This window comes from Suncus etruscus, chromosome X (genome assembly GCF_024139225.1).
Source record: "Suncus etruscus isolate mSunEtr1 chromosome X, mSunEtr1.pri.cur, whole genome shotgun sequence".
Taxonomy (NCBI): domain Eukaryota; kingdom Metazoa; phylum Chordata; class Mammalia; order Eulipotyphla; family Soricidae; genus Suncus; species Suncus etruscus.
In genome coordinates this window covers 83,224,312-83,296,400 of record NC_064868.1, presented here as the reverse complement: position 1 = coordinate 83,296,400, position 72,089 = coordinate 83,224,312, and positions in this window count along the sequence as shown.

Sequence of the window (72,089 nt, the reverse complement as noted above, 5' to 3'; positions counted from 1 at the left end):
TAAGTAATATTTCAAAGCATTTTTTGGCCAGACTTGGTGACTCTCAGGGGTTACTCCTGACTATGTGCTCAGAAATTGTTCCTGGCTTGGAGGACCATATGGGACTTTGGGGATCAAACCAAGGTCAGTCCTGGATTGGCAGTGTGCAAGGCAAACGTCCTATCTTTGTGCTATCACTCTGGCCCCATATTACTTAATCATTGAATCAACTCCTATTTCTGGTGGGGGCCATATCTTGCTGTGCTCAGGGATTACTGCTGTCTCTGTGCTTACGGATCACTGCTAATGGGGAATCAGGAAGCCATATAGGGTGTCAAGGACCAAATTCTAGACAGCATTTTGCAAAGCAAGCACCCTAGCTGGTGTCCTATATGTCCTGTCCCAGAATCTATTCCTTACCCTCAAAATAGAATGATGTTTCTGAATTGAAACTCTGAACCTTCTGTATCAACTACAGTCCAGCACATAGGGTTCAAGCACAATGTAACAACAAGCTATCTCATGAATTCCCCCTTTCCTCTCTTTGATTTCCAGTGGTGTCCCTATGCCCGATCTCATACTTTATAGTCCTTTCATATGATATGATTATAAGTTCCTTGGTAGTAACATGCTTTGGTATCAAAATGATTGAAATTCTACTCCAACTGACCTCAATGCGGAAATAAATTTGCCATTATCTATTCCTTTACTCTGTTTCTTTATACTCCAAACTAGAGTAAAATCATCTCATGCAGCATCACTTCCTTAGCATCAATTCCTTCTAGTTCTATGTAATTTGCAGCAAATGTGTCACATTTTTTGCCCTTTCTTCCAGCTCATACGTAATCAATATTGTATATATGCCACTTCTTTTATATCTACTCTTCTGTCCTTTGACACTTGGGCTGCTGACAGATCTCATCTATTGTAATACCACTGCAATGAACATAAGGGAACATATAAGTTTTTGAATTAATATATTTATGTTTTTTGGTTATATGTGAATGATTAAAATTTATGGGCCATCTGTAGGCATCATTTAAATTATTTTGAGTGGTCTTCATATTGCTTTTCCTAGAGGCTGAATAACCCCACTAAATGAACTTCCTTCTTACACTTTTGACAAAATCTCCACCAGCACTGATTCTTTCTAGACTTTTGAAGTAGGTCACTCTTATTGATGAGAGGTGATCTCTACTTTTCACTTTGATGAATAATTCCTTAATATTCAGTGATGATGAATATTTCATCATATGCCAGTTGGGGAAATGCCTATTTATTCTCTTTCCCCGTTTCATGCCTCTTGTTTTTCCCTTTCCATTTTTATGTTTCTGATGATTTTTGAGCTATCTATACTTTCTTAATGTTAACTCTTTTTCACATGTGATGTACACCTATCACAACACCTCCCATTCCAAAAATGTTGCAGTAAAGGGCAAATTTTCATTTTTCTAAAAAATTTTAGACTGGTATTCTATAATATACATATGCAACCATATCTCTCTATCCTCATTTATGATTGGGTACTTGGGTTGTTTATAGCTGTTGGCTAATTATTGTCAGTATATCTCAGTAACATTATATGCTGTTGTGCATATATCATATTCTTTTTTCTTTGATTATAGTTGTGATAATTTATTTATTGGATCCATTTTCTCTGAATTCCAGCATATTGTAGTGAATTAAATGGTGACTTTTACACAAACCAAAAACCATATTTTCTTTTATAACCTTTGAAAGTGACCTTGATTAGAGTAATTGTTTAGATATCATCATGGATGAGTGTAGTACCAAATGTAATTCCAACTACTCTTTGTGGTGTGGGTAGTTCATAAGCAGTTCACAGGGGTCATTATAGGTAAAATTTGGCCAACTGAGTCATATATTTGAAGGCTTTGTGATATTACCTGGGATCAGTAATGGAAGAGGACTTCCAGAGTACTTCCTGTGTAAAAAGGTCATCCATGACTATGGTGCCACTGATTAAACTTGGCAGTGATGTGGTACCAGGTATTAAACTTGGGACCTTACATATGCAAGGCATGGACCCCAGCTCAATGAGTTATCTCCTTAGCACTCAGTCACTGGAGTTTTTATAAGTGCGAAAGCACAAAGATATAGACATCAATTATCCTTTGTAGATGATGGAAGAGATTAGAGTATTTTTTCACACAATTAAGGACAATAAAGTTGACTAGAGATCACTACAGACTGGCAAGAGAAAAAGAAGGAAGACTTATTCTGGAACTTTCTAAAAGAAGGTATTATGTTGAAACTTTCCATTTGGATTTAAATTCCCCAGAACTATTCTAAAATGCATATATATTATTTTTCTTTAATTTTTTCTTTATTTTAACATCTTGATCACAAATATTATTGGGACTAGGTTTCAGTCATGTAAAGAACACTCCCTTCACCAGGGCAACATTCCCACCACCAATGTCCCAAATCTCCCTCTAACCCACACCACCAACACCTGTACTCTAGACAGGCTTTCCCGTTCCTTCATTCATTCACATGCTTATGGTATTTCTCTGTGTAGTTATTTCTATAACTGCAATCACCACTTTTTGTGGTGAGCTTTATGAAGTGAGCTGGAAGTTCCAGCACTCCTCTCATTGTCTCTGAGGATTGTTGCAAAAAATGACTTTTATTTTTTTTAAATCCATAGATGAGTGAGATTATTCTGCATCTCTCTCTTACCCTCTGACTTATTTCACTCAGCATGATAGATTCCATGTACACCCATGTGTAGGAAAATTTCATGACGTCATCTCTCCTGACAGCTGCATAATATTCCATTGTGTATATGTACCACCGTTTCTATAGCCATTCGTCTGTTGAAGGGCATCTTGGTTGTTTCCAGAGCCTGGATATTGTGAATAGTGCTGCAATAAATATAGGTGTGAGGAAGGGTTTTTAGTATTGTATTCTTGTGTTCCTAGGGTATAGCCCTAGGTCTGGAATAGCTGGGTCGAATGGGAGCTCAATTTCCAGTTTTTGGAGGAATCTTCATATCGCTTTTCATAGAGGTTGGACTAGATGGCATTCCTACCAGCAGTGGATAAGAGTTCCTTTCTCTCCACATCCCCACCAGCACTGATCGTTCTCATTCTTTCTGATGTGTGCCAATCTCTGTGGTGTGAGATGGTATTTCATAGTTGTTTTGATTTGCATCTCCCTGACGATTAGTGATGAGGAGCATTTTTTCATGTGCCTTTTGGCCATTTTTATTTCTTTTTTATCAAAGTGTCTGTCCATATCTTCTCCCCATTTTTTGATGGGATTAGATGGTTTTTCCTTATAAAGTTCTGTCAGTGCCCTGTATATTTTGAATATTAGCCCCTTATCTGATGGGTTTTGGGTGAATAGTTTTTCCCACTCTTGTATCCTGGGCACTATTTCTTTTTTTATGGCACTATTTCTTTTGAGGTGCAGAAGCTTCTCAGCTTAATGCATTCCCATCTGTTGATCTCTGCTTCCACTTGTTTTGAAAGTGCAGTTTCCTCCTTGAAGATGCCTTTAGTCTCAATATCATGGAGTGTCTTACCGAAGTGTTGTTCTATGTACCTTATGGTATCAGGTCTGATATCAAGGTCTTTAATCCATTTGGATTTTACCTTCATACATGTTGTTAACTGGGGGGGGTCTATGTTCACTTTTTGCAAGTGGCTAACCGGTTCTGCCAGCACCACTTGTTGAAGAGGTTTTCCCTGCTCCACTTAGGATTTCTTGCTCCTTTGTCAAAAATTAGGTGATTTTATGTTTGGGGAACATTGTCTGAGAACTCAAGCATATTCCACTGATCTGAGGGTCTGTCTTTATTCCAATACCATGCTGTTTTGATAACTATTGCTTTGTAGTACAGTTTAAAGTTGGGGAAAGTAATGTCTCCCATTTTCCTTTTCCCTAGGAGTGCTTGTGACATGTCTGCTGTAAGTCTTAGGTATGCTCCTTTGAATGTAATTTCCCTTTTTGATCTTGCTGCTTTCAGTATTCTATCTCTGTCTGTGGGATTTGTCATTGTAACGAGGATGTGTCTTGGGGTGTTTTTCTTTGGGTCTCTTTTAGCTGGTACTCTTCGGGCATGTAGGATTTGATTGCATGTAGTCTTTACCTCTGGGAGTATCTCTTTGATGATGTCTTTGACAGTTGATTCTTCCTGGAGATCTCCTACCTAGATCACTGGGCGGAGCCAGCCAAGAACTCTCTGTAGTGTGCAGGGTCGCCTGCAGAATTGCCCACAGGAATGCTGATGAAATCCAGTGTCAGGCAGCTGGAAGCACTATGGCCCAAGATGGCTTCCGCACCCTTCTGACTCAGGGCAGAAACCAGCAGGAATCAGTGTGTGTACCTCCCGACCCACCTCTGAAGCAGGCAGGATCACCGGCAGGAACGCTGATAAAATCTAGTCTCAGGCAGCTGGAAACAGCATTGCATATATATTATTTTCAATGCATATATACTGTTTTTTTGTGATAGTTATGTTGTTCTTTTCCAACAACAGTGTGTGTGTGTGTGTGTGTGTGTGTGTGGTAGAGTAGGATTTCAAAGTACTGCTTCTCCATACCTCCATATATACTCCATATCACTTCAATTACTCTAAATACCACAAATAAGTAATATCATCCTGTGCATATTTTCTTCTACATCTGGCTTTCTTCATTTAATATGATATCTTTCATTTCCATTCACATTACAGCAAATTGCATAATTTCATAATTCCTTATATCTGTGTAATATTCCATTGTATATGTACCACCTCTTCATGACCTGTCACTGAATATTTGGGTTTATTCCAAATCTTAGATGCTGTATCAAGTGCTGCAATGAATAATGGTATGAGTGTATGCATACATCATTTCAAATAAATGCTTTTTATCATTGGGGTAATTATGCTAGAGTGGAATTACTGGATAATTGCTGGTTTATATGGCAGCTCAATTATGAGTTTACTGAGAACCCTCCATACTGTTTGTCATAGGGATTGTTCCATAAAACATTCTCACCAGCAGTGGATGAGAGGATGAGAGTTATTATTTTCATCAAAACCCTGCCTACATACATTTTACTTGGTATTTTTGATGTATTACGTTATCACTGGTGTGAGATTATAATTAATAGACAACCTGATTCAGATTTCCCTAATAATTACTGATGATGAGCATTTTTCATTTGTCTGTTGGCCATCCTTTGGTCCTCCTCAGAGAAGTGTTTGTTCATTTCTTTTTCCCATTTTTTAAAAAATAATTTTTATTGAGACCAATGTGAATTACAAATCTTTCAAAGTTGTATTTAAGGTATATTATGACAGTGAATTAGTGCCATTCCCACCACTAGTTTTTTTTGGGGGGGCCACACCCATATGATGCTCAGGGCTTAGTCCTGGCTAAGCGCTCAGAAATTGCCCCTTGCTTGGGGGACCATATGGGATGCCGGGGGATGGAACCGCAGTCCTTCCTTGGCTAGCGCTTGCAAGGCAGACACCTTACCTCTAGCTCCACCTCACAGGCACCCCGCCACTAGTTTTGACCTCCCTCTGCTATAGCTACCAGCATGCACCCCATACCTCCACTCTTAACCACTTGATGGCTAGTGTAACAGTTCCCTTTTGTGAATAAATTGTGTAGTTTGGGTCTCTTGATTCTATTGTAATTGACTTTGGTTTGGGTATGTATTTATTTCCAATCAATGCTCTTGATACTGCTTGTCCCCTGGGTTCCATCACTTTTTTTCTCTCAGTTTGTAGGAAGACATAGAAATATGAGCCAGAAAAAACTGATTCATTCTACTGTTAAAAATATAAGTGGCCTGGAGCCCCTGTAATGAAGTTATAAATAAAATTAAAATAAGGAGTAAAATAGAAAAATAAGAAAATTTAAAAACTTAAAAACGTTTAAAAAATGGAGGCAGATGTGGCAAGTTTTTGTTTGTTTTACATAGGTGCAGTAAATATTGGTGGAAAGTAGAAAGGAAATTTCCTTGGCCTAAGAGATATAGGCCAAGGTTACTGTCATGAGACCCACAGGCTCCTGACATTTTAGTTGTCGAACCCCAAGGTATTTTTTATGGTGCCAGGGGATGTTCTGCTCAGTCATGGTTGCCAAAGTCAGTCTTCTATAATTAATGATCTTTGTTCTTGCACAGATCAAAGGATAGAATGTCTTCTGATTTCATCTTACCATTAGGTGATGAGGTAGTGCAACCTGCCCTTAGATCAAGATTGTTGCTGTTTCCTGGTCAACAGGTTGTCAGGGTGGTCTTAAGCCCTCGGTGTGGGGGTTGATTTCTGGTGCTGGTGTAGTGACCTATGGAGTTCTAAGTTTGTGATTCAGGGTTCAGGGCTGGACAGTTATTGTCTGATCACTTGAGTTCTAACTCGAGTTCTCATGACAAATGTTCAGGGTGGGAAGCACACTTGTATTATAAAATTTATGGGTTTTTATCTCTATGAGATAAGAACTTGTTTCTATGCATAAGATTTCCCTATTTTAGTGTGCCTAAGAAAAAAGAACTATGACTTATTATATTATTGGTGCATTTGGGGGTAAAAATAACAAGCTGTACAATCTCTGAGCCTTGGTTTTGACTTAAGTTCTTATTCCAAGCAAGACAGTTTATAAATTTTTTATTTTTAATTATAAGAACAAAGATGCAAAGAAAGAGAACAAGGTAAAGTTACAGTGGAAGGACAATCACACATAAACAGAATTCTAGAAGTCCCCTTGCTGATATCTTAACTTTGAACTTTCAGCCAAAGAACATTAAGATAAATAAAACAGAACCCATGTACAATTACTTTGTCCCTCAAGTCCCCAGATTGTAACACATTATAATATTTCTTAGCAGCACACAAAGCAATCTAAAGCCATAAAACTTATGTAATTCCTTAAACAGTAAAGGCATAGTATTTTTTTACATTTCCATGGACATGCATGTTAGTTTAAGTTAACCTTAAAAGTTTAAGTGGGTTTTTTTAAGGATTAGAGTCAAAGGAGCATAGTAAAAACGGTGTTAGAGTGGCAATTATTGTTTGCATAGGCTCACCAAAATATGAGGGACATGGAAAGGAAAACCTTGGCCTAGATATAAGGAGACCCTACCCCTGAAGTTTCCTGGCATAAGACCAACTCTAGGCTTCAGGCAAGCTAGTTTGTCCAATTCAAGACATTGTCTGTAGTGCCAACGCACTTTTATTTTTCACACAGTCTCTGTTGTTGGTATCATGTTTCTGTAATAAAGGTCCTGTAATCTGCATATCCTACATTGAATTCAGGATGTGGAGCGTCCTCTAGTTTCACCTCACAATTAAAGGGCAATGCAGAGAGCCCTGTCCTGTAAGCAGGTCGTTGTTGTTGTTAAGTCTTCTCAGTGTTAAGGGAAGTCTCTTTTGAGCAGGTCGATGTCTGAGCAGTGGTAGGTTCTTCCCAGGTAGAGATTGCTTCCAGGTGATGTTATAGACAAACTTGGATGTTTTGTGGATGGCTTCCCTGGTTCAGGGGTGAGTGGAGAATGCCCATTCTTCTGAGGCCTATGGCAGGTAATTATGTCAATGTTCAGGGTGTAAGGTCTCGTTGCACTACAAGATTTGTGTGTTCCAATCTCTATTAGATAAGATCTTATTTGTATGTATAGTATTTTCCCATTTTAATGTGCCTATGCAAACAAGGAACAATGCCACATGGCGTTATCAGCGCATATTTTTATACTATAATTTCTTACTAAGCAGAAGCAAACAAGCCAAGAAAAGGGGACAAAGGGAATGGAGAAGGCAACCTCTACATTTAGAAATAAACACACTAAGATTTATAACTCTTAAGAAAATAAACATACAAAGAAAATATCACTTATCCCCATTAAGACTTTTGAGGTAGTATGAGGGGGGATAAAATCCCGGGCACATTTTCGTCTAGCATCATGGTCTTAAGGAGTCTTAGAAATGATTTGCAGCAGCAAAGGATCAAGTAGTGCTTAGAGCTGGAGATCCTTCTGGAGCTGAATCCGGTAGCAAGCAATAGTCCATATTGAGGGGAGATGGAATAAAAAGAGCCACGTTGAATGAGTCAGCAGTAGTGTTGCATCTTCTTGCTATGTTGACAGATGGGAGGCTGAGAGAGTGTCCTTTCTCTTTGGGAGTCTGGTGGCAGCTTACTGGGGCAGGGGGGACAGTCTCAGTGCCTGAAGACTTAAGAACTGAGGATAAAGAGGGTAAAATAGGGAGAGATAATGGACCAGGATTGAGGGGATGAGAAGGATAGAGTTTTGTAAGGAGGTAAACGGCTTGTGGGGTGGCAGGAGGGATAATATATAAGAGGAGTTAGATACAATGTAGGCATTGATTAATTTACAATACAGATTAGCAAACATAGGAGATTCCATTGCATATACACTCACATCTACTTATAGACAGACATTAGAGATCTATTCATACATTGTAATTGGAGGTCTGACCCTTAAAAATAAATTAAATAAATTTAAAAATAAATGAGGGGAAAGGTTTTCCAATTTCTAGATACTTCATCAATGGAAAGGGTGAACTTGGCTAAATGAATCTTTCAGGATTAGATTGTGCCTTGGGCATTTTTGGATAACCATAACTTTTACTTCAAGATTACTATGAAGGGGCCAGAGCCGTGGTGCAGCAGTAGGGTATTTGCCTTGCAAGCGGCTGACCTACCCCCCCAAAAAAAGAGTATTACATAATATGGTAGTGACCACTATAAGAGGAATCTACCCTATGCAGTATCATCCACAGTGTCTTGTGCATAGAGATTCTTTTCCTGAAATATGACAGATTGGGCATTATGATATAATAGTAACTTAGCTTGAATTGAAAAAGAAGGAAAAAGAAAAAAGATAATAATAAGTTACAAAAACCGACTCAATGAGCAGGGCCTGTAACCAAAGTCTATGGTGTGCTGTTGCCTATTTCAGTGTTCTCTTAGGTCAGAAACTTTAGATCATAGTAGCAGAAATAAGAAACATTGGAGTATTTTACAATGACACTGTCATAATGTGCAGTCTATTTGAAGTCTAATGTAATAGAACACTGAATTGTGAAATAGGGTATCCAAACTATATCTCCAAGAACCTCTATGAATAAAGTAGCTTGAAGAGTTATTTTATGCATAGCAAAATTAAGGCACTGAAACATACTGATAGTGAGCACTGCAGTGGGAATCTCTGGCTTCTAATCATATTCTGCACCTGCTTCTGTGGATAAAAATATTATAATATTATTATAGGCCTTTGGAGCGAGAGGGTGATTGAACACCTATTTATCCTAAACAGCTGTTTCCGGTGTTGCAGGTTTCTTTGTAGTATAAAAGACAGTAAAGCCTTTGTGTTTCTACTCTTCCACTTCATTTGTTCCCTCTTCCTTGCTGTACCCTGGCAATACGGTTTTCAGAATATCTACCATTAGACCATAGTGTGTCTTTGTGGAGTTATTCTAAATATAACATATAAGTCATATTATTCTGTATTTATTCTTCTTCTTGCTTACTTCATTTAACATAATTATTTTCTAGTTCCATCGATGTTGCTGCAAATTGTGTGATTGTATCATGTCTTACTGTTATGTTGTATTCCCTTGTGTACATGTACCATATCTTCATGATCCATTTATCTGTTGTTGGACACCTAGGTTGATTCATAGTCTTGGCGATTATACTGAGTACTGCAGTAAATAATGGTATGCATACATAATTTTGGATGAATGTCTTTATATTCTGGGATAGATACTTAAGAGAGGGATTGCTGGGTCATATAACAGCTCAATTTTGAGCTTACTGAGAACTCACCATACTGTTTTTCATAGGGGTTTGACCAGGCAACATTCCCAACAGCAGTGGATGAGAGTTCCTTTATTATAAAAACCCTGACAATAGAGATTGTTCCCATTGTTTGATATGTTCCATCCTCACTGGTGTAAGATGATACCTCATTGTTGTCTTGATTTTGATTTCCCTAATGATAAGTGATAATGAACATATTTTTATGTATCTGTTGTCCATATCTTGATCTTCCTCAGAAAAGTGTCTGTTCATTTCTTCTCCCCATTTTTTAAAAGTTTTTTAGGTTTTGTGGAGCTAACCTTTTTGATTAATTTGTATGTTCTAGATATTAGACCTTTATCTGATGTGTAGAGTGCAAATTTTTTCCCATTCCCTAGAAGACTTCTAGTTTTAGCCCATGTTTATTTTGCCATAAAGAAACATTTTAATTTGATGTAGACGCATTTATTTAGGTTTGTTGCAATAGCTCTAGCCCTTGGCATCCTACCATGAAAGACTTTTGAGGTATAAGCCTTGACGTGTTCTTCCTATGCTTTTCTCAATGAACTTTACAGATTCAGTTCTTATTTCAAGGTCTTTAATACATATTAATTTCACTTTAGTGTAAAGTGTGAGGTATGGATCAATCTTTATTTCTTTTTTTTCTTTTTTTAATATATTTTATTTAAACACCTTGATTACATACATGATTGTGTTTGGGTTTCAGTCATGTAAAGAACACCACCAATCACCAGTGCAACATTCCCATCACCAGTGTCGCAAAATTCCTCCTCCACCCAACCCCCGCCTGTACTCTAGACAGGCTTTCTATTTCCCTCATGCATTCTCATTATTAGGATAGTTCAAAATGTAGTTATTTCTCTAACTAAACTCATCCCTGTTTGTGGTGAGCTTCCTGAAGTGAGCTGTAACTTCCAGCCCTTTTCTCGTTTGTATCTGAAAGTTATTATTGCAAGACTGTCTTTCATTTTTCTTAAAACCCATAGATGAGTGAGAGCATTTCTTCTTTGTCAAAGTGTCTGTCCATTTCTTCTCCCCATGTTTTGATGGGATTAGATGGTTTATTCTTGTAAAGTTCTGTCAGTGCCTTGTATATTTTGGAAATTAGCTGCTTATCTGATGGGTATTGGGTAAATAGTTTCTCCCACTCAGTGGGTGGCTCTTGTATCCTGGGTGCTATTTCCTTTGAGATGCAGAACTTCTCAGCTTAATATATTTCTATCTGTTAATCTTTGCTTTCACTAGCTTGGAGAGTGCAGTTTTTCCTCCTTGAATATGCCTGCAGTGTCAATGTCCTGGAGTGTTTTGCCTATGTGATGTTCTATATGTCTTATGGTTTCGGGTCTGCTATCAAGGTCTTTCATCAATTTGGATTTTACCTTTGTACATGATGTTAGCTGGGGATCTAAGCTCAATTTTTTTTTGCAAGTAGCTAGCCAGTTGTGCCAACACAACTCGTTGAAGAGGCTTTCTTTGCTCCATTTAGTATCTCTTGCTCCTTTATCAAAACTTAGGTGATTGTATGTCAGGGGAACATCCTCTAAGTATTTAAGCCTATTCCACTGATCTGAGGGTCTGTCTTTATGCCAATACCATGCTGTTTTGATAACTATTGCTTTGTAGTAAAGTTTAAAGTTGGGGAAAGTAATTCCTCCCATAATCTTTTTCCCAATGATTGCTTTAGCTATTCTAGGATGTTTATTGTTCCACATGAGTTTCAAAAGTGCCTGATCCAATTCTTTGAAGAATGTCACGCATATATTTAGTGGGATTGCATTAAATCTGTACAATGCTTTGGAAAGTATTGCCATTTTGATGATGTTAATCCTGCCGATCAATGAGCAGAGAGTATGTGTTTCCATTTCCGCCTGTCCTCTCTTATTTATTGGAGCAAAGTTTTATAGTTTTCTTTGTATAGGTCTTCACATTTTTAGTCAAGTTGATTCCAAGATATTTGAGTTTGTGCAGCAATATTGTGAATGGGGTTGTTTTCTTAATGTTCATTTCTTCCTTGTTAGTATTGTTGTATAGAAAGGCCATAGATTTCTGTGTGATAATTTTGTAGCCTGACACTTTGCTATATGAGTCTATTTTTTCTAGAAGCTTTTTGGTAGAGACTTTAGGGTTTTCTTTTTTTTTTAATTTTTTATTTAAAAATTTAATTCATACATGATTATGTTTGGGTTTTAGTCATGTAAAGAACACCACCCATCATCAGTGCAACATTCCCATCACCAATATCCCAAATCTCCCTCATCCCCACCCAACCCCCGCATGTACTCTAGACAAGATTTCTATTTCCTTGTATATTCTCATTATTAGGATAGTTTGAAACTTAGTTATCTCTCTAACTAAACTCATCCCTGTTTGTGGTGAGCTTCATGAGGTGAGCTGTAACTTCCAGACTTTTCTCTTTTGTGTCTGTAAGTTATTATTGCAAGAATGTCTTTCATTTTTCTTAAAACACATAGATGAGTGAGACCATTGTGCATCTTTCTCTGTCTCTCTCTCTCTCTGACTTATTTCACTCAGCATAATAGATTCCATGTACTTCCATGTATAGGAAAATTTCATGACTTCATCTCTCCTGACAGCTGCATAATATTCCATTGTGTATATGTACCATAGTTTCTTTAGCCATTTATCTGTTGAAGGGTATCTTGGCTGTTTCCAGAGTCTTGCTATGGTAAATAGTGCTGCAATGAATATAGGTTTAAGGAACGGATTTTTGTATTGTATTTTTGTGTTCCTAGGGTATATTCCTAGGAGTGGTATAGCTGGGTCGTATGGGAGCTCAATTTCCAGTTTTTGGAGGAATCTCCATATTGCTTTCCATAAAGGTTGAACTAGGTGGCATTTCCACCAGCAGTAGATAAGAGTTCCTTTCTCTCCACATTCCCGCCAACACAGCTTGTTCACATTATTTGTGATGTGTGCCAATCTCTCTGGGGTGAGGTGGTACCTCATAGTTGTTTTGATTTGCCTGTTCCTAATGATTAGTGATGTGGAACATTTTTTCATGTGCCTTTTGGCCATTTGTATTTCTTCTTTGCCAAATGTCTGTCCATTTATTCTCCCCATTTTTTGATGGGATTAGATGTTTTTTTCTTGTAAAGTTCTGTCAGTGCCTTGTATATTTTGGAGATTAGCCCCTTGTCTGATGGGTATTGGGTGAATAGTTTCTCCCACTCAGTGGGGGGGGGTTCTTGTATCCTGGGCGCTATTTTTTTTGAGATGCAGAAGCTTCTCAGTTTAATATATTCCCATCTGTTAATCTCTGCTTTCACTTGCTTGGAGAGTGCAGTTTCCTCTTTGAAGTTGCCTTTAGTCTCAATGTCCTGGAGTGTTTTTACCTACATGTTGTTCTATATCTCTTATTGTTTTGGGTCTGATATCGAGGTCTTTCATCCATTTGGATTTAACTTTCGTACATGATGTTAGCTGGGGATCTAAGTTCAATTTTTTGCAAGTGGCTAGCCAGTTGTGCCAACACCACTTGTTGAAGAGGCTTTCTTTGCTCCACTGAGGACTTGTTGATCCATTATCAAAAACTAGATGATTATATGTCTAGGAACATTCTCTGAGTATTCAAGCCTATTCCACTGATCTGAGGGTCTGTCTTTATTCCAATACATTGCTATTTTGATAACTATTGCTTTGTAGTACAGTTTAAAGTTGGGGTAAGTAATTCCTCCCATATTTTTCCTAATGATTGCTTTAGCTATCCTAGGGTGTTTATTGTTCCAAATGAATTTCAAAAGTGCCTGATCCACTTCTTTGAAGAATGTCATAGTTATCTTTAGAGGGATCACATTAAATCTGTACAATGCTTTGGTGGAATATTGCCATTTTAATGATGTTAATCCTGCCAATCCATGAGCAGGGTATGTGCTTCCATTTCCTCTTGTCCTCTCTTATTTCTTACAGCAGAGTTTTATAATTTTCTTTGTATAGGTCCTTCACATTTTTAGTCAAGTTGATTCCAAGATATTTGAGTTTCTGTGGCACTGTTGTGAATGGGGTTATTTTCTTAAGGTCTATTTCTTCCTCATTACTATTGGTGCATAAAAAGGCCATTGATTTTTGTGTGTTAATTTTGTAGCCTGCCACCTTGCTATATGAGTCTATTTTTCTAGAAACTTTTTCGTATAGAATTTAGGGTTTTCTAGGTAGAGTATCATGTCATCTGCAGAAAGCGAGAGCTTGACTTCTTCCTTTCCTATTTGGATTCTCTTGATATCGTTTTCTTGCCAAATCGCTATATCCAGTACTTTCATTGCTATGTTAAATAGGGGTGGGGAGAGGACAGCCTTGTATTGTGCCAGAATTTAGATGGAAGGCTTTTAGTTTTTCTCCATGGAGGATAATATTTGCCACTGGCTTGTGGTAGATAGCCTTAACTATATTGAGAAAGTTTTCTTTCATTCCCATCTTGCTGAGAGTTTTGATCAAGAATAGGGGTTGTAATTTAACACATGCTTTCTCTGTGTCTATTTATATGATCATGTGATTTTTATTTTTCTTGCTGTTGATGTTGTGTATTATGTTAATAGATTTATGGATTTTAAACCATCCTTGCATTCCTGCGATGAAACCTACTTGATCATAGTGGATGATCTTAATGAAGCATTGAATCGTATTTGCCAGGACTTTGTTGAGGATCTTTGCATCCGCTTTCATTAGTGATGTTGGTTTGTAATTTTCTTTTTTCATAGAATCTCTGTCTGGTTCAGATATCAAGGTGATGGTGGCTTCATAAAAGCTATTTGAAAGTGTTCCCGTATTTTCGATTTCATGGAAGAGTCTTGCCAGGATTGGTAGTTTTTCCTCTTGGAAAATTTGAAAGGATTCATTAGTGAATCCGTCTAGGCCAGGGCAGATATTTGATTACCATTTTAATTTTATCAATAGTGATGGGGGTGTTTAGATATGCTACATCCTCTTCATTCAACCATGGAAGACTATAAGAGTCCAATAATTTATCCATTTCTTCCAGGTTCTAATTTTTAGTGGCATAGTTTCTCAAAGTAGTTTTTGATTACCCCTTGAATCTCTGCAATATCAGTAGTGATCTCTCCTTTTTCGTTCCTGTTATGAGTTTTCAAGTTTCTCTTTCTCTCTTTCTTTGTTAGTTTTGCTAATGGTCCATCAATCTTGTTTATTTTTTCGAAGCACCAACTTCAGCTTTTGTTGATCTTTCAGGTTGTTTTTTGAGTTTCCACTTCGTTGATTTCTGCTCTCAGCTTTGTTATTTCCTTCTGTCTCCCTATTTTTGGGTCCTTTTATTGAGCACTTTCTAGTTCTATTAGCTGTGTCATTAAGCTACTCAGGTAAGCTCCTTCTTCCTTCCTAATGTGTGCTTGCAAAGCTATAAATTTTCCTCTCAGTACTGCTTTTGCTGTGTTCCATAAGTTCTGATAGTTTGTGTCTTTATTATCATTTGTTTTCAGGAAAGTTTTGATTTCCTCTTTGATATCATCTCTGACCCACTGGTTATTCACTATAAGGCTGTTTAACTTCCAGGTATTAAAGTTTTTCTTCTGTGTCCCTTTGTAATTCACATATAATTTCAGAGCCTTGTGGTCAGCGATGGTAGCCTGCAAAATTTCTATCCTCTTGATATTATGGAGGTATGTTTTATGTGCCAGCATGTAGTCTATCCTGGAGAATGTCCCATGTACATTGGAGAAAATTGTGTATCCAGGTTTCTGGGGATGGAGTGTCCTATATATATACTAGGCCTCTCTCTTCCATTTCTCTTTTCAGGTCTAGTATATTCTTGTTGGGTTTCAGTCTGGTTGACCTATTCAGTGTTGACAAAGCTGTGTTGAGGTCCCCCACAATGATTTTTTCCCTATTGATAATTTTTTTCAGCTTTGTCAACAATTTTATTAAATATTTTGCTGGCCCATCATTCAGTGCATATATGTTTAGGAGAGTGATTTCTTCCTGCTCTACATACCCCTTGATTAATATAAAATATCCATTTTTGTTCCTTACAACTTTCCTGAGTATAAAGTTTTCATCAACTAATATTAGTATGGCCATTCTAGCTTTTTTTTTTTTTTTTTTTTTTTTGGTTTTTGGGCCACACCCGGTAACGCTCAGGGGTTACTCCTGGCTATGCGCTCAGAAGTCGCTCCTGGCTTGGGGGACCATATGGGATGCCGGGGGATCGAACCGCGGTCCGTCCTAGGCTAGCGCAGGTAAGGCAGGCACCTTACCTTTAGCGCCACCGCCCGGCCCCTCTAGCTTTTTTATTGGTGTTGTTTTCTTGGATAATTTTCCTCCAGCGTTTTATATTGAGTCTATGTTTGTTCTGACTATTCAGGTGCGTTTCTTGTAGGCAGCAGAATGTTGGATTGAGTTTTTTGATCAATTTAGCTACTCTTTGTCTCTTAACTGGTGCATTTAGTCCATTGACATTGAGAGAAAGAATTGTCCTGGGATTTAATGCCACCTTTGTATAGAAATTTGTTGTGTCTTTTGGTCAGTCTTGTCTTAAATTAGGTCTTTCTGTTTTTCTCTTAAGACTGGTTTGAGTCTGTAAAGTTTTGAGCTTTTTTTTTTCTGTGAAACCATGTATTCTTCCGTCAAACATGAAAGTGAATTTTGCTGGATACAGTATTCTAGGCAAAGCATTTATTTCATTGAGTTTTGTCACTATGTTCTACCACTCCTTTCTGGCCTTGAGTGTTTCTGGTGACAGGGCTGCTGTAAATCTCAAGGATGCTCCCTTTAATGTAATTTTCCTTTTTGAACTTGCTGCTTTCAGAATTCTGTCTTTATCTGTGGTATTCATCATTGTGATTAGGATGTGTCTTGGGGTATTTTTTCTGGGGACTCTTTTAGTTGGTACTCTTCGGGCATGCAGGATTCGATCGCATATATTCTTTAGCTCTGGAAGTTTCTCTTTAATGATGTTCTTTACCCTTGATTCTTTTGGAAATTTTTCTTCCTGGGTCTCTGGGACTCCAATGATTCTTAAGTTGTTTCTGTTGAGCTTATCATACACTTCTATTTTCATCTCTTCACATTCTTTGACTTATTTTTCCATTGTCTGTTCATTTGCTCTAAGGTTTTTTTCCAATCCATCCCACTGTATGGAGTTGTTATTTATCTCATCTTCTACAGCACCAATTCTATTCTCAACTTCTGTTACCCTGTTGGAGAGCATATCTATTTTGTCACTCAATTTGTTTACTGAGCTTTTCAGGCCTGTTTTTTGACCTGTTATTTCAGTTTGGAGTTTTGTGATTTCTGTGTTAATAGTTTCTTGATTCTTATTAGTGTTCTGTTCAACTCGATCCGTGATTTCTTTGAGTTCTTTGAGCATCTTCCATATTTCTTGTCTAAACTCCTTATCTGAGAGATTGATTAGTTGGTTGGCTTTTTTCTGGTCATCAGAATTTTCATCTTTATTCTCTATGTCTGAAGCTGGCCTGTGTTGTTTCCCCATTGTCACACTTGTATTCTGGTTTTTTTCTACTTGTTGTGGTGGTATTCATTGGCTAAATGATGTATGTGTCCATGCTCCTTTGGCTTTGTCCTTTCTGCGTTGGTCAACTTGCCTCCATGGAAGGGGAGTCCTCCATGGATGAAGCCTCAGACAGGATCAAATCTTAGGCCCAAGTAAACAGTAGAGAAGACAGTCTGGTGAGAAATGCTGGGCTTCAGTGGTCCAGCACAGTTCTTAGTGTGATTTTTTTTCTTCTTGTTGCAGTGGCGTTTTTTCCTTCAAAAGAGTGCATGGCTGCATAGTGCTCTTCTGGAGTCTCTGGGAGAGTGAATTTTCTGGGCCCTTTTCGGCCCACTCCCAAGAAGTTCAGGAGACAGGACAGGAGACAAACACACATAGGCAGCACTCACATTTTCTCACATCCAGGCCCCATTGGGAATGCGTAAATTCATAGATTTTTACCAGCCTGACATCATAAACAGGGGACCTGCCTTCTGCAAAGTACTGCTTATAGCCGTTTTTCACATTTGGAAGCTGTTCTCTGGCGTTCCAGTCCTTTAATGAACCTCTGGCAATGTGAATTTTCTGGACCTTTTTCGGTCCACTCCCAAGAGGTTGAGGAGAGAGGACAGGAGACAAACACACAGGCAACAGTCACAGTTTTTCACAGTCGGGCCCCACTGGGAAGGCTTAGATTCATAGATTTTCCTGGATCAAGCTTTAATTTCTTACAGGTATTTATCCACTTGTCACAACAGCATTTGTTTAAGAGACCGTCTTTCTTCCAATTAAGCTCTTGGCTCCTTTGTCAAATATTAGTTGAGCATATATTTGTGTATATATCATTGAATATTCTATTATGACCATTGGTCTGAGACTGTCTTTTTTCCCTAGTACCACGCTGTTTAGATCACTATGGCTTTGTAGTAAAGCTTCAAGTTAGGTAAAGTGATGCCACCCAGTTTCTTGTTTTTGAATATGGATTTGGCTAACTTAAGAATTTTGTGATTCCACATGAACTTTATAGTTGATTATTGTAAGTTCTTAACATATGATATCTGAATTTGGATAGGAATTGCACTGGATCTATATAGTATTTTAGGTAAGATAGTCATTTTGATGATGTTGATTCTTCCTACGCATGAGCATGTGATGTTCTTCCAATTCTTTAGGTTTTCTTCAATGTATTTCTGAAGAGCTTTGAAGTTTTCATTGTATAGGTCTTTTATCTCTCTAGTTAGGTTGATTACTATGTACTTGATATTTTTAGATACATTTTTGTTTTTTGGGGGTGGGCACAGCCAGCTATGCTCAGGGATTTTCCTAGCTCTACACTCAGAAATTGCTCCTGACTCTGGGGATTATATGGGATGCCAGAGATCAAACCAATGTCCGTCATGGTTGAGTCACGTGCAAAGCAAATGCCCTACGACTTTGCTACTACTCTGGCCCCAGATACTATTTTAAATGAGATAGAAGTAATAAAAATAAGAAAAACATAAAGCAGAAATAATAAAATGAAATTGGATTAAAATTACTATCATATTCTAAAATATTCTAATCACAACAATTCAGAATACTTGAGTAAAATTTTGGGGAGCCCTGTAGAAAAGCATTAAAGTGATTAAAAAAATGCCCCAGAACTTAATCACCAAAAGATTTGGATTTGGCCCTATCATATTGAATTGTTTCTATATCTTCATGGTTTCGTTCCTACACATATTATGCCTACAATGATATATATCTCATCATATGGATGATTCATTCTAATATTTTATGTTTAGGATAAAGAATAAATGTTGAATTCTCATAAAAGCCCATATCAAACCCTGCTATTTAGATGACCTATTATTCTCTATTCTTAGTACCTGCTTACTTCCCTCTAATATTTATAAAATTGTCAGCATTTTACTTTGCTTGTTTATTTTTATATCTCTCACACTAGACTATGTATGCAGTTCTTTTTTTTTTTTTTTGGTTTTTGGGCCACACCCGGCGGTGCTCAGGGGTTACTCCTGGCTGTCTGCTCAGAAATAGCTCCTGGCAGGCACGGGGGACCATATGGGACACCGGGATTTGAACCAACCACCTTTAGTCCTGGATCGGCTGCTTGCGGGGCAAACACCGCTGTGCTCTCTCCGGGCCCATGTATGCAGTTCTTAAGACAGGGAGTAAAGATTAAAAACCTAGCAGGAGAGAAGTAGAATGCTTATTGTGAATACAGGCAGAGATGGGGGTGGAGGGGTACATCGATGGTGGGAATGTTGCACTGGTGATGCGGTGTTCTGAACCCCAACAACAAACACGTTTGTAATCATGGTGCTTAAATAAAGATTTATTTTTAAAAAAGAAAGAAAAATTGTGTTAATTTTTGATTTACAATAATGTAATTAATACTTTTTTAAAATAAAAACCTAGCAGGATTTCTAGTTAAATCCTCAAGCACTCTATGGACTTGAGGAGTAGATGACAAAAGAAATACCAACTAGATTTCTAGACTGGATTTTGGCTTTCTAGAAAGCTGAATTTCACTGCAACACTGTATCTTATTCATTCGATATTCAGTGATTTCTATATACCTATATACTGAGTACAATGCTTGGTATAGTTAGTAATAGAGCTGATGTTGTTTTGTTCTTTGCAACTTAACTCATCTATGTGGTTGAGCCTTAGTGATATCTACTCTGAACATAGTGCTCATTTGCTTGCTTAGGGGAGCAGCCTTAAACTTTCTATAGTTTTAAAGATTTTTCCATTTGTTCTATTATCTTTTCAACTTACATGATAGCAGCCTAGATGAAAGCATTTAAAAAACACTTTCTTCTTTTGGTACTAGTGGAGTGTTTCACCTTCTTTTTCTCCATCTCCCAAATTGATGATGAGAGCCTTTAGAAGGACTCCGCCCATTTTCGGGGTATTAGACTCTTACCCCAGTTTATTACTTTTCTCTCCTTCAAACAAAACCACGCAACTTGAACTAGCTAGTCCTGACTCCAGTTAGAGGGGGAAATAAGGGAGGCATCAAGACCAAACAGGTGCAAGACTACTAAGTAGTGGGTTAGATACAGAGGGGACCACATATTCTAGCCGCCCTGGGGTGAGGGAAAAGGAACAGGGAGGTAGGACAGAAACGGAGGTGTAGGGAGGACAATTTGGCGATGGGAATCCCCCCTGATTTTATGTAAATATGTACCTAAAATATTATTGTCAACAATTTGTAAGCCACTATGATCAAAATAAAAATTTATATTAAAAAAAAACACTTTCTTTGAATCTATCCTCCAAAGAATAAAATGATGATTACACAGAAGCTGTGCTAACAGAACATGCTTACTTCTTGTCATGGGCCTGAGACCATTTAGAAATAAGATCACATCCACCCTGTGCATTTCTGCACAATTCCCAAGTTAATCACTTTCAGTCATTCACCACACCAACATGCTGAAGTAAAAAGATCAAGGAGACCACCCAAAGGGATGAAATGCATGCTTTGCATGTGGTGAGCCTGGGTTTGTTGCATCTGACAAGAACTATTTAAGAATGACCCCAAAACATTAATTCAAGAGCCACTCCCAAGCACCACAAAATATAAAGTCCTGCCTCCCTACCCCAAATAAGACTATCCAAAGCATTTATATGTTTACATTCTTTAATTTTTACTGTTTATTTAGTCGCCCTAAGATGCAAAATTAATGATTTGTTGCTGATGGTTGAATTGTAGTCATAAAATGTCCTGAAACCAGTGTTTAACTCTCAACACAAATCCCCCAGTTTTCCTTTCATTGTCCCTTGCCAACTACCTCTATGACTTATAAGCCCCCTCACTCATTCACTATCTTCCCTCCTTTTTTCCTCTCAAGCACCGTAGTTTGCAATACTATTACTGAAAAGTTATCTATCACTTTACTTCCTTCCAGCACCTTGTACTTATCCAGAGTTATTATTCCCAACTCTCATTGTAATAGTAGTCCCTTCTCTGCCCTAACTGCACTCTGCCCTCTTCCTCCTCTTATCTTTGTGCCAGATCCCTATCATGGACCATTTCTCTTGGTCTTCATGCCTATTGTCTGTCTATAACACTCACACTATGTTTCTTATTTAATAAGGCATTGATTCTGAACTGCTTGTGATTTTAATCTGGGTGTTTTTTCTTTTGACCATATGATATTTTCCTCCTAGTCACACTCTTCTGGTCCCCTGTGATGATCAGTTATCTAAATAAGTGGTATCCACCACTATTCCTTTGCTCATAATTTTCTATGGCTTTCGTGAACTTTGTTTTCTCTGGAAAACATCAGACCTGATCTCTGCTTTACTGCCCAAGTAAAGCACCTAACATTAATCGACTTTTCCCCAATCATCCGAGTAGAACCAGAGTGAAAAATTTAGAGAATACTGGAAATCACTGAAATACTATAAAATCTCACAGAGCTGTGAATAAGGAAAGTAGGTAAGAAGGGCCATTCAGCAAACACTTTTCTGGACTCAGCCTCCACGTGGCATCTTCTAATGTGTGAAACTTGGTCTGACCTGCTGGCCCAGTGGAAATAGGCCCCTGGTGGAAAATTGAGATATCATCTTTCACTGCCTTCAAATGGGGCTTTGTTTTTCATTTTCACTTCCAAATACTCAAGCAGCGGGCTTTGACAGGTCAAAATGTTGGACATATACGTTTCTTTTCCATCCCTTGAGTTCTGCTTTTCTTTCAGTCAGTGAAAGTGCTCATAAAATAGGCCAACCCCCCATTTTCACGGTGCATCAAGTTACTCAGCTCTCTTCAGCTTGTCACTCTTGAGCCTGTAAGTATTGAACCTTGTGAGTCATCCTGGGCCTTTTTTCTCAATTTTCTTCTTCCCACACTACATTAATCACCTGCTCTTGTCAGTTCTCTCTAGTCTGTGTCTTGGAACATGAGCTGCCCTGTCTGATGCGCTGCGGTTTCTCCAGCTATCTCATGTTGCTTCATGGCTCTGAATAGAGGACTCTGCATTTGTTAGCCAAATTAATTCGATTATCTCTCAGTTGAAGCATTCACTCTCCTGCTGAAAGCATCTATAAGTCTTTCCTTATATTTTTGGTTCCACATTTTCATTCAGTCTGTGCTTCCAAATTTTGCAAAACTGGCTGCTTCTTTTCTGTTTGCTTTGCTTTGTTTTGCTTTGGGGGCCACATACCTGGCAACAATCAGGGGCTACACCAGGCTTTATGCTCAGAAATTACTCCTGGCAGGCTATTTGGGAATATATGGGATGCCAGGGATTTACCCCAGGTCAGCTGCATGCAAGGCAAACACTTTCCTCTCTGTGCTATCACTCTGGCCCCCAAATTGGCTGTTTCTTACCGCATTTTTTTAACCAACAAAAACAATTATTCGAGAGTTTAAGAGTCAAATGGACTTTGTTTAAATCTGTTTATTCACTGGATGAATCTGGACAATTACACCGACAGCCTCGGTTCTTCATTTGAAAAAATATGGTAAAAAAGACAAAAGAGGGCTGGGCCCGGAGAAATAGCACAGCGGCGTTTGCCTTGCAAGCAGCCGATCCAGGACCAAAGGTGGTTGGTTCGAATCCCGGTGTCCCATATGGTCCCCCGTGCCTGCCAGTAGCTATTTCTGAGCAGACAGCCAGGAGTAACCCCTGAGCACCGCCGGGTGTGGCCCAAAAACCAAAAAAAAAAAAAAAAGAATCCCGGTGTCCCACATGGTCCCCCGTGCCTGCCAGGAGCTATTTCTGAGCTGACAGCCAGGAGTAACCCCTGAGCAATTCCGGGTGTGACCCAAAAACAAAACAAAACATAACAAAACAAAACAAAAAGACAAAAGAGGGTTAAATATATATTAAAATTAATTGCAGAATACAAAGAAATCAGAGCCTTTTGTAGTACATGACAAATTGTCAATAGATGTTGGAGCTGGTGAGGGTGGACCCATTCAAATTATTCTTCAAATAAGATCTGCTTTTATATGAATTATATATATATATTGCCTGGTTTTTATTTTTACTTATTTTCCCCTCTGCTTGATCAGTTTTAGTTTCCAAGGAAAAGAGAATTGCCTAATAATAGCTCCGTTCATTAGCTGATCCAGATGCTTTTAGCATCTGATGCACTGAAGTGTAGTTTCAAGCAAAAAGAATTAACGTTGTGACCATAGAATTAGTCACTCTAACATTTCTGGTTAATACACTTGTTTTATTAGGCTACATATGTTGATATTCACTAACATAGTAGTTCATGGAGAAAGTGATCTACTGTCTGTGAATTATTTCCAATAAAAACAACACTGAGTTGTCAAAACAACTGACCCAAAGAAATGGTGACAACATAGTGAAACAAGGGAAGATCTTGAAGATCATGGCTTAGATCTTCCCAGAACATGCTTACTTAACCTTTAAATTATAGTTTGTGAGAAAAACAATTCACAGCACATTTAACATTTGGGTTTCATTTGAAGAAAACTTGAAAATTAAATATAATTTTCTTAAATGAGGACTTGATTTGAATCGGCCAGCCCTAGTTTGATAACTGGTTTGCTTTTTTTAAATATATATATATATATTTTATATATATTATATATATATATTTAAGCACCATGATTACAAGCATGTTTGTAATTGGGTTTCAGTTATAAACAGAAGAACTGGTTTGCTTTAAAGTAGGTATTGGTAAAGACCTTTTCCCTCTTTATTTTTATTTTCTTCATTGCAAAACTAGAGCTGTTTTCAATAAATAGTAAGGACATCATTGGCCCTAGTTACTCAGATGTTGGAAATGGACATCTTCAGTTGTGGAACCATAGCATATTTTAAATGTAAATTTCATTATTAATTAAGCTGTAAAGGTTGGACTGAATAATAACTAGACTTTATATTATGCCTTTATGTCAACAGATATAAATATGTCAAGATATATAATACAATATTAATGCTATCCATATGATGTCTGTATGGAGATTTAAAGTGTATACCTTCTTTGATTTGCTATTCATTCAAAATATTTATTAAGTACATATATCACATTAAATTATTCTACTGAATTCTGTGATAAAATGATGCACAAGTCAAACGTCTCTCATTGAATTTGCAATCTATTGGGAGAGACAAAAATAAAACAAAACCTATAAATGCAAAATTATAAGTAAAAGACACAGCAAAGTGTAGCAAAACACTTCCACATAGATTCTCTTATTTGATATTTCTCAGATTTATAGAAATTATGAATTATCATTTATGTCCACTAGCGAAGAAACACTATCTCTAAATGTAACTTAGGTTACATTTAGATTCCAGAAATGGCCCACCATAGAAAATATTTTTGCACTGTCCCAAGACAATTAATGAAATTTCTAAAAAGAAAGAAAATAGTTTCAATGTCATACTTTGATGCATGGTTCCTTATCAAATACTTGGTTCTACATCTCTGTTACAAGTTATAATAGCATCAAGGTTGGTGGACAATTTATCAATTGTTGAATGCCTAATGATCTTTTGAGGCTGAGCACAGTAGTGGAGTTGCATTTTGCACACTAGATTATATCATTGTGTCCAAATTAATTATTATTCTCTCCTCCCCCTGTGTCAGCAATATGTGTGCACTAACTTATTTTATTCCTTATCTAGACTTCTTGGACTCTAATAATGTTCTGAAAGTATTTGATGGAAAGGACCCATTATGATTCGAATATCCCACAGTCTTCTGTAAATAGTAGATGCTCATTAACATATACATTGGTTTAAACATGTAAAAGTTTCCATAAGGTTTTATATTACTATAGGTGTTTTCATAAGTTTGGAAGTTTGATATGAACATATCATATTTAGATTATACTCCTTAATGAGAAAAAATTTCAGGGCAGAATTTGGTTAGGAAAGCAATTATTTGATGCTATTTTAGCATTGAATAAATAAGAAAGCATCTAAACAAAAGAATAGGTGGGATCAGCCTTGTGGACAGTATATGACTAAAGACCAAGTCATTGAAAAGTAATTTCTGGGAACTGGATATTCAGGGGATGTACTATGAGACAAAGATAATAAGGAATTTATTTATCATGCATATTTGATCTGAAGCTGGGAAAGACTAGATAAGATAGCAATAAAACACTGGGATTATGACTAAGGTACTCAAATTCTAGCCAAGAGGCTGACATTTGTTAAAGAGGAACTAGAGGGACCAGAACACAGACTTTAATTACATAAAAAGTAGCACTCTGCTTTTTAAAAGTCAAGATATTGCATTTAAACATGTGACTTTTCAAAGGAAATTTACATAGTTCTTTCATATATATAAGTCATGTAGTTCTTTCATATTATTTTCCATATTACTCATATATCATTCATATTATTCATAATTCAAAATACACAATTTTCACACACATATTCTTTCACACACATATATACAATATAACCTTTTGGGACCATGTGAAAACTACAAGGATTAGGGCACACACACACACTTCTGACCTGAGGTCAATTCCTTGTACATCATATACAGAAGAATTGTTTGGTTTTGATTCCGACCCACACATGCTGATGCTCAGGAGGAAGTGACCCTCGGCTCTGCTTGAGGAAATATGAGTGGTAGCAGGAATTTGAGCCAGAATTGGGAGGAATACAAAGCAAGTGCCTTCGTTGCTTCTTGGCCCTACCTGCACATTTTGAAGAAGAATATGTTGGATCAGATGTAAGGTGCAGCAGGCAATGTGGCAGAGAAAGATAAAATGCCAAATACTCTGCATTTCAAAGCCAGAAAGCCAAATTCTCTTACCTGGGTGGAAGAAACTATCCCTCTGGGATAAAAACTGAGTTGTTCAACAAGTTTAAATAAATAATAATTCATATTAACACTGTTGAAATCTATCTACATGCAACAATATCCAGGGTCTTACTATTCTATCTCTTTTCACATATGCATATAACAACATTTTTAAAAGCTTATTAGGGTAGTCTTATATCCAGTAATGACCAAATAGTAACACTGCTTTAATTAAATTACCTTATGAGGGGCCGGCGAGGTGGAGCTAGAGGTAAGGTGTCTGCCTTGCAAGCGCTAGTCAAGGATCAGGACCGCGGTTCCATCTCCCGGCGTCCCATATGGTCCCCCCAAGCCAGGGGCAATTTCTGAGCACTTAGCCAGGAGTAACCCCTGAGAATCAAACGGGTGTGGCCCAAAGAACCAAAAAAATACCTTTATGAGTTTCATCAAGTGTATTGACTTAGGAGCATCACAATTAGGCTTTTAACTAGTCTCTACTAAAGCTCATAAATAACATCTACGTTTTTATTAAAGTCAAATGGCCAATCAATTAAAAGTGAAACCTTGAGTCTGGAACAGTGTTATCTTCATATGTCCTCCATCTTGGTTTGAGCACCAGGATCACATATGGTTCCCTGAGCCAGGAATTTTCCATGAACACAGAGCCAGGAGCAGGCCCAAATGAAAAAAATTGCTTTGGAAGCAATGATGTGCTAAGAATTGAGGCCAGTTCAGGAGAGTGATTGTAGCCTAGCCCTTGTAATTTTACAAGCACTCTCCTGACCTGGCCTCATTTCCTAGCACATCATTGCTTCCAATGCATTGATCTATAGTTGGTACTTGTTTTAACTCCTATAAGATCTCTCACCTTAAAAATAAAGATTATTGCTTTTTGTAATTCTCAAAAGATAATGCAGTACAAGGGACTGAAACTATATATGCTGGCTTCTTTTTTGTTTGCTTGTTTTGTTTTGAGTCCACAGAGTCAATGTTCAGGGATTATTCCTGAATATATACTCAGGAATAATTTCTTGTTCCATGGACTCGATGAAATTCTGGGGAAGAAATCTTGGGTCGGCTGCAGGAAAGGCAAATTCCCTACACATTATACTATCACTCCAGCCCCATACACTGTTTTCTAAAGAACTAGTGTCATATGTGAATATTTATTTTACTTTTGACAATGAAGTGAATAACTCATTATTTTATTGCATAGAAAAATTAACTGGTTGTCAGAAAAAATTATTAAAACATCTAAAATGACATAGGAAACAGGTGTAAGAGTTGTGATTTGAAATATACTTAGATTTACTTCATTTTACTGGTTCCTGATTACTAAGTTACATTAACTTGAAGAAGAACAAGAAGCAAACCCCAAGTTTCCTTATAATACTACTGTCCAAACAAATAGAAGCAGAGCTAAACAACTGGGATTACATCAAACTGAGAAACTTTTGCAGTTCAAAGGAGAGTGAGTAGGATAAAAATGTCACCCATGGAATGGGAGAAATGATTCACACAACAATCAACAGATAAGGGTCTAATATCTAAGATATAGGTACTGACAGAACTTAACAAGAAAAACAATCAAAAATGGGGAGAAGTGAACAAACACTTCCTTAAAGAAGAAAAAATGTTTCATATCATTAATAACTAGGGAGATGAAAATCAAAACAACAATGAGATATCATCTCATGCCACAGAGACTGGCATACATCACAAAGAACAAGAATAACTACTGCTTGAGTGGATGCAGGGAGAAAGGAACTCTCATTCACTGCTGGTGGAAATGCCTTCTAGTCCAGCCTTTCTGGAAAACATTATGGATATTCCTTAAAAAAAACCTGGACATTGAGCTCCCAGATGATCCAGTAATACCATTCCTAGGGATATACCTTAGTACCACTAAAACATAATACAAAAATGCCCTCTGAACTCCTATATTCATAGCAGCACTATTTACAATAGCCAGAATCTGTAAACAACCCAGACATCTGACAACAGATGAGTGGCTAAAGAAACTGCAGTACATCTGCAGTTCTACACAACTGAATACTTTGCAGCTGTTGGAACAAATTAAGTCATGAAATTTGCTTATACATGGATGGATATGGAGACTATTATGTTGAATGAAATAAGTCAGAGAGATAAACACAGAAGAGTCTCACTTATGTGTGTGATTTAAGAAAAATAAAAGTATAATAATAATATTCAGAGACTATAGAGATGAGAACTGGATGGACCAGTCCATGATATGAAGCTTATCACAAAGAGTGGTAAGTACAGTTAGAGAAAAAATACACTAATTACTATCATGGCAATGATAGAGAAATACAATGCCTGTCTTGAAGACAGGCAGGGGATGGGGGTAGTAAATGGGAGGACAATGGTGGTGGGAAAGTTGCACTGGTGATGGGGTGTGTGCACTTTATGGCTGACCCAATTACAAACATGTTTGTTGCATGGTACTTAAATAAATTATTTTCATCAAAATTTTTCTAATAAAATATGACTAGAAGTTTTGATCAGTGTTTTTCATGGTATTTTTATTAAAAGAAAAGGTAACCTATCCAGAGCATAAACTTGAGTAAGGGTAATATGTGATGTGAATGGAAGGTTAAGGTTATTATAGACCAAGGACAACCTGCAATGTGAATCTGAGAACTTAAATATGATATTGTATATAGTATTAATCTACTTAATTTTAATTCCTTTTCCTGAGAATGGAATGATGCTGGGTTCTGTAATGCTGGGATTTTACTTAGCCTTCTTGTCCCTCATGCTACTTATGGAGCCTTCGAGGACATAACCAGTAATGTTTGGGGGACCTTGTATTTATGGAAATTAGATCCAGATTGGGTACATGCTAGGCATATTAGCTAACAACTGTGCTATATTTCCAGCTCTCTAACTTACCTTATTTTGAGGGTACACCCTGTAATATTCATAATAACTCCATAATAACTGCATCAGGAATCTCTTGATGGTGCTTAGGGGTATGACCATATGGGATACCAAGGGCCAAACTTGGGTTGGCTACATGCAAGTAACTGCCCTAATATGCTCTGTACTATCTCTCTAGGTCCTAGCTTATCCTTCCTCAAGAAAGCATCAGTAAACACACATTGTGATTCACAATTAGAATAAGATATTAGAATCAATAAAGTTATGGCCTGGTCCAGTAAGGCATACTCACCTGCCTTACTCATTGTTCTTGAAAGTGGCATGAAATTAAAAATTTATCAGACTAAAATATATATGCATAAGGAGAAAATGTACCCGAGGGAGCTAAAAGCATGGCTGAACCTTAAAGAACTAGACTCCCAGAATGCAACATTACTCCAACTTATAATTCAAAGTCAACAGCATTTTCACTATTTTGATTTTTATATACAAGCTTTCTTCACATCTCTTCAGAAGATGGTCCGATACATTTTCCTATACAGTATATAATACATTTGAAAATAATTTAAAGCATTCTCAGTGGAATCTCTATTTATATCAAGTATAAAGATATATATTTCTATATATGTTTGAAATTTTGTGAATGAATGAATCCCTAATGGAAATAAAGGAATTCTTACCAAGGTGTTTATCTCTCAGATATATTTATAGGACACACATTACATATATTAACTATACCCACATTTCATTAACATCTTTATCCATAAATATATATTTCAAGTGCTCATAGCTTACACCACTTTTAAATGTGTTGCTGCAGATAATCCATTGCCATCTGCTCCTCTAGTTTATCTTTTATATTTTAAAAATTACAGCCAATTGTGAAAATCTTTCTGGCTTCCTAAAATCTTTATGCTTCAAATGATCAGGTTTAGGGAAATGTTGAAGCTAGGAGATCCCGAACCAAGTACTGAATAAAGAAGAAGAACATGAGCAAATTCTTCATGACCTGTAGGCTAGTATTTCTTTAACTTGTGTCAATGGTTTATCTTCTCTGAAACTCAGTTTTTTATATTTAAAATAATAATTATCCTTATAGACAGAAGGTTGAGTGGTTAAGGCATTTGACTGGCATTTGACAGCCTTGTTTCATGTATTTCCCATGTATGTTAGCCCTTATTCCAGCACCAATCCACAAAGGAAAATACTGAGCTGTGCAGTCCTCTGACTAGGCAAATTTAAGCAGCGGTAATATAAATAGATAAACTTTTAGAGTTTTAAATAATGATAAGTTATCATTAACATGTTATATGTCAATATAGATAACTATGAGTAAGCTCAGATTAAATATAAAGTAAAGACTCAATTTTTTTCAAATAGTTCTTTTTAAAAAATGGATAATGGTCGAGTTCCCATTTCTCAAAGATCTGGAATATATTTCAGTTAAGTTCACCAAATATTTGCCAGGATGATAACACCCATTCGTTTATTCAATATTTGCTTTATTTCAGACATCTCTTGCTCTATTCCAGACATTAATCTTGCAGATTAAAATGCAGAATCTGTATCTATGTATTATATATATATATATATATATATATATATATATATATACAAACACACATATTGTATAAAATAGCTGGGTATATGGGTTTTAAGGAAACAGACATCAAACAATGTTGATGTATGGCAGTTGGACTTGTACATGAGTCTTGGCTAGCCCCTCTGAATGACAGTTGAATCTGGACTCTCACCTAAACACAATCCTTGGATATGCCCCCTTGTCATTTTGGGTATAAAAAGAAAAACTTGAACCTTTGGGGGTGGGCACGGATAGCGATCAGAACAGCATAGGCCGGTTCATAAGAGGCCAGAGAGAATGTATTGGAGATATGTTGCCTATTCCTTTATTTTCTCTCTTTAACTTGCCTGATTCCTGGCCACCTCTGGACAGTGAATTTTAAATCTATCTCCCCCTCTCTCTCAGACAGGCCTCACACTCCAGGAGGAATAAAAAATATACTTGATTTCTCTTTCTCTTTTCTCTCTCTCTCAGTCCAGGGTCTGTGGGGAGGTCAATACAAGTTGCTCAAATTTGATGCTTCAAATCTTGCTAAACGCATATCATAGTGACTTTCCTCGTTCACTAAATTTTGAAAGTCCAGCTAGTGCCAGGCTCTGTTAATTACACAAGTCTATGAAGTGCTATTGTTACTATGGCACATAATCCTGCTGACACCCCCAGGCACTGCTCAGAACTGCTGGACTTCAGCACCAAAGACATTGTCAGGCACTGGCAATGGTAAAACCTGGCTTGTAGTGCAGGTTTGTTAGATTGTATACCTTTAACTGCTACAGGAAACTTTTAGCTATAAATTTATAGTGGTCATACAGACTCACACAAACTCAGTCATCTAAACTCAATCTGTCTAAAGTAGAAATTATAAAGCCAAGCTTGTTACTTAGGTCTGCACTAGTGAATGAACATAAACTCCTGGGAGGATTCTAGGCATAGAGAAATTCCTACATTCCTTAAGGAAGATTACCAAGCAATAATCCTAAATGAGGATTATTCAGTGAGTAATACAGTCTGAATTGAAAAAATATGAGAAAATTTTAATATGAACAGAAGAAAAAAATCAAACAAAATATTTGAGCTAAAGGATATATGGATTCAGATGTTGACTACAACTGATATTGTGCCAAGAACCAACAGGAGTGACCCCTGAAAAGTATGGTGTGAGAAGTTTCCAAACAAAAAAGTTAGAAATTTACACAAGCCAAAGAAAATAGTGATAAGGTACAAGAAACAAATCAAGAAACAATAGTATGGAAAAAAGGTTGTAGAAATAGTACGTTTGACTTTCATGCAGCTGACCAAGGCTCAGTTCCCAGTAGCCCAGTAGCCCATATAACGTAAGTTCTCTAGGAGTGATCCATAAACTCAGAAATAGGTGTAAGCCCTGAGCACTGCTGCACTGCTGAGTATTATTCAAAAAAAAATCAATAGACCAGAATAAAAAATTAAACAAAAAACATGGAGACATTTATGGGACAGTATTAACAGAAATATTTTCATCATAGAGTTGCCAAAAAAGGTGGAATATAATGCTAACTTGAAGCAATAACTATTGAGAAATTCACCAAATTTATCTTAATTCACCAATCTTAAAAAGAAGACAGATACACAGATCCAACAAGCTCAAAGAGTTACAAATAAAATAAGTACCAATAAACAGCAAGATTAGAGGCCGGGAGGTGGCGCTAGAGGTAAGGTATCTGCCTTGCAAGTGCTAGCATAGGACGGACCATGGTTCAATCCCCAGGCGTCCCATATGGTCTCCCCACACCAGGGGCGATTTCTGAGTGCATAGTCTGGAGTAACCCCTGAGCGTCAAACGGGTGTGGCCCAAAAAAAAAAAAGATTAATTGTAATTTAAATGAAAAAATGTCTTGGTTGACTTGGAGATAGGATGCTGTGGATATGATCTGTGTTAGATGTTGGGGTTTTGTGTCAGGGAAAGATCATTTGTACCATTCTGCATACCAAAACATTTAGAGTTAGACATTGAGAAATGTATTAAATTTATTATTGTATTAAAATTTCTGTTTGAGATAAACTACCTTATGGATAATTGGTTTCATGTGGAAAACTGGACCATGAGTAACCAAAGATATTCTATTTGCTATATAGTTTTATTTTATAGAATTATATTTTTTAGGAAAATTCGTCTTCCTGCAATTTTTTTCTGCCATTTCTCCAAAAATCTTACTCTCCTTCCTAAGAATATTTATTTTAATTATTTTTAGATATTTGTATTTATTTTTCAGTTGATAAATAAACAGCATACATTATATGAAGAGCAAATATATGGTAGGCTATGTATCTGGTCTTCAATGTTACATTAGCCTAATTTATCTTCTTATAAAGATATTTTCATATATTAATTATTTTTATATTGCTTCCTCTGATGGAAATTAATTTTGCAAAATATTTTGTAATTGGTAGTTGCATCAGTTTTTATATTCAAGGACCTATAATGCATAGCATTCAAAAGTTGATTATGTCCCATATTTAACTGCAAGTTAAGACACTCAAAGAACTCAGTGTGACTTCTTGCTCTTCTTGTTCTTAATCTTGTTCTTCTTGTTCTTGTTTTTGTTGTTCTTCCTCCTCTTCCTTCTCTTCTTCTTTCTCCACTTCCTCCTTCTCCCCCTCTTCCTCCTCAGCTTCTCTTCCTCTTCAAACTACTATTACTTCTTATTCTTTTCTCTCATCCTTTTGGCACTATGATTTGCAATACTATTACTATAAGTGCATCATGCATATAACTTTACCTCTTTTCAACAACCATTTCATGTGCAGTGTTCATTTTCAACTGATGTTATCATAGTGATCACTTCTCTGACCTAAATGCACTGCACTCCTCCTGCCTGCCCAACACCAATTTGTGGAAAACTTTCTACCTGGCATCAGTATTCCTCTCCTTCATTTATTTTTTAATATAATTTTTATTTTGATCATAGTGTGGATTACATATTGTTGACAATAATATTTTAGGTACATATTTTCATAAAATCAGGGGATTCCCATCACCGATTTGTCCTCCCTACACCTCCGTTCTCGTCCTACCTCCTAGATCCTCCTCCCTCACCCCTGGGCTTCTAGAATATGTGTTACCCTCTGTACCTAGCTTACTACTTAGTAGTCTTAGACCTGTTTGTCTTGGTACCACCCTAATTCCCCCTCTAAATGGGAGGCAGGACTAGTATAGTTCAAGTTATGTGGTTTTGTTTGAAGAAGAGAAAAGTAATAAACAGGGGTAAAAATCAAATACACTGAAAATGGGCGGAATCTCATTCTAGAAGAGGGCTCTCATCATCGGTTTGAGAGACGAAGGGGAAAAAGAAGAGTGAAACACCCAACAGTACATAAAAGATGTGTCAAATAAAATATCCAGTGAGCACTCTGACAATAAAGATAAGCACCACAAAAAAGCCATGGTCTTGATATAAAAAACATGGCAGAGCACATAAAGAAAAGAAAAGAAGAAAAAAAATATAAATGGAGACAACAACTTCAATAACCACACCAAAACAAAGAAACCAAGAAAAAGTATATAGGTAAATAAAAAAAATAAAAAATAAAATAAATATATATATATATAAATAAAAAATGTTTTGTGTTTTTTGCCTTTTATTCCCCTCCTGCACAAGCACAGTAAATATTGGGGTCATTTGAAAAGGAATTCACTTGGCCTAAGAGATACAGAGTTTCTCCATTCTTGAAGTATATTGTCATGAGATTAACTATAGACTCCTTCTAGTTCATTTACTCTCCCCTTGGTGCTTTTGTGGTGTTTGGAATACTTCTGCTCCGTCCTGTAAAATATCTTTTGTTTTTTTGGCTTTGGGCCACACCCGGTGACGCTCAGGGGTTACTCCTGGCAATGCACTCAGAAGTTGCTCCTGGCTTGGGGGACCATATGGGACGCCGGGGGATGGAACCCCGGTCTTTCCTAGGCTAGCGCTAGCAAGGCAGGACAACCTTACCTCTAGTGCCACCGTGCCGGCCCCCTTCTCTGTTTATTTCTATTGTTTTAGGATATTACTGCCATACACATTGTATATATTCAGAAAATGTAAACAAACCTTTCTATGTCTGCCTTCACGCTGACTCAACTTTTAACTCAAGCATGCTAATCTCCAGTGTTCATCCAACAAGAAAGCAAATTTTATGACTTTATTTTCCTAACAGTTGCATAATATTCGATTGTGTTAATTTACTATAGTTTCTTTATCAAGTCATTTGGTCTTGAGCAGGTTTGGATTTTCTCCCAATTCTGGCCTATTGTGAATAGTTCTGCAACAAACATAGGAGTGCAGTTGCCTTTTCTGCATTGTGTTTTGGGTCCTTCGGGTATATTTCCACAAACCATATTGCTCAGGTATACATAAATTCAATCTTTCATTTCTTGATTTATATCTAAATAAAACACTACTAAGTCAGTAGAAGTAAAGATAAACAAATAAGTTTCTTACAATATATTATTAATTGTAGTTACTTTTATAATAAATGAGTATTATTGACATAAACTAATACTTGAATAATTTCTATTATTTTCACTACCATTTTAATATTTGTTGATAAGTAATGGATATACAGATACACATAGTGTACACAGTTTCAATGGTTTAATTCACATATATATTTTTAATAATACAAATTTTTATTTTGATCATAGGGGCTTACATTATTGTTGACAACAATATTTTTAGGTACATGTTAACTTAATATCAGGGGGATTCCCATCACCGAATTGTTCTCCCTACCACCTCCGCTTCCATTCATACCTCCCATATCTTCCTCCCTCACCCCCGGGGCTGCAAGAATTACGTGGTCTCCCTCTGTTCCTAACCTGCTTCTTAGTGGCCTTACACCTGTTTGGTCTTGGTAGCTCCTTTATTTTCCCTCCTGTAACTGGAGGGGCGGGACATAGATAGATAAAGTTACAATGGTTTTGTTTGAAGAAGAGAAAACTAATAAACTGGGGGTAACAATCAAATACACCGAAAATGGGCGGAGTCCTAGAGGCTCTCATCATTGGTTTGAGAGACGAAGGGGAAACAGGTGAATCACCCCAACAGTACAAAAAGAAGTGTCAAATAAAATATCCAGTGAGCACTCCAACAATAAAAGTAAGCACCACATAAAAGCCATGATCTTGAAATAAAAACTTGGCAGAAGCACAATAAAGAAAGAAAAGAAAGCAGGAAAATAAATATATAAAATAAAAATGGAGACAACAACATCAATAACCACATCAAAACAATGAAATCGACAAAAAACTAGATAGATAAATAAAAAAGGGAGAAAAAAATTGTTTTTGTGCTTTTTTCCCCTCCTGCACAGGCAACAGTAAAATATTGGTCATTCAAAAAGGAATTCCCTTTGGACTATAGAGCTACAGGGTTTCTCCACCCTTGAAGTATATTGTCATGGGATTAACTATAGACTCCTTTTCAGGTTTCATTTACTCTCCCCTTGTTGCTTTCGTGCTGTTTGGAAGACTTCTCCTCCATCCTGGGTGATAAAGTCAGACCTCTGTATCTAAAGATCTCAGTATCTACACAAGTCAAGGGGTGGAACTTAGGATGAAGTCTTTCTTTGTGGTTCTAGAAGTTCTGCTCCCTCAGTGTCATTTTAATCCGTCTTCTGTGGTTGGTGGTCTTGGTCTTTGCGTTAATCCTAGGATGTTTCCAGAAGACCCATTCTGTTGCAATTGTCTCAAACAGACCTTTGGAACTGGAGATCATGGTTGTTGTGCAGGCCATAGTTCAAACTCTAGACTAGGGCTTTTTTATTGGTCCCAGGATACTTACAGTCCGGTCATGGTTCTATCAGCTAGTCATCTGTAGATCACAATCTTGGCTTTTGGACAGACCAAAGGGTGACAAGTCTTCTGATTTTGTCTTATCGTTAGCTGGTTGGGTTGGATAACCTGCTCTTAGGTCAAATTGTTCCGACTTTCCTTGTTGTCAGGATATCATATTAGAGCCGGCACTTGATGGTGTCCCAGGAGTATTAAGGATATCCCAGACGGGATTTGTTTCCTGTAGCTGTTGTGAAGAACTGTGTCATTTCTATGCCTGGGATCCAGAGTTCAAGGCTGAACGAATGATGTCTAATCACCTGGGGTCTAAGTTGGGTCCACTAGTTGACATATTTTTTAAATGATTGCTGGTATATTTTTGGCCAAATTTCATATTCTTCTATGTATAAAATTTTAATAAAACAAATAACATCAAATTGTCACTTTTTATGAAAAATCTAGCAAATTTTCTTATAATAACATTTCTAATATCTGAGCAGCCACAAGATATGCATTCTATTTTGCATTTTGCTTTTTTGATCAACATTTGCCAGGCTATAAATGCAAACAGTAACATGTAGTTTAATATTTTATGTATTAAAACAGTACATAATTAATTTTCTGATAACACTGTATATAAGAGATTCTTTGTTATTTAACACTTTTTTTCTGAGAAAAATGAAGATTTCAATTCCCAGTTAATGTTAGGCAACATAATTCAAATGAAATAATAGCACTTCTGTTTGTATTAAACATGTCAACTCTATTATTTACAAACATGTACATAATACTCTTCACTACACAATTAATGATGCTGAATATGTAAAGCATATGTGTCAAGGCTAAATAAATATATCTTTCAATTTTTAAAGCAAACATGATTCTTATCATATTTTCTGATATTCACTAATAATTATATAGAATACTTTGGAAAGCTGTAAAAATTTCAGAGATAAGAGCACTTATTCTTAGGTCTACTAGAGTATAGTCACAAAATTTTAAATATATATTCCTCCTCTATAATATAAAAGGTTTATTCCAAAGCATCACTAAGGCTTTTCTAGTAATGATATTAGGAACAATAAGACTGTAATGTTTAGTATATTGTTAAAGGTATTGGTTTAATTGTAGTGTTAATAATAGGATTTAAAATTATTTTATAAAAATAAAGTTTACAGAGAAAATGTGCACAGTTAACATGTATCCTTTATCATTTCTCTTAATGTTAGCATCTTACATAAATTACTACATTTTTTATGCATTATTGCAGACAACCTGTACTTATTTAATAAGCAATTTATATCTACTGTTAAGTATTTAATTAAATTATTACATGAATAAAATTTTATTATTAATTAATTTCTAATTTTTTTTATCTTTTCTTTTTTTAATTAATTTTTATTTTTAATTATGAGAACAGAGATGCAAAGAAAGAGGACAATGTAAAGTTACAGTGGAAGGACAATCACCCATAAACAGAATTCTCAGAAGTCCCCTTGCTGATATCTTTTTTTTTTTTTGAGGGAAAAGTTTTATGGCAATACTTTTCAAAATTTTCAATAATTTATTCTCAATGTCTAATAAAATTAAACAAAAATTTAAACTCTAAACCTCACAAATATTCTAATTCAAACCCCACTCTACTTCTAATTCACCTAACATAGCTTTGTACATAGTTACAATTTTTAAATTTAATCTTTCACCCATCCTAAATTATAATCTCAATGTCTAACATAAAGAAAACAAAATCCTCACCTACTTTTCACCAAAATTTTAACTTTTTTTTTTCCCAAATCTCCCTCCTCCCCCCCCCAACCCCCGCCTGTACCCTAAACAGGCTCTACATTTCCCTCATACATTCTCAATATTAGGACAGTTCAAAATGTAGTTATTTCTCTAACTAAACTCATCACTCTTTGTGGTGAGCTTCCTGAGGTGAGCTGGAACTTCCAGCTCTTTTCTCTTTTGTGTCTGAAAATTATTATTACAAGGGTGTCTTTCATTTTTCTTAAAACCCATAGATGAGTGAGACCATTCTGCGTTTTTCTCTCTCTCTCTGACTTATTTCACTCAGCATAATAGATTCCATGTACATCCATGTATAGGAAAATTTCATGACTTCATCTCTCCTGACAGCTGCATAATATTCCATTGTGTATATGTACCACAGTTTCTTTAGCCATTCATCTGTTGAAGGGCATCTTGGTTGTTTCCAGAGTCTTGCTATGGTAAATAGAGCTGCAATGAATATAGGTGTAAGGAAGGGGTTTTTGTATTGTATTTTTGTGTTCCTAGGGTATATTCCTAGGAGTGGTATAGCTGGATCATATGGGAGCTCGATTTCCAGTTTTTGGAGGAATCTCCATATTGCTTTCCATAAAGGTTGAACTAGACAGCATTCCCACCAGCAGTGGATAAGAGTTCCTTTCTCTCCACATCCCCGCCAACACTGTTTATTCTCATTCTTTGTGATGTGTGCCATTCTCTGTGGTGTGAGGTGGTATCTCATCGTTGTTTTGATTGCATCTCCCTGATGATTAGTGATGTGGAACATTTTTTCATGTGTCTTTTGGCCATGCGTATTTCTTCTTTGTCAAAGTGTCTGTTCATTTCTTCTCCCCATTTTTTGATGGGGTTAGATGTTTTTTTCTTGTAAAGTTCTGTCAGTGCCTTGTATATTTTGGAGATTAGCCCCTTATCTGATGGGTATTGGGTGAATAGTTTCTCCCACTCAGTGGGTGGCTCTTGTATCCTGGGCACTATTTCCTTTGAGGTGCAGAAGCTTCTCAGCTTAATATATTCCCATCTGTTAATCTCTGCTTTCACTTGCTTGGAGAGTGCAGTTTCCTCCTTGAAGATGCCTGTAATGTCCTGGAGTGTTTTGCCTATGTGCTGTTCTATATATCTTATGGTTTTGGGGCTGATATCGAGGTCTTTAATCCATTTGGATTTTACCTTTGTACATGATGTTAGCTGGGGTCTAAGTTTAATTTTTTGCAAGTGGCTATCCAATTGTGCCAACACCACTTGTTGAAGAGGCTTTCCCTGCTCCATTTAGGATTTCCTGCTCCTTTATCAAAAATTAGATGGTTGTATCTCTGGGGAACATTTTCTGAGTATTCAAGCCTATTCCACTGATCTGAGGACCTATCCTTATTCCAATACCATGCTGTTTTGATAACTGTTGCTTTGTAGTACAGTTTAAAGTTGGGAAAAGTAATTCCTCCCATATTCTTTTTCCCAATGATTGCTTTAGCTATTCGAGGGTGTTTATTATTCCAAATGAATTTCAAAAGTGTCTGATCCACTTCTTTGAAGAATGTCATGGGTATCTTTAGAGGGATGGCATTAAATCTGTATAATGCCTTGGTGAGTATTGACATTTTGATGATGTTAATCCTGCCAATCCATGAGCAGGGTATGTGTTTCCATTTCCGTGTGTCCTCTCTTATTTCTTGGAGCAGAGTTTTATAGTTTTCTTTGTATAGGTCCTTCACATATTTAGTCAAGTTGATTCCAAGATATTTGAGTTTGTGTGGTACTATTGTGAATGGGGTTGTTTTCTTAATGTCCATTTCATCCTTATTACTATTGGTATATAGAAAGGCCATTGATTTTTGTGTGTTAATTTTGTAGCCTGCCACCTTGCTATATGAGTCTATTGTTTCTAGAAGCTTTTTGATAGAGTCTTTAGGGTTTTCTAAGTAGAGTATCATGTCATCTGCAAACAGTGAGAGCTTGACTTCTTCCTTTCCTATCTGGATTCCCTTGATATCCTTTTCTTGCCTAATCGCTATAGCAAGTACTTTCAGTGCGATGTTGAATAGGAGTGGTGAGAGAGGACAGCCTTGTCTTGTGCCAGAATTTAGAGGGAAGGCTTTCAGTTTTTCTCCATTGAGGATAATATTTGCCACTGGCTTGTGGTAGATGGCCTTCACTATATTGAGAAAGGTTCCCTCCATTCCCATCTTGCTGAGAGTTTTGATCAAGAATGGGTGTTGGACCTTATCAAATGCTTTCTCTGCATCTATTGATATGATCATGTGGTTTTTATTTTTCTTGTTATTGATGTTGTGTATTATGTTGATAGATTTACGGATGTTAAACCAGCCTTGCATTCCTGGGATGAAACCTACTTGATCGTAGTGGATGATCTTCTTAACGAGGCATTGAATCCTATTTGCCAGGATTTTGTTGAGGATCTTTGCATCTGCATTCATCAGTGATATTGGTCTGTAATTTTCTTTTTTGGTAGCGTCTCTGTCTGGTTTAGGTATCAAGGTGATGTTGGCTTCATAAAAGCTATTTGGAAGTGTTTCTGTTTGTTCAATTTCATGAAAGAGTCTTGCCAAGATTGGCAGTAGTTCCTCTTGGAAAGTTTGATAGAATTCATTAGTGAATCCATCTGGACCTGGGCTTTTGTTTTTCGGCAGACATTTGATTACTGTTTTAATTTCATCAATGGTGATGGGGGTGTTTAGATATGCTACATCCTCTTCCTTCAACCGTGGAAGATTATAAGAGTCCAAGAATTTATCCATTTCTTCCAGGTTCTCATTTTTAGTGGCGTAGAGTTTTTCAAAGTAGTTTCTGATTACCCTTTGAATCTCTGTCATATCAGTAGTGATCTCTCCTTTTTCATTCCTGATGTGAGTTATCAAGTTTCTCTCTCTCTCTTTCTTTGTTAGGTTTGCCAGTGGTCTATCAATCTTGTTTATTTTTTCAAAGAACCAACTTCTGCTTTCGTTGATCTTTCGGATTGTTTTTTGAGTTTCCACTTCGTTGATTTCTGCTCTCAGCTTTGTTATTTCCTTCTGTCTTCCTATTCTTGGGTCCTTTTGTTGAGCATTTTCTAGTTCTATTAGCTGTGTCATTAAGCTACTCAGGTAAGCTCCTTCTTCCTTCCTGATGTGTGCTTGCAAAGCTATAAATTTTCCTCTTAGTACTGCTTTTGCTGTGTCCCATAAGTTCTGATAGTTTGTGTCTTTATTGTCATTTGTTTCCAGGAACCTTTTTATTTCCTCCTTGATTTCATCTCGGACCCACTGGTTATTCAGCATGAGGCTGTTTAACTTCCAGGTGTTAAAGTGTTTCTTCTGAGTCCCTTTGGAGTTCACAAATAATTTCAGAGCCTTGTGGTCAGCGAAGGTAGTCTGCAAAATTTCTATCCTCTTGATCTTATGGAGGTATGTTTTATGTGCCAGCATGTAGTCTATCCTGGAGAATGTCCCATGTACATTGGAGAAGAATGTGTATCCAGGTTTCTGGGGATGGAGTGTCCTATATATATCCACTAGGCCTCTTTCTTCCATTTCTCTCCTCAGGTCTAGTATATTCTTGTTGGGTTTCAGTCTGGTTGACCTATCCAGTGTTGACAAAGCCGTGTTAAGGTCCCCCACAATTATTGTGTTGTTGTTGATATTATTTTTCAGATTTGTCAACAGTTGTATTAAATATTTTGCTGGCCCCTCATTTGGTGCATATATGTTTAGGAGAGTGAATTCTTCCTGCTCTACGTACCCCTTGATTAATATAAAATGTCCGTCTTTGTCCCTTACCACCTTCCTGAGTATAAAGTTTGCATTACCTGATATTAGTATGGCCACTCCAGCTTTTTTATGGGTGTTGTTTGCTTGGATAACTTTTCTCCAGCCTTTTATTTTGAGTCTATGTTTGTTCTGACTATTCAGGTGCGTTTCTTGTAGGCAGCAGAAGGTTGGATTGAGTTTTTTGATCCATTTAGCCACTCTGTGTCTCTTAACTGGTGCATTTAGTCCATTGACGTTGAGAGAAAGAATTGTCCTGGGATTTAACGCCATCTTTATTTCAAAATTTGGTGTGTCTTTTGGGTAGTCTTGTCTTAGATTAGGTCTTTCAGTTTTTCTCTTAAGACTGGTTTTGTGTCTGTGAAGTTTCTGAGCTGTTTTTTGTCTGTGAAACCATGTATTCTTCCATCAAACCGGAAAGTGAGTTTTGCTGGGTATAGTATTCTGGGTGAAGCATTCATTTCATTCAGTCTTGTCACAATATCCCACCACTGCTTTCTGGCATTGAGCGTTTCTGGTGACAGGTCTGCTGTAAATCTCAGGGAAGCTTGCTTGAATGTGATTTCCCCTTTTGATCTTGCTGTTTTCAGAATTTTGTCTCTATCTGTGGGATTTGTCATTGTGACTAGGATGTGTCTTGGGGTGGTTTTTCTGGGGTCTCTTTTGGTTGGTACTCTTCGGGCATGCAGGATTTGATCACATATATTCTATAGCTCTGGGAGTTTCTCTTTAATGATGTTCTTGACCATTGATTCTTCCTGGAAATTTTCTTCCTGGGTCTCTGGGACTCCAATGATTCTTAAGTTGTTTCTGTTGATCTTATCATAGACTTCTATTTTCGTCTGTTCCCATTCTTTGACTAATTTTTCCATTGTCTGCTCATTTGCTTTAAGTTTTTTGTCCAATCTCTCCTGCTGTATGGAATTGTTATGTATCTCATCTTCCACAGCACCAAGTCTATTCTCAGCTTCTGATACCCTGTCCCAGAGCTTATCCATTTTGTCATTCACTTCGTTTACTGACTTTTTCAGTCCTGTTAGTTGACATGTTATTTCAGTTTGGAGTTTTGTCATTTCTGCCTTCATATTTTTCTTGGTTCTTATTAGTGTTCTGTTCAACTCGATCCATGGTTTCTTGGAGTCTGTTGAGCACCTTCCATATTGCTAGTCTAAAGTCCTTATCTGAGAGATTGATTAGTTGTTCAGTCATTATCTGGTCCTCAGAATTGTCATCTTCATTCTCTATGTCTGATGCTGGCCTGCGTTATTTCCCCATTGTCACACTTGTATTGTGGGTTTTTCTACGTGTTGTAGTGGTATTCATTGTCTATATGATGTAGGCAGCACACTCCTCTGGCTACTCCCTTTCTGGATGGGCTGACTTGCCTCTAAGGGAGGGGAGTCTTCCGTGGATGAAGCCTCACACTGGGTCAAATCTTAGGCCCGAGCATGCAACAGAGAAGACAGTCCAGAGAGAAATGTTTGCTTCTGTGATATAGCGCCGTTCTTAGTGTGATTTTTCCTTCTTGTTGCAATGGAGTTCTTTCCTTAGAAAGAGTGCACGGCCGCGTAGCGAAGCGGAGCGGCCGTGCTGCTCTGAGCCTCTTTTTGCCCCACTCGCAAGAGTTTCACGCAAGAGGACAGTAGACAGACATAGACAGGTCACACTCACAGTCTTTCACAGCTGAGCCCCACTGGGCCGGTGTACTTTCGCGGATTTTCCCCGCCTGGTGTCACACACAGGGAGCCAGCTTTTGCAAAGGTTAGCCGGTTTTTATGCTCTGAAGTCCCTCCCTGAAAATGGCGTCTGGGGAAGCGAGGTTTCTGGAGGCTCTTTTTGCCCCACTCGCAAGAGTTTCACGCAAGAGGACAGTAGACAGACATAGACAGGTCACACTCACAGTCTTTCACAGCTGAGCCCCACTGGGCCGGTGTACTTTCGCGGATTTTCCCCGCCTGGTGTCACACACAGGGAGCCAGCTTTTGCAAAGGTTAGCCGGTTTTTATGCTCTCGTACCACTGTTTCTTTAACCATTCATCTGTAGAAGGGCATCTTGGTTGTTCCCAGAGTCTTGCTATGGTAAATCGTGCTGCAATAAATATAGGCGTAAGGAAGGGATTTTTGTATTGTTTTTTTTGTGTTCCTAGGGTATGTTCCTAGGAGTGGTATAGCTGGATCCTATGAGAGCTCAATTTCCAGTTTTTGGAGGAATCTCCATATTGCTTTCCATAAAAGTTGAATTAGTCAAAATTCTCACCAGCAGTGAATAAGAGTTCTTTTCTCTCCACATCCCCACAACACTGCTTATTCTCATTCTTTGGGATGTGTGCCAGTCTCTGTGGCATGAGGTGGTACCTCATAGTTGTTTTGATTTGCATCTCCCTGATGATTAGTGATGTGGAGCATTTTTCATGTGCCTTTTGGCCATTTGTTTTTCTTTTTTTATCAAAGTTTCTGTCCATTTCTTTTCCCCATTTTTGATGAGATTAATTTTTTTCTTGTAGAGTTCTGTCAGTGCCCCATATATTTTAGATATTGCCCCTTATCTAATGGGTATTGGGTGAATAGTTGCTCCCAATCAGTGAGTGGCTCTTGTATCCTGGGCACTATTTCTTTTGAGGTGCAGAAGCTTCTCAGCTTAATATATTCCCATCTGTTAATCTCTGCTTTCACTTGTTTGAAGAGTGAAATTTCCTCCTTGAAGATGCCTTTAGTCCCAATGTCATGGAGTGTTTTACCTTCGTGCTGTTCTATATACCTTATGGTTTCAAGTCTGATATCAAGGTTTTTAGTCCATTTGGATTTTACCTTCATACATGATGTTAGGTGGGGGTATATGTTTGCTTATTTGCAAGTGGCTAGCCAGTTGTGCCAACACCACTTGTTGAAGAGGCTTTCTTTGCTCCATTTAGGACTTATTGCTCCTTTATCAAAGATTATATAATTGTATGTCTGGAGAGCATTCTCTGAGTACTCAAGTATGTTCCACTGATCTGAGGGTCTGTATTTATTCCAATACCATGCTGTTTTGATACCTATTGCTTTGTAATGCAGTTTAAAGTTGGGGAATGTAATGCCTCCCATATTTTTTCCCAATGATTGCTTTAGCTATCCTAGGGTGTTTATTGTTCCAAAAGAATTTCAAACGTGCCTGATCCACTTCTTTGAAGAATGTCATGGGTATCTTTAGAGAGATCACATTAAATCTGTACAATACTTTGGGGAGTATTTCCATTTTAATGATGTTAATCCTACCAATCCATGAGCAGGGTATGTGTTTCCATTTCAGCGTGTCCTCCCTTATTTTTTGGAGCAGAGTTTTATAGTTTTCTTTGTATAGGTCCTTCACATTTTTAGTCAAGTTGATTCCACGATATCTGAGTTTGTGTGGCACTAATGTGAATGGGATTCTTTTCTTAATGTCCATTTCTTACCTATCATTATTGGTGTATAGAAAGGCCATTGATTTTTGTGTGTTAATTTTGTAGCTTGCCACCTTGCTAAATGAGTCTGTTGTAGAAGGTTTTTGGTAGAGTCTTTAGGGTTTTCTCTTTTTTTTTGTGATTTTATTTGGCAGAATCATGTCTTTGATAATATTCCCATTTCATATATGCTATATATTTTTGGCTTATGATTTTTTTTATTTAAACACCTTGATTACATACATGATTGTGTTTGGGTTTCAGTCATAAAAGGAACACCACCCATCACCAGTGCAACATTCCCATCACCCAAGTCCCAAATCTCCCTCCTCCCCACCCAACCCCCGCCTGTACCCTAAACAGGCTCTACATTTCCCTCATACATTCTCAATATTAGGACAGTTCAAAATGCAGTTATTTCTCTAAATAAACTCATCTCTCTTTGTGGTGAGTTTCCTGAGGTGAGCTGGAACTTCCAGCTCTTTTCTCTTTTGTGTCTGAAAATTATTATTACCAGGGTGTCTTTCATTTTTCTTAAAACCCATAGATGAGTGAGACCATTCTGCGTTTTTCTCTCTCTCTCTGACTTATTTCACTCAGCATAATAGATTCCATGTACATCCATGTATAGGAAAATTTCATGACTTCATCTCTCCTGACAGCTGCATAATATTCCATTGTGTATATGTACCACAGTTTCTTTAGCCATTCGTCTGTTGAAGGGCATCTTGGTTGTTTCCAGAGTCTTGCTATGGTAAATAGAGCTGCAATGAATATAGGTGTAAGGAAGGGGTTTTTGTATTGTATTTTTGTGTTCCTAGGGTATATTCCTAGGAGTGGTATAGCTGGATCGTATGGGAGCTCGATTTCCAGTTTTTGGAGGAATCTCCATATCGCTTTCCATAAAGGTTGAACTAGACAGCATTCCCACCAGCAGTGGGTAAGAGTTCCTTTCTCTCCACATCCCCGCCAACACTGTTTATTCTCATTCTTTGTGATGTGTGCCATTCTCTGGGGTGTGAGGTGGTATCTCATCGTTGTTTTGATTTGCATCTCCCTGATGATTAGTGATGTGGAACATTTTTTCATGTGTCTTTTGGCCATGTGTATTTCTTCTTTGTCAAAGTGTCTGTTCATTTCTTCTCCCCATTTTTTGATGGGGTTAGATGTTTTTTTCTTGTAAAGTTCTGTCAGTGCCTTGTATATTTTGGAGATTAGCCCCTTATCTGATGGGTATTGGGTGAATAGTTTCTCCCACTCAGTGGGTGGCTCTTGTATCCTGGGCACTATTTCCTTTGAGGTGCAGAAGCTTTTCAGCTTAATATATTCCCATCTGTTAATCTCTGCTTTCACTTGCTTGGAGAGTGCAGTTTCCTCCTTGAAGATGCCTGTAATGTCCTGGAGTGTTTTGCCTATGTGTTGTTCTATATATCTTATGGTTTTGGGGCTGATATCGAGGTCTTTAATCCATTTGGATTTTACCTTTGTACATGATGTTAGCTGGGGGTCTAAGTTTAATTTTTTGCAAGTGGCTATCCAATTGTGCCAACACCACTTGTTGAAGAGGCTTTCCCTGCTCCATTTAGGATTTCCTGCTCCTTTATCAAAAATTAGATGGTTGTATCTCTGGGGAACATTTTCTGAGTATTCAAGCCTATTCCACTGATCTGAGGACCTATCCTTATTCCAATACCATGCTGTTTTGATAACTGTTGCTTTGTAGTACAGTTTAAAGTTGGGAAAAGTAATTCCTCCCATATTCTTTTTCCCAATGATTGCTTTAGCTATTCGAGGGTGTTTATTGTTCCAAATGAATTTCAAAAGTGTCTGATCCACTTCTTTGAAGAATGTCATGGGTATCTTTAGAGGGATGGCATTAAATCTGTATAATGCCTTGGGGAGTATTGACATTTTGATGATGTTAATCCTGCCAATCCATGAGCAGGGTATGCGTTTCCATTTCCGTGTGTCCTCTCTTATTTCTTGGAGCAGAGTTTTATAGTTTTCTTTGTATAGGTCCTTCACATATTTAGTCAAGTTGATTCCAAGATATTTGAGTTTGTGTGGCACTATTGTGAACGGGGTTGTTTTCTTAATGTCCATTTCATCCTTATTACTATTGGTATATAGAAAGGCCATTGATTTTTGTGTGTTAATTTTGTAGCCTGCCACCTTGCTATATGAGTCTATTGTTTCTAGAAGCTTTTTGATAGAGTCTTTAGGGTTTTCTAAGTAGAGTATCATGTCATCTGCAAACAGTGAGAGCTTGACTTCTTCCTTTCCTATCTGGATTCCCTTGATATTCTTTTCTTGCCTAATCGCTATAGCAAGTACTTTCAGTGCGATGTTGAATAGGAGTGGTGAGAGAGGACAGCCTTGTCTTGTGCCAGAATTTAGAGGGAAGGCTTTCAGTTTTTCTCCATTGAGGATAATATTTGCCACTGGCTTGTGGTAGATGGCCTTCACTATATTGAGAAAGGTTCCCTCCATTCCCATCTTGCTGAGAGTTTTGATCAAGAATGGGTGTTGGACCTTATCAAATGCTTTCTCTGCATCTATTGATATGATCATGTGGTTTTTATTTTTCTTGTTATTGATGTTGTGTATTATGTTGATAGATTTACGGATGTTATACCAGCCTTGCATTCCTGGGATGAAACCTACTTGATCGTAGTGGATGATCTTCTTAACGAGGCATTGAATCCTATTTGCCAGGATTTTGTTGAGGATCTTTGCATCTGCATTCATCAGTGATATTGGTCTGTAATTTTCTTTTTTGGTAGCGTCTCTGTCTGGTTTAGGTATCAAGGTGATGTTGGCTTCATAAAAGCTATTTGGAAGTGTTCCCGTTTTTTCGATTTCATGAAAAAGTCTTTTCAGGATTGGTAGTAGTTCATTAGTGAATCGATCTGGGCCTGGGCTTTTGTTTTTGAGCAGACATTTGATTGCCGTTTTAATTTCATCAATAGTGATGGGGGTGTTTGTATATGCTACGTCCTCTTTATTCAACTGTGGGAGATTATAAGAGTCCAAGAATTTATCCATTTCTTCCAGGTTCTCATTTTTAGTGGCATAGAGTTTCTCAAATTAGTGTCTGATTACCCTTTGAACTTCTGCAATATCGGTAGTGATCTCCCGTTTTTCATTTTTAATACGAGTTGTTAAGTTTCTCTGTCTTTCTTTGTTAGTTTTGCCAGTGGTCTATCAATCTTGTTCATTTTTTCGAAGAACCCACTTCTGCTTTCATTGATATTTCGGATTTTTTTTTTGAGTTTCCACTTCATTGATTTCTGTCTCCTATTTCCTCTGTCTCCCTATTTTTTGGTCCTTTTTTGAGCACTTTCTAATTCTATGAGCTGTGTCATTAAGCTATTTAGGTAGGCCCCTTCTTCCTTCCTGATGTGTGTTTGCAATGCTATAAATATTCCTCTCAGTACTGCTTTTGCTGTGTCCCATAAGTTCTGATAGTTTGTGTCTTTATTTTCATTTGTTTCCAGGAAAGTTTTGATTTCCTCTTTGATTTTATCTTGGATCCACTGGTTATTCAGTATTAGGCTGTTTAACTTCCAGGTGTTAAAGTTCTCCTTCTGTGTCCCTTTGGAATTCACATGTAATTTCAGAGCCTTGTGGTCAATGAAGTTTGCCTGCCAAATTCCTATCCTCCTGATATTATGGACTATGTTTTATGTGCCAGCATGTAGTCTATCCTAAAGAATGTCCCATGTAAATTGGAGAAAAATGTATATCCAGGTTTCTGGGGATGGAGTGTCATATATATATATATATATATATATATATATATATATATATATATATATATATACACATACACACACACTAGGCTTCTTTCTTCCATTTCTCTCCTGAGGTCTAGTATATTCTTGTTGGGATTCAGTCTGGTTGACCTATCCAGTGTTGACAAAGCCGTGTTGAGGTCCCTCACAATTATCGTGTTATTATTGATATTATTTTTCAGATTTGTCAACAATTTATTAAATATTTTGCTGGCCCTTCATTCGGTGAATATATGATTAGGAGAGTGATTTCTTCCTGCTGTATATACCCCTTGATTAATACAAAATGTTCATCTTTGTCTCTTACAAGTTTACTGAGTATGAAGTTTGCATCATCTGATATTAGTATTGCCACTACAGCTTTTTTATGGGTGTTGTTTGCTTGGATAATTTTTCTCCAGCCTTTTATTTTGAGTCTGTGTTTGTTCTGACTATTCAGGTGGATTTCTGGTAGGCAGCAGAAGGTTGGATTGAGTTTTTTGATCCATTTAGCCACTCTGTGTCTCTTAACTGGTGCATTTAGTCTATTGACATTGAAAGAAAGAATTGTCCTGGGATTTAGTGCCATCTTTGTATTGAAATTTGGTGTGTCTTTTGGTCAGTCTTGTCTTAAAGTAGGTCTTTCATTTTTTCTCTTAAGACAAGTTTTGAGTCTGTAAAGTTTCTGTGCTTTTTTTTTGTCTGTAAAACCATGTATTCTTTCGTCAAACCTGAAAATGACTTTTGCTGGGTACAGTAGTCTAGGTGAAGCATTTATTTCACTGAGTTTTGTCATTATGTCCCACCACTGCTTTCTGGCCTTGAATGTTTCTGGTGACAGGTTTGCTGTAAATCTCAAGGATGCTCCCTTGAATGTAATTTCCCTTTTTGATCTTGCTTTTTTCAGAATTCTGTCTCTATCTGTGAAATTTGTCCTTGTGACTAGGATGTGTCTTGGGGAATTTTTTCTGGGGTCTCTTTTGGTTGGTACTCTCTGGGCATGCAGAATTTGTTTGCATATATTCTTTAGCTCTGGAAGTTTTTTTCTAATTATGTTCTTGACATGTTGATTCTTTCTGGAAATTTTCTTCTGTCTCTGGGTCTCCAATGATTCTTAAGTTGTTTCTGTTGAGCTTATCATAGACTTCTTTTTCCATCTGTTCACATTATTTGACTAATTTTGCATTGTCTGTTCATTTGCTTTAATTTTTCCCCAATCTCTCCCGCTGTATGGAGTTGATAATTATCTCATCTTCCACAGCACTAATTCTATCATCAAGTTCCGTTACACTGTTGGGGAGCTTATCCATTTTGTCATTCAATTCGTTTACTGAGTTTTTCAGGCCTGTTATTTGACCTGTTATTTCATTTTGGAGTTTTCTGATTTCTGTCTTCATATTTTCTTGGTTCTTATTAGTGTTCTATTCAACTCAGTCCATGGTTTCTTTGAGTTCTTTGAGCATCTTCCATATTTCTTGTCTAAATTCCTTATCTGAGAGACTAATTAGTTGGTTGGCTGTTTTCTGGTCATCAGAATTGTCATCTTTATTCTCTATCTGATGCTGGCCTGCATTGTTTCCCCATTGCCACACTTGGATTGTGGTTTTTTCTACGTGTTGTGGTGGTATACATTGGCTAAATGATGTGCGTGGCCATGCTCCTTTTGCTTCGCCCATTCTGGGTGGGTTGACTCGCCTCCAAGGAAGGGGAGCCCTCCGTGGATGAAGCCTCACACAGGATCAAATCTTAGGCCTGAGCAAGAAGCAGAGAAGACAGTCCGGAGAGAAATGCTGGGCTTCAGTGTTCAGCACATTTCCTAGTGCGAGTTTTTCTTTTTGTTGCAGTGGCGTTCTTTCCTTAGAAAGAGCGCACGGCCACATAATGAAGCAGAACAGTTGTTCTAAGCTTCTGGGAGAGCGAATTTTCTGGGCCCTCTCCCAAGAGGTTCAGGAGATAGGACAGTAGACAAACACATAGGCAGCACTCACAGTTTCTCACAGTTGGGAACCACTGGGCAGGTGTAGATTATCCCAGCCTGAGCTCACAAACAGCGGACCTGCCTTCTGCGAAGTACTGCTTATAGCTGGTTTTCACATTTGGAAGCAGTTCCTTGGCGTTTCGTCCTGTGAATGAGCCTCTGAGAGAGCAAATTTTCTGGGCCCTTTTTGGTCCACTTCTAAGAGGTTCAGGAGACAGGACAGTAGACAAACACACACAGGCAGCACTCACAGTTTCTCACAGTCAGGAACCACTGGGCAGGCATAGATTTTCCCTGCCTGACGTCTAATAAAATAATTTTAAATACTATGTACATGGAATTCTGAGAAGGAAGGCAGGAGAATAATCTGTAATAAAAATAAAATTGGAAAGAAAAATACTGGAATGTAAGTCATATCTAGATTAAAGTAAATATCAAAGAGAAATTTAATGGAAAGTAGAGTTTAACACTGCTACACTGAAAGGATTTTGTACCAACCTCTAATAATGAAGAGTTAGATCATAAAGAATATTAATGACATTTATTCAATTAAATAAAAGGAAAAACAAAAGATTATTGTGGTTTCCCAGACAAATAATGCTAGAAAAATATTTAAGTAAATTGATTAACAGTGCCAAACAATGTTGGGGTAAAGTACAATAGTAACTAAAATCTATTATTTTTCTTATCCTTGTGAACATACCACTGATTTTGTCAAAACAATTATTTCAGTGAATTTAAAGGGGAATGGAAAGGGATTAGGCAGAACAAAGGGTTTAAATGAAAGAAATTTGCTGAAAAGTTGAGAAAAAAATAAAAAGAAATCAATGGCTGTTTTCGCAATTTAATATAACACATAAGGAAAAACATATAGATTCATTAAAATTGTTCAGTAATTTTGTTCATTGAATTCCATAATTAGTAAGACAAGAAATGGTTGACACATTTATGAATGAGTATTATTTCAGGACTGGAGTCCTGATTTAGGCAAGAAGGTTGAGAGTCACTATAAAGCAAAAGAAAGTTAATCCATACAGATTAGTGTGGAACAATGTTTGTTTTAATCTTTATTTGCCTACATTTTACTGTTGTTTATGTAAGATAATTAAAATAGTTTTAACTTGTGTTGCTCTTCTGAACAAAATCACTGCACTTTAATAGTCACAAAGCCCCCAAGAACTTTCAAAATTGTGCTTATACGCTACCTGTTCTACCACTTACTCCTTCTGTTATCCTCTTCCCCAAACTACATTTCATTATTCATTTTGAAATCAATGAAGAAGGGTTTGTCCTCATTCATTGTGCTCATTTCTTTCTTTTGCTTCTTTATATAACACACGTGAGTGAGATCAGCTGCTTTTTGATCCCCAATGATTTACTTCACTTTATGTGGCACCATCTAGATGCAATGAAATTGCAGCAAAGTTCAAGGTTTCATCTTTTCTTTAAATTGTGTTGTATTTCATTTTGTATATATAGATATATAACATTATTGTATAAGATGTGTTGTGTTTTATTTTGCATATATAGATATATAACATTATTACCCATTAGTCTTTCATTAGACATTTGTTTCTTTTCATATCTTGGCAATTGCATTTAGTGTATGCAAATGACCTTTAGAATAGATGTTTTTTCATTTGCGGGATCAGTACTAAGGGGAATAGAGTTTATAATATGCATTGAAAAAATAAAGGCAGATCTTTGCAGGACATAGACACTATGTCTATTTAATGATCAGCTTACATTGACAAGACAACAAAAATAAACAGCTAGGATTGCCTCAAACTAAATATTTTGCATTACAATAGAAACTTGAACTCAAATAGATAGAAAGACAGCCTACTGAATGTGTCAAAATATTTTCACACCTACATTAGATAAAGGACAAATAGCTAAGATATATAAAGCATTCAGAAATCTCAATAACAAAAACAATAACTCCATAAAATTTGGGGTGAGAAAATGAGCAGATGCTTCCCTGAAGAGGATATGTTCATCATCACTTCTCATTAGGGAAATTCTTATCAAAATGCAATGATATATTCTCACAAACCAGTAAGTATGGCATATGTGGTAATGTAGTTTAAAAATCCCTCTATTACTGTTGGAAGGTACATGGTCTATTTCAACCTCTCTGGAAAATCATATGAAAACATCTTTATTGGCAGATTTTTAATTAAGGAGCCTGAATACTCTTTCTTATTATTGTTTATATTGGATCAGTCAAATAAAACACATAATTATAAAATGAGATCAAACAGAAGAGGAGGAGGAGGAAGAGGAAGACAGACAGAAAGAAACACAGAAACAGAAAGATAGATAAATGAACAGAAAGAAAGAAAGAAAAGAATAAAGGATAGAAAAATGGAAAAGAGGGCCGGAGAGATAGCATGGAGGTAGGGCATTTGCCTTGTAGCAAAAGGACAGTGGTTCTAATTCCAGCATCCCATATGGTTCTTTTTTTGGGGGGGGGTTGGTTTTTGGGTCACACCCGGCAGCGCTCAGGGGTTACTCCTGGCTCTATGCTCAGAAATCGCTCCTGAGAGACTCAGTGGACCATATGGGATGCCGGGATTTGAACCACCGACCTTCTACATGCAAGGCAAATGCTTTACTTCATGCTATATCTCTGGTCCCCCTTATGGTTCTAATCCCAGCATCTCTGAACCTGGCAGGAGCGATCTCAGAGAGTAGAGCCAGGAGTAACCCCTGAGCGCTGCCGGGTGTGACCCCAAAAACCCAAAAATCCCCTAGAAAAAAAAAGAAAGGAAAGAAAGAAAGAAAGAAGAAAGAAAGAAAAAGAAAGAAAGAAAGAAAGAAAGAAAGAAAGAAAGAAAGAAAGAAAGAGAAAAAGAAAACAAGGAGAAAGAAGAAAGAAAAGAATAAGAAAGAAAACAAGGAGAAAGAAGAAAGAAAGAAAACAAGGAGAAAGAAGAAAGAAGAGAAAAAGAAAACGAAGAAAGAAAGAATAAGAAAGAAAGAAAGAAAGAAAGAAAGAAAGAAGAAAGAAAGAGAAAGAAAGAAAACAAGGAGAAAGAAAGAAAGAAAAGAGAAGAAAAAAAAGAAAGAAAGAGAGAGAAAGAAAGAAAGAAAGAAAGAAGAAAGAAAGAAAGAAAGAAGAAAGAAAGAAAGAAAGAAGAAAGAAAGAAAGAAAAAAGAAAGAAAGAAAGAAAGAAAGAAAGAAAGAAAGAAGAAAGAAAGAAAGAAAGAAAGAAGAAAGAAAGAAAGAAGAAAGAAAGAAAGAAAAAGAAAGAAAGAAAATGAGAAAGGAAAGAAAGGAAGGAAGGAAGGAAGGAAGGAAGAAAGGAAGAAGAAAGAGAAATAGAAAGAATGGCATCTATAGAAACTAGCTGTTGGGAGGAAGTGGCAGGTGCATAATTAGGGACAATGGTGTTGGGAATTGTGCACTGGTGAAGGAATAGAATTGGACCATTATATGACAAAAAACTCAATAAAACAACTTTGTAAATGAGTATCTCACAGTGATTCAATTAATATTTTTCCAAACATAGGGGCCAGCATGATAGTACAGAGGTAGGGCATTTGCCTGGCAGATATCCCACCAGGGATGTACCTGCCTTCAATCCCTCATATCCCATATGGTCCCCTGAACCTGCCAGAAGCGATTTCTGAGCACAGAGCCAGGAGTAACCCCTCAGTGCCGCAAGGTTTGGTCCCCAAACCACCAAAAATAATTATCAAAAATAAATGTATTCAGTTTACTGTAATTATTTTAGCAATTAATGAGTTTAAAATAACTTAACTGTCTTATGGTTATTTTTTTGTTCATAGATCTGAGAAGTCTTGGACCTGTGAGATTGTGTGTGTGTTTGAGAGAGTTAGAAATTAAATGAAAAAATGTGGCAATTTATTTGATGAATAATAAATAATAACTATTTGGATTATCTTAATTTTTATATTTTTTCATAATTAGATAATTTTTTAAAATAAATATTTTTGGGGGACTTGAAAGATACAGTAGTAGTAAAGGCACTTGACTTGATCTGGGTTCAATCTGCAGCACCATATATGGTCTTCGCATAATCACCAGGATTGATGTTAATGTAAAGCCCTAAGTAAGCCCTTAACACTGCCAGGTGTGACCCAAAACCAAACAAAATGTTCACGTTTATCCATTATTGAAACATTCTTACAATATCTGAAGAGAAAAATAGAAAAACACAAGTTGCAGTCAATTCCTTACTTCATGATGGATAAACATCCACTTAGAAAATCCATAAGAGAACATCAGATCTGAAATACAAGAGAAAATAAACAATCAGAAATTTATAGAGAGAGGATCCTTCCTAATAAACCCTTTCTAATAAACCTCTCAGAATTATTTTCCAGATTATTTTCTTCACAATTTTTTTTCTGCTTTTGGACAACACCTGGCTGTGCTCAGGGGTTACTTCTGGCTCTGCACTCAGGAATCACTCCTGGAGGGCTGAAGGCAATATTTGTGAAGCCAAGAATTGAACCCAGGGTGGTTGAGTGCAAGGTAAGCACACTACCTCTTGTGCTGTCACTCCAGCACTCTCTTACCACGTTTAAAACGACTGTAGTTACATCATGTGAATTCTGAACCTATGATCTTAATTCAGTAGCATGTTAGAAATCAATAATAAGTGAGTAGTTCTCAATCTGTAAAAAAAAATTTAAATACCTAATTCCTGAACAAGAACAGATCCATCTTGAGTCTGATAAATAAGTGTTAATTTGAAATGAAGTTGGTCAAATATAAGACATGAAAGCACAAAAATGTTTTCTAAAAATATATCTTTTTGAAACCACTGTGATCTGCAAAATCATTCTTAGTTGAATTTCCTATATACAGAAATCAGGCCCATTCCCACTACCAGTGTCAACCTTCCTCCAACAATGAAACCACAAAATTTTTACAATTAAAAATGAGAAAATTGTCAAATTTTATGAGTGTTGTGGGTGACACCACAAGTTCACAGGCAGCACAAGTTGGACAACAGCAAAGAAAAAAATAATTTTTCATAGTAAAGAAAGCCTTTAATAAATGAAGTCTAATTATAGAATGGGGAATAATTACAGGCCATATATCTGATAAGTTATTGATATCTAACATGTTAAGTAATTGATAAAACAACATTGAAAAATCTGAAGTTACCCAAAATATGAACAGATATTTCTCTAATAAAGACAACTAATGGCCAAGGGCATAAACTGTGTTCATTGGCAATAATTATAAGAGAACATACTACATCATTATAATGTTTCCTCACATTTGAAAGAATGACTAAAGATGACTCTAAAGGCACATAGGTGAGTGGAATCAATTTATGGAGTAAAATGACCTTTGTACTTTGTAAAAAAAATGAATGGTGGTACAGTTTTGGAGATATCTTAAATAATTAAAAGTACATATACTTTATGATTCAGCAATCACATTAGTGATTATATATATGTAATCAGTGTATTGAAGAGATATTTGCGCTATCATGTAACATCATTATTCAAAGTGAAGATGAAGAAACATTCTAAATATTATTCATAGATGAAAGGACAAAGAACATGTATTGGACCAAAGACTCGCAATGCTTAGGGCAGAAGCTTTGCAAGCAAGAATCAAAATAAGAAGTATATAAGCCTGCAATTGCATGGTCACTGAGCACTACCAGGAATGACAACCGAAAATTCAGTTGGGAATAGCTACTGAATACTGCTGGGTATGTCCTTTTTCCAAAAAAAACCCATAAATGCATATTATAGAATATTATTTGTATATAGAAATAGGAATTTATGCCATTGGATATAACATAGTCCTGAAGGATATTATGCTAACTTCAATAAATTAGAGAAAGACAAACAATGTACATTTTCAATTTTCTTGTTTCTGTAAAACATCTTTTCTTTATTGCTTTATTTAAACACCATGGTAACAGAATTGTTCATAGCTGGGTGTACTGGTGAAGGGTTGTGTACAATGTATACTTTCATTTACATGTAGAGTCCAAGAAAACTGTATTCATAGAAACAGAGATTATAATTGTAGTTGCCAGATGTATGGGGCTATAAAAATGTTGAAAAACTGGTATAAACTTTATGAGTCAAAAGATGAATATGCAGTATTGTAATTAGAGTAAACAATACTATGTTGTATAATATAAGTTACCAAGCAATTATATCTTGAATATTCTCATCACACAGAAGAAATGGTAACCATGTAAGGTGATAGATGTGCTAATTAGCTTCATTATGGTAAACATTATACAATACATAGTTATATCAACTCATCACATCACATACTTTAATTATATAGATTTTTAAATTTGTTAATTATACCTCATTAAAGAGAAAACAACATAAATTTTTTTGTGAAGACAGATACAAGCATAAGGGAGAATTCCACGTGATGATAGACAGTTGCAAGATTAGAATTACAAAAATTTGCTGATCAATTCTCAGGAGTTAGGATGACACAAGAAGGATTTCTACACTTCTGAGAGGAGCCTCATTCTGAAAATTAGATTTTGGACTTCTGGTCTTCAGAACTTGGGACAAAAACTTGATTTTGTTTAAACCACCATTTAGTGGTACTTTGTTATGTCTGAGCTGGCAGATAAATATATCTTTCCCAAAGAGCTCTTTTTGTTTTAGCTGATGGGCTTTGGGACTATATATGTTGCTGAGTATAAAACCTAGGTCATCCATGCAGTTATCAGATGTCTTACATGATATACTATCTTTCCAGTTCTTACCTATTCATATTGAGCAACACATACAAACAGTAACAATATTGACTCCAATGGTGTATTCAGTGATTCAACACCACTGGTAAAAGAAGCAGAAAGAAGACAGATAAACAAATGGGACTATAACAATTAGAGTATCTTATTTAGTGCAGAAGTTATGAATCAAATTAGGGAATACTGCACAGACTAGGAAAATATCTTTTCCCATTGTTCATCTGAGAGAGGGTTTATAAAACAAGAAAAACAAAAATAAAACCATCAAAAAATGGAGAAAAAGACTTCCTTAAAAATAACATCCTAGCAAACAAAAAGCAGAACAACACTGAGAAATCACTTCACACCTGTGGGTCAGGTACAAATAAAAAAAAGCAAAAACAGCCAGTGTAATTATGGATATGTGGAAAATGGATTTTATCCACTGCTGGTGAGAATGTTAACCTGTTCAGTATCTTTGAAAGACAACTGGAAAATCCTTAAAAGACTAACATAAATTTCTATTCAAAAATTCCACTTCCACTCATCTTTTCTAAAATTCCTAAGAAAGGCTATTTTGAAAAGACTTTTGAACTATTATTCACACTAACTAGAATCTAGAAACAAGCCATGTGTCCAAGATCAAATGACAGGATAAAGCAACTGTGGTTTATATCACAATGGAATATTACACAGCTATAAAAATGAAGTCATTTTACATTACATGGATGTATTTGAAATGTATAATTTTGGGTAAAGAAAAACAAAAAGAGACAGATATAAAATGATCTGTCATGTATGGGGTATAAATAAACATAGTTTAGAGATTACATATAGTCAAAGATAATAGAACCTGAGAATTAATTTATTAAACTGAGTTTTTCAAGGGCATGGACTGGGGAAGAATTGGTGAGTGTTGAGAGAAGACCCTTGGAAAATGGTGAAGAGAATTGGAAACTCTTACAGATGCTGGTGTGTAATGTTGTATACATAAAACTCTATCATTAGGTGTACTGTAATTTATGTTGCTTTAAACAAAAAATAGCAAAAATACAAATAAGTTCTTAAAAATAATGAGTAATCCATGATATGAAATTAGTTCAGAGATTGAAAGGAAATGCTAGAAATCAAATCTAGCAGTATTGTTAAAGAGTACAGTATAAATTAGTAAGTTCTGCAATAGTAGAATTAGCAGTTGCATAAATAATAAGAAATTACTTTTACTGAATTTGTGTTTGTTGGAGAAATATATGCAACACGCTTTCGTATAATCTAATGCTTTGAAAAAAGTTATGATGTAAATGTTCTTATTACTTTTAGATAAGGCAAATACAGACTAAAAATGCAAGTGCTAAAAGACAAGATCCAAGATCAGATGAGAAGTTTGCGAAATGCTAGAGTGCAGTTTACCACAATGTTAGAATTTTCAGTTTTCTGCAATTACTTCACTTCCTCCACAGAGGACCTATGTCTCCAGGGCAGTCAGTTTCACTGAATCTTTGTGGATGCATGCTGAGGTTGCAGCTCTGGCCTCTTATTTGCCATGAAGAAGACTGCAATTTGGGGGTCCTTTCTTGATGGGGCCCTCTAATAGCAGGGCTGCCATTGATGTAGGTTATAGGGACAAGGAATTCAAAGTCTAGGTGAAGAGCCTGAGCAATAGACAATACAGCAGGGATGGAGTTTGCCAGGATTTAATCTCTGCATGCCATATGGTTCTCTAAAGGCCAGGAGCAATACCTGAGTGTAGAGCCTAGAGAAACTCCTGAACACCACTGGGAATAGCCCCCCAGTTAAAAATAATTGTCTGAATGATATTAGAAAAAGGATGCCCCAAGAGAAAAATTCCTGGTAGAGAATTTCATGAGACTGTGTCAAGCATCTGTAACTGAATTAAACAGAAGAGAATCAGTTGAAACATGCTGTTCTTCCCAACCCCTTTATTTTCCCATCCTCTATGCCTTACGCCGAATGCACAGTGGCCAGCCATTCTTCTAGTTAAATAAGTCTAAGAATACTCACCTTTCCCAGGCATCCTCTTAAGGAGACCCCATAGCCCAGCTTTGCTGCTCCTTGCTTCTTTTCCTCAAATAAAGTTTCTACTGAATATCTCCATTTATCTTCCCTACAACTTTAAGACTTTCTCAGCACTATGGCACTGGGGTTTGAATTCATTGCTGAACAAGTGATTTAAGCCACAGAGGCAACTTTAAAAATAAGTCAATGTTTAAAAATTCAGAATGCCAAGTAGAGATACCAGTGAAGAATTGTACCTAACAGACTATTGAGACCAACCTAATGCAATTTCACTTTCAGAGCTTTATTGTACTTTGAGACTCTCCCTACACATTTTTTTCTATTCCTTTATTCTTCACAAGTGTTATTAGATTACACTCATGGGCTCAGTGTTCCCCAAATTTTAAGATCACTCCCCCTTTTTTTAAACTTTACAAGTGTTTTCACAATAAATCTATTGTCTAATAAAATCTTGGTATATTCTCAAAGTTAATGAATATACCATGAAGTAAGTCCTCTCAATAAATTGCTTTTCTCTAATATTGTCTATTTTGGTTTTCCTAGGCTCTCAAGACTCCATGACTCTCTGACATGTTCCTATTCCTTATACCCTCATTCTCAAATAAATGTGGTGGTATTTTTCTGTCTCCTTGCGAAACTTTATTTTGCTAGTGGACCCATATATATACCAGAAGACAAGTCCTAAAGTTTGAGTTTCCTTTAGTTGGTCAAATCATTTAATCCAAAAAATGAATCTCTCGAGAGAGTTTCATTTGTTAAAAAAATAAGATAAGTTTCTGGGGCTGGAGTGGTGGTGCAGGGCATAAGGAGACTGCCTTGTACGTGCTAGCCTAGGATGGACCCCGGTTCGATCCCCCAGTGTCCCATATGGTCCTCCAAGCCAGGAGCAATTTCTGAGCTCATAGCCAGGAGTAACCCCTGAGCTTCACTGAGTGTGGCCAAAAAACTAACAAACAAAAAGATATCTTCTTTAGATTGATGAGAAAATATTTAGATACCAACCACAAAATATTGGAGAAGCTCTCTGATAGCACAGGGTTGAATATTTGCCTTAAAGGCAGTCAATCCAAAATGGAGCCCCATTTGATTCCCGGCATCCCATATGGTCCACCAAGCCTGCCAGGAGCGATTTCTGAGCACAGAGCCAGGAATAACGCCTGAGCACCGCTGGGTGTGACCTCCCCTCCAAAAGAAAGATATAAACAGTTGCAACAAAGAGATTTCGTGAATAAATGAAAGGACAAAAAAATCTTAATGATTAATAAGACTGTTATTCACAAAGGTCTTGATTCCCCCTTATATTAGCCTAAAATTCTAAATGTAACAAGTGTTTGTTGCTATCAGTATTTCATATTTTAGTTATTTTGACCAAATATAATATAATTATATGAAAACATATACAACAAAAATGGCTAGATAAATTTTGTTCTAAGAAGAGAAAAGAGGAAATGTATCATTTTAGAATCAAAATTTGGATCGTCCTGTAATTGAATATAGATTGCAAATAAATTGTAGAACTCCTCTCTATGCATTTGTTTGTTATTAGTTGTAGAAAAGACATATACCGGACTGGTGACTAAACCCAGAGCTGAGCACCATGAGTCTTCAAGCAACTTACAAATGTCGAGGGGCTTGAAATCCTGAAGAAATATAATTATTCCCCTCTTAAATTCATGTGTTGAATTTCTAAGTATAGAAATAGCCAGAATAGTTGGAAATAAATTATTTTTAGATGTGAATAGAAAAGATGATGTAGCAGGGGTCCTCAGCCTTTTTAAACAGGGGGACAGTTCACTGTCCTTCAGACTGTTGGAGGGCCAGATTATAGTAAAAACAAAAATTATGATCAAATTTCTATGCACACTGTATATATCTTATTTAGAAGTGAAGAAACAAAATGGGAATAAATACAATATGTGGCCTGTGGGCCGTAGTTTGAGGACCATTGATAGAGGAAATCCTAATTCATTGTGACTGGTACCATTCTGAAGCAAAGGGAACTTGTGTGTGTGTGTGTATATATATAATATATATATAATATAATATATATGTATGTATGTATTTGCACAGAGAAAGTATCCTGAGAAGAGATAACAATCAATGTGTAAGTCAGGGAACATCAAATCTGGCCCCTAACTTCACCTCTCCAATGTATATCAGATTAATTTTATTACAGAGATACTTTAAGTGTTTGAAATACTATCATCAGCATTCTCACCTGAGAGATTGTTAGTCATATAAATAATGGGGTTTTAGTCCAAAATCATTGAAACAGAGACTCTTGAACTTAAGCCTGAAATTTTAACAAGTACCTTAGGAGATACATAAATGTCTACAGTTTAAGCACCACTGTTTTTTTGCAGCAAATTTGCTGTCTGATCCCATGTCTATTTCAGTCGGAAGAATCAGAATTGGAGCTATATAGCTGAAGGGAGAGTAGGCAGCAATCGTGATGCAGCTACTTTCCATGGTAGGCATGACCGGTTTGCATTCTTTCCCATGGAGCAACTGGGTGATTCTGGAGATTTTGAGCCATCCTGCTATTACTGTAGGTAGAAGTACTGGGTATAGAATGAAACAAAATTGAAAAGCATCCATGATTTTGGTATGTTCCTACTGGTAAAGAATGAAGACACTGTGAAATAATCTAACAGCTGTTGCGAATCAGCCCCTGATGAGGTTGACTGAAGGAGAAATGGAGGATGAGGCCTTTCTCCTCCAGCTCGGACCACGCGTCTGTTACCCTGTTCAGCCGGTGGTTCTGAAGTGAATGCGGTGGGAAGAAAGCCAACAGGCAGTCAGGCTTCCGAAGAAAACAGCTCTTTATTCCGTGAAGAGGCCGAAGCCAAAAGGCCTAAGAATAGGCCCCAGGAAAAAAAAGCCCCTCACCTTCCACAGAACCTTGCTTTTATGCCCCAGAATCAGGTACCACCCTAGGGTGGGAGCAGAATGCCAGGTCACACTCTAGGGTAGGGAACAATCATCGATCAGGGTAGGGTCAGTAACATAATAATCCCATAAAAATGTTTACATACACAACAAACAGCCATTTACCATAAGTATTTAAATGAAACATCAGTTTAGATCTCTTGCTCTAGTATTCCTTAAAGTGTATTCTTTCATAGAAAATGGGTTACAGGGCTTGCTGAAGCACTGAACTGAGAGTTAAGTGTTATGAGTTCCTTCCTGCAGAAATTGATGGAAAGAGCTACCTGGAAATGTAATTACCTGACAGGAGGAAGATTGTTGGTAATATTCTTGTTTATGAGAGTTTTTTTTTACGATGGAAACAATATGTGAATTGGAAAATATCCAGCATTATACGTGTTCCATATTGTGTTCCAACATTTGTTACTCTATTATTTTGTTGTGAGGACTCTAGCTGTCCTTTATTTCTTTTTGGAAATGAGAGAAAAATAGTATATGTTTACTCAGAAGCCATATAAAAATGGAATCTTTCAAGTTATACCTCCAATTGTGATACAAAATTCAGAAAATAGTTATAAAATATAGGTCATGTGGATGGAATGATATTATACAGTAGGAAGGGTACTTGCTTAGAATGTAGCAAACCTAAGTTTGATTCCCCCAAATTCACCAGAGTAATTCTTTAGTTTAGAACCAGGGGTATGCACTGAGAACTAGTGAGTGTGGTACCCAAGCAAATATAAATATATAAAGTATAGATCATAAGACCAATAATTTATCCCAGACATCACACCTTTAACCATCAAGTTTCTGACATGGGGATCTTTATTATTAGCCATAATTAATATAGCTGATGAAATTAGGCTCTTAGCAAAGTAGATAATCTTATTAATTTCAAAGGCTTAAAAAATTTAAAAGACCAAAGAAATGTTCAGATTCATTTCAAAGTCTAATCTAAGGGTTTTCACCATACTCTGCAACTGATAAAGCAGCCGTTGACTTGTCTCTAGTGATTAGGAGCTTATGCTTCCTAAACTAAACTTTACCATTTTTGGAAAGACTGTTGTGCTGATAGTATGTCTTTTTATTTAAGTAGGCTTTACTTTCATTTAACTTAAAACTCAGCATATTACAGGAGAATTGGGAGAATATGTACTGATTAAATTGAATGGAAGTTGATCTTGTGTCAACCCTCTGAGGCCATGTCAATTGACATTACTTAGATTTAGAAGATTAGTTATAATGAGTTTTATATTGAAATATGTATTTTTAAATGTCAAGTGGGGAAGAATAAATTATCTAGGAGACCCTGCTTTCCATGTACCTAGGAGATTAAATAAAATATAGATGTGCAAGCAGTTTGTAGTACTAAACTGCTACATAAATGTAATGCAAGTTTCATAGAACTTACACTTTCTTTGACATGAAAATTTTGCCAGAACAACAAAAAAGGAGAAATATGATAATGCTGTGTATGTGAAAAGATAGACCCCATTTTTCTTGTAGGCAAAATCATGTTTCAAGATTGTTTTATTTTTATATCTACCTATCACCAAAACAAAAGGCAATTTATGCAGATTTTGGCACACATTAGAGATGCTACCATATGTTGAAGATTCAAGGTTGACAAATGGTTCAGAATTGTTCAAATCGTTCAGATCAGATGTGCAAAGCAACTTCTGTATCTGATATCTTATACAATAACATTGGTTGAAGGAATTTTAGGAAAATGAACCCAATGTTATGAAGTGATATTGATAATGATCTATCCATTTTGTCATGAATATTTATATTTGAGGGAACAAACATGAAGATCCAAAGTACTATTATTTTTGCATGTGTGGACCAGAGAGGTAGTACATGGTAGAACGTTTGCCTTGCAAAAAGATTACATAGAACTGACCCAATTTTGATCACCGTCATCCCATATGGTCCCCTGAGCCTACCAGGTGAGATTTCTGAGCACAGATCCAGGAGTATTCTCTGAGCTGCTGCTGTGTCCCAAAAACCATATATATATATAGATATAGATATATATATGTATATATGAGAGACAGTTCCAAGATAGAGATCATACTTTCTACTTAGGAGAACTGAGTTCACTTTCTCATGCTATCTGTGTAGGGTACTCTCCAAAGGATAGTTAGTTTTACACTGAGGAGGAAGGAGACTTCTGTGTAGATTTACTAGCTAGTGGGAGAAAACAATAAGAGGGACACAATTTCCAATGCTGTTTTCCTACTTATACTTGTATACTTCCACACCTATGCATGTTCATGTTCATATTTTCTCATAAGGGGTGTAGTCAACTGGTAATTAGAAACAAAAATTATAGCTGTTTCTATTCAAGATCTTTGCTTACTGAAACAGAAAAACCTTTCATATAACATTTGATAAAATTTAGGCTTACAGGAAGCTTCTCTTCTCTATTCAACACATTTCTTTCACTGCATCTCTTCACCTTCTCCATAATTCTTTAAATAAAACTATTTTATTATGTACGTACACAACCACACACAAAGATTAGATAAATAGTGAAAGAGGAATCCCAGTTGCGACCAAATTCAAAAAGGCTTAATTAAATATACCAAAGATTCAATATAACCCTAGTAGTTGTATGAAAAACACATAGGCTCTGCAGAAGAAGCTCTGAAAGAGGCAGAGGGAACAGTTTAAGCTAGAAGTTCAGTGTTATAGCTCTTCCTAGATTCTTCTAGTAGGAAAAGATGGGGTCAACTTTCCCTTCCTTAAAGAAGCCATTGCGAATCAGAAGTCATTAACTTTACCCAGCTGATAAAAGTAAACAAAAGGTTTAGTAGTGATTTAATGCTCTATTCTAGTTTGTTATTGATAAGCAAGAGAGATAAAATTAAAATAATAAACACAACTGTTGTAGCTCTCAAGGACCCAACAATACTGGCTAACAAACAGGCGTTTCATTGTAAATCATCCCCTTTTGGAATATCCTTGAGCTTAAGTTGTAAACATTTTTCTTAAAGTTATCTTCTATGACCTTATTATTTAATTTTTATGTAGCTTCAAATAATATTATAAGAGAAAACAGGGAGAGGCCACCCTGGTACTCATTTACTGTTCCCCTTATTTGATAAAGATAATTAAGCTCCATTGTGTCCCTCAACAGAAAACTTGGCAAATGTCAATAAATTGCATAATATAAAATTCAAGGTTTTATTTGGGCAAGCTCTTCAAGATTGTTGAGTTCAAAACCAACATAAATGAGAAACAAAGATGTGTCCTTGAGGCAATATTCATAATGCAATGTCCCAGTTACAAAGAGCAATATTAGGCATTTAGAAACAGAATTAATACACATAAATAATCTTGATCTGGGTGAATCGAGATTAATTAAAGAGCAGGCCAGAGAAAGACAAGCTTTGTTCAGCCCCACAAGAAATACATTTGCTGTTTTCCTCTGGCTGTTTTCCTGTGAATGATACTTGTTTTGGCTTTGGTAATAGATGTGTGTGTATGTGACTCTCCAAAATTATCCAGAAGAAAACTAGAACCCAGGTATGATTTCTTGTCTAATGCATTCTTCTCCAGGACAGACAAAATTACATGTTCCACAATTCTTAATGTAGAATCTACAGACTAGTAATAGATTCCAGGAAATTTTCTCTACTCTACTTCTTCTTTTTATTTACAGCTGAGGATCAGAAAACGACAGCTGTGTTGACTCACAGATGCAACTGATAGCTTTAGCACCTGCCACATTTTGCAATATAGGACTGGACTTTTCATTACTTACAAAACTATAGTCTTCTTCAGATGGTCACATTTTTCTTAAGAATATTTCAGAGATTCACTTGGAAATCTTGATTAATTCTCGGATTAGCTACGCTTAGAAATCAATTTCTGGGGGTTTCCTCAGTGCTAATGAGCAGAATTGAATATTACACATTTGGAAACAGCTCAGATTTTGCAGGAGATGAATTCACAGAAGAGAGAGTGGCTTTTGGTTGAAATGTTTGATCTTGATGATGGGTACCAATGGCAATTCATAGCTTAACAGAAATTGTAACCTGACTGGATGTTCAGAGATAAGAATGCAAAAACAGTTTCTTCCTCTATTTCTGTTTCTCTATTTCTAGAGGTAAAAAATACCTTTTGGTACATATTCTTCTCTCTTTTTGTTGTTAAAGTTAAAAATAAAGAATGTGGCTTTGTTGGATCTTTTCTTTTACATGTAAGTTTTAAGACTTAGTTGTAAGAAAACACAATTCACAACTATAAATTCAATGAATGCAATATTTCAGTAATTGGGTGTTTTCTTAGTTATGTCCTTGTTGGAGTTATGAGAATAGCATTGAGCCATTAATGATGACAACTTGGCTCCACAGATCTGATGGTAATTATTTTTTAAATAATATTTTATTTAAACACCTTGGTTACAAATATGATTGTGGTTGAGTTTCAGTCATATAAGAGAACACCCCCCACATCATCAGTGACCTATTCCAACCACCAATGTCCCAAATCTCCCTCCTCCACACCTGTATTTCCTTCATACATTCTCATTGTTAGGATAGTTCGTAATGTAGTTATTTCTCTAACTAAACTCTTCACTCTTTGTGGTGAGGTTCATGAAGTGAGCTGTAACTTCCAGCCTTCCTCTCTTTTGTCTCTGAAAATTATTGCAAGAATGTCTTTCATTTTTCTTAAAACCCATAGATGAGTGAGACCATTCTGCGTCTTTCTCCCTCTGACTTATTTCACTCAGCATATTAGATTCCATGTACATCCATGTATAGAAAATTTTCATGACTTCATCTCTCCTGATGACTGCATAACATTCCATTGTGAATATGTACCACAGTTTCTTTAGCCATTCGTCTGTTGAAGGGCATCTTGGTTGTTTCCAGAGTCTTGCTATGGTAAATAGTGCTATAATGAATATAGGTGTAAGGAAGGGATTTTTGTATTACATTTTTGTGTTCCTAGAGTATATTCCTAGGCGTGGTATAGCTGGATTGTATGGGAGCTCAACTGTGATTGCAATTATAATCACGAAAAATGTAGTGTAAGCCAAAGAGGAGTTGTCTGGTAAATCCTTGAGTCATAGTGCTAAAAGGCCTTTCATATTTTGTACTATTTCATAAAGAAAAGGTAGAGGGAGCATAGGAAGTAATTTGTGGGGAACTGTTTTCCTTGCTTGGTGTGCTTCTTAGGACATCACGTGTGAGTTTAGAGGTTGGTGAATGGTAATCATTGAGCTTTTATAGGAAGCAGGAATTAATGATGCTTTGTATTTGTCCCTCAGGATTTTTATTCATTTTTTCACTAAGTTAAATTATTAACACACAGAAGATATGCTGTCATTGTTTTACATATCTTAGTCAGTGTGTCTAGTGTATCTGTATGGAATTCAATGAATTCTGTCCAATATCAGGCTTTGTACACTCATTCCAGGGTTCAAATGTGGACTTTTATTTTTGTTGGCTACCTGAATGATTTAGAAGAGGATTTCCCAAAAGGCTACATGGGGTCCCATCCTTGGATTTCAGCTAAATTCAAGTGTCCATACATGCAGTTTCACTTCGTTGGGTCCTGGGATGCAGGGGATACTTAGATTACCTGGCTTTTCTTGGGAGATTCCAGAGACACTCTGGAAATGCTTGGGGAACTTTGTGGTGCCAGAAATCAAACACAGTTTTGGTGTATGTTTGGTATGCACCTTAACCGTTGCACTATAAACTTGCTCCCATATATTGGTTCCCTTATTCCAGATCACTAAAATAGTTCACACTTATAAAAATATCAATATGTCTAGGTAAAGTGACCCCAAAAATTCAATAGCTGAATTATACCCCTCAACCTATGTAACCATGCATTTCCTCTTATTCCTGAAGGCCCCCATTTTGTGATATATCATAACTTTCAAACACTAGTGTTATGGTTATAAGTTCGTAAAAAACTACAAGAATTTTATTTTTTGGAGTTTATTTTACATAAAATCTTCTGTCTAGTAAGGTATGTTTGTTTTCCATATGGCAGCACGTGTAGACAAATTTGAAGCACTTACGTTATTGTCAGGTACATTATCAATTCTAAAAGCCTCAATTGTGACCAAATGGCACAATTTTTACAGTATATGCAAAGTCACAGAGCAGACTCCTTAGAGCAAGCTTAGCCATTCTTGCAACATTCAGTCCAACATTTCAGCACTATAACTCACGTGTGGGGAAGGCTGTGCTGTTTTTAGCACTCGAATTTTTGGTCAGTTTTGTTTTGTGTTGTTGTTGTTGTTGATAACAGTGACCTATATGGGTTGAGATATTGGGAAAATACAACATCTAGTGGTGCTCAGGACTTACTCCTCGATCTGGTCTCAAGTCCGTCTCTCTTGGGAGAAAATACAGGGTGCCATGGATTGAAACTTGGGTTGTTGCTGCACAAAACAAGCTCCCTACCCTCTGCCACCAACAACCATATATAGTTTTTAATCTAGATTTATTTTTATCATTTGAAGTCTGTGCATTTCATAGTCTTAAAAACCTCAATTGAGGGGCCGGCGAGGTGGCGCTGGAGGTAAGGAGTCTGCCTTGCAAGCGCTAGCCAAGGATCAGGATCGCGGTTCGATCCCCCGGCGTCCCATATGGCTCCCCCAAGCCAGGGGCAACTTCTGAGCGCTTAGCCAGGAGTAACCCCTGAGCATCAAACGGGTGTGGCCGAAAAACAAAACAAAACAAAACAAAACAAAAAAAAACCTCAATTGAGGGGCTGGAGAGATGGAGGTAGGGCATTTGCTTTGCATGCAGAAGAATGGTGGTTCGAATCTCGGCATTCCATATGGTCCCCCATTCCTGCCAGTAGCGATTTCTGAGCATAGAGCAAGGAGTAACCACTGAGCTCTGCAGAGTGTGACCCAAACACCAAACACACCCCCCAAAAATCTCAATTGATTTTCTTTCTCTATTTATATTTTTGTGGCTCTACACCCAGTGGAACTCGGGCATTACTTGTGGCTCTCCACATAGGGATTACTCCTAGTGGGTATTCAATACCATTTAGGGTCCTGGGGATAAATCTAAGCAGCAGTATACAATAAATGTGCCTTACCAGCTGTACTATCTTTCTATTCTAAACTGGTTTTAATAATAATTTACACAATCACATGTAATTGCTTGAGCAGTTGGATATTATCTATGAATGTAGCCCCAAGATTTCTGCAAGGCCTATAATACAAATGTATGTAACCTTATCTTTTTAAACATGGAATCAATTTTGCAGTAGAGCAGTTTTTGATTTTTCATTTGTTTGAGGGATGCACAACTGGCCACTCAGGGAATACTCTTGGCTGTGCTAAGGGAAACATGTGGGGTTCCAGTGATCAAAACCAAGTTGTACACTAGCAAAACAAGTATTCATTTTTTTGCCATTGTTAATTACTCTCAATGATGGATTTTCTCTTCTTTACACTTCTTATTTTGTTTTGTTTTAAATTTTGATGATGAGTAACTTCTCATAAACATGAACACCAATGCAAAAAGAAAAAGGAATGTATAAAGGAAATAGAACTTTTCAAAATGGATGTGGGCCAGAGAGAGATTCGAACAAGGGTTAAGATTCTAGATTTGAACAGTGGTTAAGGCTTTGCAAGGCAAGTATTCTACTCTCTGTAGAGCTTCAGGTCTTGATTTATCATTTTCTAAATAAAAATAATTTTAATTATAGATACTGTGATTTACAACACAGTTGATATGAAGTTGATGTAGAAACAATTCCAATCCCATATTCTTCTCCAAACTGTCCGTTTCAACTAAACTTATCTCAGTGTCGCCTCCCACACGCATTCTCTCTCTCCACAAAGTAAGTTTCCTACTGAAGACCATTTCTGTTTCTATTGCCTTTGGACATGATTTATTCCCATACTTTGATTTTTTATATCCTTCATAAGTGAGAGGTAATTCTTAGTCTCTCCATCCCATTCTGACTAACTTTTTAACTTAAGAACTTAACTTGAGACTCTACAGAACCACATGCCAAAAAAATTGCATGATTTCATCTTTACTTAGACTGGAGCACTATTCCATTGTGCCTATGTGCCATAGTTTCTTTACAAATCATCTGTTCTTGAACTTTGAGTTGTTTATAGATCCTGGCTGTTGTGAATATTAAATATTAAATATTAAAGCCCAAAAATACCTTTCGAGACTCCCAGATATCCCTGATTTTCCATGGAACTGGTTTCAGTTGTCTGTGACCATGGTAAGAAGAACATTTTGTTCTTGAGATCAGATATACAGGAAATTCTAAAGTGAGATCTCTCAGAATATGGGTTCTTAAACATCTTCCACTTGGGACCCCTTTTCAGCCTTACAAGGAAGGTTGCTGCCAGAAACACCTCTGATTCATTTCACATTTGATTTTGAATGAATTGCACATTCAGAAACCTTTCACTGCTGCCAAATTTTCCTGTTCCTAGAAGACATTGATTGCTACCCACAGTTTAAGAAGCTAAAACTGGAGGGAATCATGCTGAGTGAAATCAGTAGGAATGAAAGGGAGGGATACAGAGTGATCTCTCTCAGATGTGGTACTGAAAGATAAACAGTGAAGTAACAACAAAGATCCAAAGGCAACAAAATGTAGTGGGGGACTGACCTACAGAATTGAGTTATGGGGCTGATGAAGAGGGTGAGAAAGGAGAGAATATGTTGTGTATTGTTTGAATAATGGGGATGGGTATGTTTTGAATAATGTCAGTGAATAATCAGTATTAATAGTACTGTAAGCCAAAAATTAATCTACATCTCTCTTTCAGTCTTCTAACTAAACGTCTCTAAATAAAACTACTTCATTATTTATCTGATCCTAAAATTATCAGGTGACTTGGGAAGTGTTAAGCAGATGAATAGTGAAGGGAGATGTCCTTTCTAGAAAAGTTGGGCAGAGATAAGACTTGCTTTCCTTTTTCTGTAATGGATATTTTCTCATTCCAGTCTGTGTCTACAGCTTCTCAAGATGTGAGTGGCTGAAACCAATTCCTGTGCCATAGAGATCAAGTAGAATTCAGGCACAATCTAACAACTGCCTTGTGGGGTTGGTGAGAAGCTAGTATCCATACCATGTAGGCACTTTATCAGGCTTAGCCCAGACAAGATATTTTTCCCAAAGTTGAGCTACTGAAGATGGTACAAAAATTTCTTCAAAAGGAAAATACAAAGGATACATATCTTAAATTGACAGAATTATGGGGTGAATCCTTAAGATAGGAGAATTGCCATAACATAAACAAATATACATTCCTTAGTCTCAGAAGTGAGTGATTTTCTAATGTGGAGACCACACCCTGAATATTTTTACAAATGTGGTTTGAGTGTTTTTTCCAAGTTGCTCCACCAGTGCTTTTTTTTTTTTTTGCTATGATATGACCAAGAAGAAGAGCATTAGACTTTTGATTGTCTTTGGATCCAA